The following is a 72,089-nucleotide window of genomic DNA, read 5'->3' on the forward strand; positions in this document are numbered from 1 at the left end:
TACAACACCTGCTCAATATATTTTTTCCCCTCATGTGCTTTGTTTCAAAAAATAGCAACTTATTCAAAATCAATAGCTCATACCACAGTTATAACACCTTGAAGGAAACTGGATATCCATTATGAGCTAAAAACGAAAAGCATAGTCCTGAAGGGGGTTTTATACAGTGGCACCAAGATTTTTAATGCCCTCCCACCGCACGTTAAAGAACTGGTTGGAAACATGCCAAAGTTTAAAGAAAATCTGAAGCAGTTACTTTTAGATGAATCTTGTTACAGTACCGGTATTGATGAATTTCTTAGCAAAAATGCATAGAATCTCTTGTTTGTGCTTAAACCTTACTGTGTGACCTCTACAATTGATTAATCATACTCTGTAAGTACAGTGTAACTTAATACAACACCCAAATTTATGTATGTCTGTATATGACGCCTGTATAACTTAAGAACAATACCCAAATTTATGTATGATTGTATATTCTTTCAGATGTCCTGTATCTTAACTGATAGGTAAGGGTATATGCCAAACTTCACAGTTTCTTTAATCTAATGATAAGATAAATGTATCTGTGCACAATACAATAATCTGTAAAAACCTTGACTCGTTCTGTATCCAGGGATATGTTCCCATATGGATCTATGGAACACGAACTAAATAAATATATAAATAAATCTGATTTTTTTAGGCAATGTAGCCTACAACTCTCCTCTTTCTTTTGCAAGAAATCCTAATTCCAGTGGTAATCCAAGGCTTGTTGGTGGATTTTTTAGTATGGGTTTTATATATTCTTTTTTGGGAGGTACTTTCAAATATTACTGAAAAGGTTGTATTTGGAATTGGCATTTTCTACATTATATACTGGACTCCACTCTACGTTTTGGAGACGTGATTTAAAGATCTCAATAGTTTCATCAGTAGATTTCCTAGTAATTTTTCAGTTGGGACCACTATTAATCTCACAAATACTTGAATTGTTAATGGTGAGTCTTCGTCCATCATGGTCAGAGAGACCATTCTGGACTTGCCTGACAGCTATATTACCAATCTTGGTTACCAGTATGTCGATAAATACATTATCAATTAATGATTTTGTTCGTGAAGTTATTCTGGTAGGAGTATAAAGCTACTACCGCTATATAAGAATTATTTAAAGCCAGCTGTATGGCACACGCTTCAAACTGTTGATCTATACAAAAGTTCAGCACATTAATTACACAGCATGTGATGCTGTTTCTGACATAGATCGCTACTCCACCTTTTTCTATAAATTTCCTACAGTAAGATGTTGCTAAGCAGTAATTATATATAGCAAGTTTTCCAATATTTGACATAACATGGTGCTCACTAATGCACAGAACATGGGCACAATCTATACCTTGTGGCTCCTGGATATTAATTAAGAGCTCATTAATCTTGTTGCTCAGGCTACATATGTTTTGAAGGTAAATACTCAGATTTTGATTTCCAGAACCACTTACACATTTATCCCTGAAAAAGAAATATCAGTTGACAGAGTGGGTTTGGTATTTTTCACTATCCATCTATTCAAGTAGGTCTGTTTCCATATACTTGGAGACTGGGAAGAATCAGCTTATTCCTTTGTCCTATGTCGTCTGTCTATACCCATTCCTGCAGTCTTCTTGTGTTGTGGAGCACTCATTCTTCGAATGTGTGTGTTTTGAGTATACGTTGTTCCTAGCACGACGATTTCACAAATAATGGGCGCTAAGTGACTTTTTCCGCGCCGATTGAGGTGAAGGCCGCGAGTGGTGTAAAGATCTCTACTAAAATTTTGCACATTAACCATTTGTACATTTGCGTAACGGTTGCAAATTTCTGCATATTGACTGTTTGTATATGCTACTGACCTGTTAACACTCGAGAATTGAGGCAAGTCATACCTGTGTGGAATATCGAGAACAATGACGTTTGAGTCATTTAGGTGGTTTAGAGCAGATTTTAAGGCATTAAGCCAGGTTCACACCGGCAACAAAAGTATCGCCACTGCTAATGGTGAACTGCAGTTGCTTTGTAGTTGCATGTGTGAACTCCTAGTTTTCGGTGGCGCCTTTTAAGAAGCTCAACTTTTGTCACCCCACAAAAAGTTGAACTTGGTTCTACTTTGTTGCGCTATTTTGCCTTCTCCACAATCGAATAACGTCATACGATTGCTACCTCGCGGCTGGTTTCAAACCTTTCTAGTGTGTATTCGTACGCAGAGAGTGCTTTTGTTTGTGCGTTTGTTATTAATATGTCGAAAAAGTGGTCAACAGCGACAATTATGAGATTCTTGGAGGTGTATTAAGAACGAGAATGCCTTTGGAACCACAAAAGCGAATCATTCAAAGACAGAAATTGGAGAGATGCTGCATTAATTTAAATAGTAAACAGTATGCTGGAATTGATGTAGCTACAACAAAATTAAAAATTCGAAGCATTCGAAATGCTTACATGAATGAACATAAGAAAGTACTGAAATCACTCAAGAGTGGTGCGTCTACAACCAGTATTTATAAACCCAGCCTTGCTTCGTTTGAAGCTGCAGACCGGTTCTTAAAACATGTAGTCGAGACAAGAGAGACGAGAAACACTTTGGTAAGTAATATTTTACATTTATTATGTTTCCAAAACATTTTATTTAGTAATATGTACAGCCGTTTAATCATCTGAGACAGTTGACGCCATTTTGCAAACTGCGCAACTACGAAGAATTTGTGGCGTCCTGTGTGAACGGTAGCTCACAGCGCCACTTCAGAATGACTGGACTTGTGGCGATATTTTCGTTGCGTGTGTGAACCCGGCTTTAACAGCATGCAAACCATCGTTGTGTGCGACGTCACTTGCACCACCACAGATTACAATGAAGTCTTCCTTCATTGTCTTTCGAGAGATGTTTACAGTTGAAAGCACTTGGTCAAGACGAGCGCCAGTTTAATAAAACCTGAAGCATTTACTTCACTTTTTATGCTTTTTATTTAGTGTGCCAGGCCTCTAAGATGACTATCACCCATTAAACATACATTTATTCTTCTTGCTGCATTTGTGGTGTTGGATAAATTAACTGTCGTCTTGAATGTTGAGTTTACCTTGCTTCCGCTTACGAGTGACGGTTTTGACTGGCGAGGTTCCACATTTTGCTTAATAACAGGTTTTTCTTTCAGATGGTGCACGATTTGATCTTTTCTAGGTAGGCCTTCCGTTTTTTGGAGCACGGCAGGAGAATTTATTACTAAATACGACGAAATGATTGCGCTATGGTTAGCGTTACCGGTACACCCAGAATGTGTTGGAATACTTGAAATGGCGACGGAACCTTCGGTCACTGTGTACACTTTATTTCTGTCGAACTCACTTACGCCCTGCTCGGCAGTTTTTAGTTTTGTATGATTATTAGCTAACACTTTGTTTTCTGCCAAGGATCTGCGCACAATTTCTTGCAACGAATTAATAGTTTCAACTAGTTTTTGCTTTGTCAGGATGGAATTCACAAGTTACACACTTACATTTCGATCTGGGTGATTTTTCAATGTGGGTTTTTGCGTGGCACTAGACTTACTTTGCGAAACACTTTCGTTGTACATCTTCTTGCTATTGACGCCGGATAACATTTGAAAATTCGAAATAACTGGAGGCACAAATCCACTAAACTTCTCAATCGCCGCCATCTTGAAATGACTGATTAAGTGATTACTAACATTTTGAAAATTCAAATGATCACTGCCATCTAGTTAGAACTGTTTCGTTAATAATGTACCATTTTCATTCACATCATGGTATTTTTTTAAACTGTATCGTTAATAATATAACATTTTCATTCACATCATTGTATTTTTATATATAAGTCTCTTGTGATTCGGGACTGAAACTCAATTTTCAAGAACTGATTCACATTGCAGTTGTACCTACTGCAGTTAACTACCTGCATCATTGATAATTTACCATTTTCATTCACATCATGGTATTTTTTATATATAAGTCCCAAGTGATTTGGAACTGAAACTCCATTTCCAAGAACTGATTTACATTGAAAGTTGTACCTAATGCATTTAACTACCTGCATTCAGTGGGTTGTCTGCAAAAAATTCTATACTAGCACACACACATGCACATGTGCTCCCCCCCTTCACACACACGTGAAGAGGGGGAGGGGAAGGAGGGAGAGAGAATGGGAGAGGAAAGAAAATTTAAACGACATTGGTTTTTGTTATAATTGTCTTAGTTCACCCTTATTCATCCCTGAAATTGTTAGAAGTAAAGTTAATTTATGCCCCCAGTACATCAACAATAATTCAAATGTGTGACCTGATAGATCGCATTATTAATAATATTGCATCTTATAATACCACATATCGACTATCATACAATGATGTTTACCCAGTTTTTAACTTAATAAATTAATGATGTTACTATTCTTTTAACGTAGTTGATTTAGTAGTCAAACTTTTCTCAGTAGAGATCAAAGAAAATCTACATCTTATGTAACTAAGTAAGAATAGGAATTTAAAGTTTATCTAGTACTGACTATTCAGTTGGGACCATTATCTTCAGCTAATTTAATTAGTGAGAGCATCTTTAGCATTATACACACACAGTAAATTGGCTAATTATAATATAAACACTGCAATGAAGCACCATTTGTTGCTCACAGTTGTGCTTTTTTTTGTTGACATGTTTGTAAACAGTTGTAAAGACTTAGGGTCTTCATGGATAAAGTGCTATTGTGTTTCAGACAAATGGATCCAAAGATCAGTGAAAAGAAAAAGTGGAAGCTCAAGTAAAGGGAAAGAGAATATGGTTCCATATGATGGGCAACCAAAAGGAAATGAATTCATAGGGTCCAATGAAGAGTTAGGACATCAGGTGAAATTATTTATCTTTGGCTGTTCAGAGTCAGAAATACATTTCTTTCCTTTTCAGTAATATCATATTTCCTACTTCAGGTTGAAAGTGAATCACTTGCTTTAACTGCACCTCATAAGCCATTTGTTCCCAAGGTTCCAAGTGGCGTTCTTGCACCACTGTCCAAAAAACAAAATGCACTTTCTCCTGAACGAAGTAAAATAATGCAAAGTCATGATCATAGCAATGCTGGTTCACTCAAAGACTTAGAAGACAACTTAGAAGATGAGGTAACTTAATTAAATTGTTCCAATTGTGGTTCTTCATTGTTTTTGATGGAACACTAACATCTTCTTATTTTCAGGGAGAAGAGAGTACTCTTTTATTGGCTGGAAATCACAAGCAATTTGTTCCAAAAATTCCATCAAATTTAATGTTAAACCATTCTAAGAAACAAAACACCAGCAATATTTCTTTTCATTATGTCGTAGAAGAAATTATTTCAGAAGAGTATATACAGAATTCAGGCAAACAATGAAGTCTTGCATTACTCATTTTTCGTTCAGAAGACAGTTGAAAATGTTGCCTACAGTATAAAGAGAGTGATTTACAAATGCGAATTTTTGTTATAAATAACAGATTCTTTGTTTAAATATTATTTCTACCATACAAATTAACAACTTACTCAAAGTATTTGAGTTGGACACAGTGACTCTTAATTGCTTGGTTTTAGTTTACTCTGATGTGCAGTCTTCATCAGAGTGACAAGATCGTAAGATTTAATTACGTGTGGTTGTGAGAGTAAGACCGAAAAATAAAAGGGCTATATTTGAACATATAATATGTCAGCCTCAGTTACAAATAGAAACCAAACTTTACCCAGGTTTCAGCCAAAATAATTTGGCCTTCTTCAGAAGCAAGTGACACTAAACTACTGCATGCCAAAGTTTGGCCATGCCAAGTATAGAACTGTGCTACAAATTTATACTTGACGTGGCCAAACTTTGGCATGCAGTAGTTTAGTGTCATTCGCTTCTGAAGAAGGCCAAATTATTTTGGCTGAAACCTGGGTAAAGTTTGGTTTCTATTTGCAACTGAGGCTGACATGTTACATATTCCATTATCACAGTTGCTGACAGGGCTGCACAATGTTAAAAATTCTTGAAATAGCGATAGTTTTTATTCATATTAATGATGGCTGGTGTAGAAACTTGTAGCCTAATAAATAAAAACAAGTACAAGAAAAAACATTCCATGTAGTCTGATGAAATGGAAGTCATATCTGAAAAGGGGGTTCTATTTCAAGATGTTGATACCTGTAACTAATTATTAACTGTATTTGTGTTTTTGAGATTATAATATGTACAGTGGCAACCAATAGTTGCTTCATTTTGCAAATGATGTGACAATAATTGCATTAACAAATTCACTATAGATAGAGTAACACATGTGAATGGCCTATACTACATATAATGGTAGATGTCCTATCTGTATATAGTTGCATATAACAACTATTTTCGCAGTTTGTCATGATATGGTACTTGTTTCTTCAGAGGTCTGCTTTAAGTTTTTTGCATTGTGTTGTGCCTCATTATGGGATGGTTGTTTTGCATCACCATTCAGGTTATATATTGGTACTGTATGTGTCAATACACATATTATATTATCAACATAGTTTTTTGGGGAGTAATTTTCAGAGAGCACAAGATGTCAACAATAGATTGTACATAGCTTGAACTCAACAACTTAGTTCCCCTTGAGCTCTTACCAAGTAATCCCACACCTTGCATGTTACCTACCCTAAACACTACCTAAATACATAACTTTTATTGGTGCTGTGTGAGATTACCTCATTTAACTTAGTAACATTACCACATTAAACGTGAAAGATGTGCCCTGAAAGATTTATTGGCACATTACCACTGAAATATTAGTCATTTTCAATGAAGAATGAATCTTCTGTGATGTTAACTATAATGGACTCATACAACTATAAATTGTTAATCTCATTTACCTTAACAGGCATAGTGCATTATGTTGAAAGATGTTAGAGTGTTGAAACCTCATAATTACTTTGGCTACAATGCTGATTCTGGCAGAGTATTATAATTTTTTGCTGACTTGAGGAAAGGTAACCTTCCTTCCTGTGTTCTCAGGCCATCTTCATAATTAGTTGCTAACTCATTGCAGCTTAAACTTGCAGGAATAGCACCTGTCTTATTACAATAGAATTTGTGAAGTTAATTCCAACTGCAGACAAATTAATCTTATGATGCTTTCAACAATCCTTTAGGAATAACCCTCTTTCAAAACTAATATATATACTACATTTGTCATAATTTTTTTTAGTTTGTTACATGAGTTTGTTTGGCTGTGAAAAGGGCAGTTTTTTAAAGCACTGAATGTCTACTGTACCAGAATATTATCAAAAGACATATTACAAAACTCAAAGAAATACTGGTCATATGTAAAGGCTGTCAGTAGCACCGAAGTTAATATCCAGACACTCAAAGATGAATCAAGAACTGAAATTGAACACAGCAATGCAAAAGCAGAAATCCTTAACTCCATTATCAAATTTTCCTCCATGAAGTAAATTCAGAACTACTGCAAAGATGAATGATATAGATATTAGTAGAAGTTGCTGAAATTTCTAAAACTGAAGAAATTTCCAGTATCCAATGGTATTCCTATCAGATTTTATATGGGATTTGTGGATGAGGTAGCCCGCCTTTTAACCAGAATGTGCTATAGGTCCCACAATTGAAAAACACTCTACCAAGTAATTGGAAGAATGTCCAAGTTACACACACAAAGAAAAGTAAGTGCTTCACAAAACTACACCATCCAATGTCTTTGACATCTGTCTATTATAAAATCCTAGAGCTCAAACACAATGTGGTATCTCAAATGAATGACATCATTGATGTCAACCAGTAAGGACCTGGTCATTCCAAATGCTACTCATGCTTTTCTCACATGATATCTTAGAAATCATTGATCAAAGCATTTCAGTTTCATTTCATTTATTATCATCCTTTGCATCATTTACATGATATAGGAATTGTCATAATACTGTCCAGAATATGCACAGCAGAATATTACAAATTTCTAGCAAATATATAAAATTAACATTATATAATATGTTGAAAATTAAAACATTGAATTAATGGGTTGTTTTTTTTCATACTCTTTTAACATATACCGTATGTGATGAATTTACTATATATATTTAGTATAATTTGGAAAACACATATTACACTTAATTTTGAGTTAAAAGAGTATGAACGAGACTTAGAACTGACAATGAGAACAACATGATATTGACAATACTACTATCAGTTAGTGATTTAAGGATTCAAAATATTCCTCTATGCTATAAAAACATTTATTTATCACATACTATTTTAACTCTGACTTAAATTTTCCTTCATCTTCTGTTCCCCTGATGCAGAGTGGCAGAACATTATAAAGCTTTATTCCACAGTTGTTCACATGTTTTTGAGTTTTTGTTTTTCTTGTTCTTTCTACATGCAGATTCTTACAGATAAATGTATTGTAGTCATGAAGATCCGAATTTACATGTAAACTACTCAAGTGTGTCCTTGTATGCAGTATGATTTTTAGTATGTACAAAGATGGTACTGTAAGTATGTTTAGCTGCATGAACAAGGACTTGTAGTGTGTTTGTGGAGAGCTGTGTGTAATAATTCTAATGGCCTTTTCATGTAATTTAAAAACCTCTCTCACACGACATTTAGTTGCGCCCCAGAATGTTGTTCCATAGGATATAATAGAATAAAAAAAAGCCTTATACACTAATCTTGTACACTCTGCACACTGCAAACTCTAGAAATTATTATCAGTGCAAAACATGCTGAATTGAGTTTTTTTTGGATGTGTATGTGACATGGTCTTTCCAGCTCAAGTGCTGATCAATGTACATGCCCAAAAATTTTGTAGACCAGACTTTCTCTATTTCATGGTCACTCAATGATAAATGGTGATCATCCTTCTCATTTACTTTACCATACTGTATGTAATTTGTTTTATTTAAATTGAGTGTTAACTTATTAGCGTAAAACCACTGTTGCACACTCTTCAGAACTTTTCAGCTGTAGTGAATAAGGATTTACTGTCATCACTTATAATTATGCTTATATCACCTGCAAATAACATAATTTTTGATGATCTGTCTGGCCTTTCAATGTCATTTATATAGATTAGGAATAATAGGGGGCCAGGAACACTACCCCGAGGGACACCTACTGCCACTTTCTTAGCATCAGACACCTACTGCATTTTTTGCTTATTCTGAGATGAGGTGAGTTCCACAACCTTAGTTCTATCTTGGCGATAGGATTTAAACCATTTCCTCCCAATTCCTCTGATACCTATTGTCTCCAGTTTGTCAAGGAGAATTTGATGGTCTACTGTATCAAAGGCCTTGGAAAGATCTAGATTGACTCCTATCACATATTTGGTATTTTCTAATAATTTCTTCTGTATAGGCCTGTATGGCTGTTTCTGAGCTGTGACCTGTACGAAAACCATGTTGATTACAATTTATAAGATTGAAGGTGTAAAGCTAGCTTATGAGTCTAATTTTCATCAGTTTTTCAAAAATTTTTGATGAAGATGGAAGGAGGGATATAAGTCTGTAGTTTTCTATCTTATGTGAAATAGATGCAGTATTCCTTGACTTCTGAAAAACGCCTGCCTCAGTATCACATCAGTTCTTACTGATGAAAGTATGATCACTTCTGGCACCAGTATCAAACAAAATTTGTGACTGGTTTTTATATTTCTTGCTGGGGAGTTAGTAGAATGTTATCTTGGGTGGAGAGTCAGTGATGAATGTAGAAATAACTTCAGACTTGGCTCAAGAAAGTGTGCTGGGATACTTGTTGTTCATGTTGTATATTTTAAGGGGAGGTTTACTATCTTAGGCCCGAAAAACACATGTTCTTCGAAAATTTTTTTCTCTGAATGAGTTATAGATATCAATGTCAAATTTGGTCAAAATGTTTATTGATATTTCCTGTACAAACTGGAAGTTTTTCGACCGGAAGAGCAAAGGCGGAAGTGCCGTCGGAACGAAATAAAATTGTGATGTAGACCTCCACGCGCGGTATGTCACGGATCAGTCGGCTCGTCTGAAATCAAAATTGAGTTGACGTTAGCGAAATACATAAGATTCTTTAAGAGTTGTACCTCGCTTAAGTTATTTAGACCATTGGAAACAGAATGGCGGCCATTTGAACAAAAATAGGGTTTTTATCATCGATTTTTCGACTTCGTCGGCCAAGTAAAAATATTTATAGTTGATGGATCGGAATAAAAGTGGTACAACTCCTAGACACTTTATTAACTTCGTCGGAAACAAAGAATCATGCCAATCAGTTCAGTAAATTTGAAGTTACCATACCGCGCGATAAAAAAAACGTCATTTCGAAAAAAACGCGTTTGAAGTTTTGACTACATATAAATGCAATAGTATGCAACTTACGTTCAATCTGCTATTCCGGGTCCATAAACTAGTCCTACCTCTTCCTCACAGAGAGTGTTCTGTTCGATCTGGACCATCCTGCGCTACTACAGAGCCACTCGAATGGCCGGTGACAAGCGGTTTTCCGGCCGCATGAATCCGGTGGTCGTCCGAATGCTTGACGAACTGCGTTGAATAGAGTCCCAGGGTGACGTCCATCGTTGTCATGGTCTTCGGAATTGCTGAATACCCTTCGTTGAAGCTGCTCACTGCCAGGAAAGTCGCAATCTCCACAGTCTTCGCACCAGAATGCAAATGCTTGCGGGCTAATTTCCAAACACACGTATTCAGACTTTCATTTGCATTTCGTTTGTTTCCTCCCAAGCACCGGTACAATAACTCCTCCTCCGAAAGGAAAAACTCGTGTGTGAAAAAGGCCGATTTCAGGCAGGTGCAGTTTTTTGTTCAACCGCGAATAACAAACATTTCCGTTCCGTATTCGGAAAACCCGTTTCAGGGGTGGATTCTAAACACTTTCATGAATCCAAAATTGCAATTTAAAAAAATCTATTTTTTTAAACCAAAAGATAGTAAATCTCCCCTTAACCTGACAGGCAATATTAACAGTAACCTCAGACTTTCCACAGAGAATGCATTTGTCTATAATAAAGTACTTTCTGAAACTAAAAGTTCACAAATATTCAGTAAGATATTGCTAATATTTCAAAGTGCTACTGAGATTAGCGATTTGCTTGAAATGTATGTAAATGTAAAATGGACTCTTCTCAAAACAAAAAAAGTAGTATCCTATGACTAGAATAACAATGAGTCACTACTGGAATCACTCAATCCATACAAATACTTAGGTGAAATAGTTTGCAGGAATATGAAATGGAGTGATTCCATAAGCTCAGTTGCAGGTAAAGAAGGTGACAGACATCATTTCATTGGTAGGATACTGTAAAAATGCAACCAGTCAGTCATTCTTGTTGTGGTCTTCAGTCCAGAGATTGGTTTGATGCAGCTCTCCAGGCTACTCTATCCTGTGCAAGCTTCTTCATCTCCAAGTAACTACTGCAACCTACATCTTTCTGAATCTGTTTAGTGTATTCATCTCTTGGTCTACCTCTACGATTTTTACCCTCCACGCTTCCCTGCAGTACTAAATTGGTGTTCCCTTGATGCCTCAGAAAATGCTCTACCAACCAATCCCATCTTTTAGTCAAGTTGTGCCACAAATTCTTCTTCTCCCAAATTTTCTTCAGTACCTCCTCATCAGTTACGTGATCTACCCATCTAATCTTCAGCATCTTTTGTAGCACCACATTTCGAAAGATTCTATTCTCTTCTTGTCTAAACTATTTATTGTCGTTGTTTCACTTCCATACATGGCTACACTCCATAAAAATACTTTCAGAAACGACTTCCTGAAATTAAATCTATACTCGGTGTTAACAAATTTTGCTTCTTCAGAAACACTTTCCTTGCAATTGCCAGTCTACATTTTATATCCTCTCTACTTTGACCATCATCAGTTATTTTGCTCCCCAAATAGCAAAACTCCTTTACTATTTTAAGTGTCTCATTTCCTAATCTAATTCCCTCAGCATCACCCGACTTAATTCGACTACATTCCATTATCCTCGTTTTGCCTTTGTTGATGTTCATCTTATACCCTCCTTTCATGACACTGTCCATTCCGTTCAACTGCTCTTCCAAGTGCTTTGCTGTCTCTGACAGAAATACAATGTCATCGCCAAACCTTAATGTTTTTATTTCTTCCCCATGGATATTAATTCCTAATCCAAATTTTTCTTTTGTTTCCTTTATTGCTTTCCGAATATACAGATTGAATAACATCTAGGATGGGCTATATCCCTGTCTCACTTTCTTTCCAACCACTGCTTCCCTTTCATTCCCTTCGACTTTTGTTTATATGCTCCTGGAAATTGAAATAAGAACACCGTGAATTCGTTGTCCCAGGAAGGGGAAACTTTATTGACACATTCCTGGGGTCAGATACATCACACGATCACACTGACAGAACCACAGGCACATAGACACAGGCAACAGAGCATGCACAACGTCGGCACTAGTACAGTGTATATCCATCTTTCACAGCAATGCAGGCTGCTATTCTCCCATGGAGACGATCGTAGAGATGCTGGATGTAGTCCTGTGGAACGGCTTGCCATGCCATTTCCACCTGGCGCCTCAGTTGGACCAGCGTTCGTGCTGGACGTGCAGACCGCGTGAGACGACGCTTCATCCAGTCCCAAACATGCTCAATGGGGGCCAGATCCGGAGATCTTGCTGGCCAGGGTAGTTGACTTACACCTTCTAGAGCACGTTGGGTGGCACGGGATACAGGCGGACGTGCGTTGTCCTGTTGGAACAGCAAGTTCCCTTGCCGGTCTAGGAATGGTAGAACGATGGGTTCGATGACGGTTTGGATGTACCGTGCACTATTCAGTGTCCCCTCGACGATCACCAGTGGTGTACGGCCAGTGTAGGAGATCGCTCCCCACACCATGATGCCGGGTGTTGGCCCTGTGTGCCTCGGTCGTATGCAGTCCTGATTGTGGCGCTCACCTGCACGGCGCCAAACACGCATACGACCATCATTGGCACCAAGGCAGAAGCGACTCTCATCGCTGAAGACGACACGTCTCCATTCGTCCCTCCATTCACGCCTGTCGCGACACCACTGGAGGTGGGCTGCACGATGTTGGGGCGTGAGCGGAAGACGGCCTAACGGTGTGTGGGACCGTAGCCCAGCTTCATGGAGACGGTTGCGAATGGTCCTCGCCGATACCCCAGGAGCAACAGTGTCCCTAATTTGCTGGGAAGTGGCGGTGCGGTCCCCTACGGCACTGCGTAGGATCCTAAGGTCTTGGCGTGCATCCGTGCGTCGCTGCGGTCCGGTCCCAGGTCGACGGGCACGTGCACCTTCCGCCGACCACTGGCGACAACATCGATGTACTGTGGAGACCTCACGTGTTGAGCAATTCGGCGGTACGTCCACCCGGCCTCCCGCATGCCCACTATATGCCCTCGCTCAAAGTCCGTCAACTGCACATACGGTTCACGTCCACGCTGTCGCGGCATGCTACCAGTGTTAAAGACTGCGATGGAGCTCCGTATGCCACGGCAAACTGGCTGACACTGACGGCGGCAGTGCACAAATGCTGCGCAGCTAGCGCCATTCGACGGCCAACACCGCGGTTCCTGGTGTGTCCGCTGTGCCGTGCGTGTGATCATTGCTTGTACAGCCCTCTCGCAGTGACCAGAGCAAGTATGGTGGGTCTGACACACCGGTGTCAATGTGTTCTTTTTTCCATTTCCAGGAGTGTATTTCGTGGCTTAGCCTTACTTTCTGAGTGTGCATACTTAGCATTATACCGCAATCTTAAGTACATTTGGTATAGATTAACTAATTAAATAAGTTCATTAGTGTGCTCTTCAAGCTTGCCATTAAAGGTTTTTCTTTTATTCATGTATTCTTCCACTTATCGCAGAAAGTTCGTTCTCGTTACATTCGGCTGTTTAGGCTTAATTTTTGATCGTGCGTGTTGAGCGTTATACCACAAATTTAAGTGCATTTGGTAATAGCTTACTTACATATTAGTTTCCAAAACATATTTAGTGTCCTTTTGCATCTTTATTTAATATATTATCGTTATCACTTAGAAAGTCTTGTAACTAATTTTCAAACTACCATGGATACTAAGTGTGTGAGCTGCAGTAGGAAAGTTAGTTCAGGGGTTTTGTGCAGCTGTTGTGACAGGTGGCTTCATTGGGGAAATTGTAGTGGCTTGGGAATTGGGGAAGCAAACGAGACTCTTCCATTCTTTTGCAGGGTTTGCTCAAGAGATAGGATTATAGCTGAACAGGAGGAGAAAATTAGAGCCCTTCAGGCTGATTTGGACAGAGCGAGGGAGGAGCTGAAGAGGTTAAGGGGGGAGGAGGGTAATCAGCGGTGGGAAGTGGTAGCTGGGAACCGGGGCCACAGAAAGAGGACAGTAGATTAGCCTTGCTACCACAGTAAAGTAAGGAAGAGGCTCCAGTAGAAGTAGATGTAGCTAAGATGCAACAGAATCTAACTAGGAAACCAACTGTTTCAAAAAAGTAGGAAGTAAGTGGAAAGTTCTGTTGCCAGGTAGCAGCCATGGAAGAGGTGTGGGCCAGATTTTGCAGGAAAAATTAGGTGACAGGTACCAGGTCACAAACTTTTTCAAGCCAAGCGCAAGTCTTAGCCAGGTGGTAGAGGATATAGGTTCCTTGTGCAAGGATTTCACAAAGCTGGATCATGTGATGACAGTGGGTGGAGTGGGAAACAGTATTGATAGGGATCAGGGCTACAGTATTGAGCGTGACCTGGTGAAAATAGCCTTGGCAACGACCCATACCAAGGCTGGGCTGGTGCCTGCTTTCGTGCGGCATGATCAGCCCCAATTGAACCGCTCTGTCAGGCGTAGGGCAGCCACTCTGTCAGAAATTGGATTGGTTCCTGTCGAGCCTATTGATAGGGGGGATTTCGCAAGGCATGGCCTACACCTCAATAGGAAAGGGAAGGGTAAACTGGCTGGGTTGTTAGCGAAATCCATAAGGGGAACACTAGTACTCATGGATGTACCTCTTTATTAGACTAATATCAGTGTCCAATGAGAAGTTGAGGCAGGCAGGTGCTAAAGAAGTCCAAAACTCACAAAATTCTCACAACAGGAAAGTAAATAATGATGTTATCATATTTAACCAAAATGTTGGTGGTTTAAAGAAAAAGTAGATTCTCACAAAAGTAAAGTAAAAAATAATGTTACCATTTTTCACCAAAATATTCCGGGATTGAAGAATAAAGTAGATGAGCTCCTGGTTTGTTTAGATGACAATGAATCTGATAATGTAATAGATATACTATGCTTGTCTGAGCATCACATTGTGTCTGATATGGAAAAGGTAAATATCAGTGGTTATAAACAAGCTGCACATATGAGTAGAGAGAATAAGGTGACAGGAGGAGTTGCCATATATGTCAAAAGTTATCACTGTGTAGAAAGCTTGGATACAAAAACTTTTTGTCTAGAGCAACATACAGAAGCATGTACCTGTCAACTTAAACTGAAGGAGGGCTCTTTTATAATTGTAACAGTACATAGGTCCCCTTCAGGGAACTTTCATTTATTCCTGGAAAACTTTGATGCCTTGATGTGCTATCTGTCAGATATGGGAAAGCAAATTATTATTTATGGGGACTTCAGTGTTGATTCACTGAAAGAGTGTAATAGGAAGAATGACCTGGAAGTCTTGCTCGGTTCTTTCAATTTGACATCTGTCATTAATTTTCCTACTCGGGTAGTAAAGGACAGCAGCACATTGATAGATAACACTTTTATAGACCAAGACAGGTTTAAAAACATAAATTCTTGTCCTGTTGAGAATGGGCTTTCTGATCATGATGCTCAGCTAGTTACAGTATATGACATAGCTCCATTCAGTAATTCAAAACTACCCTCCAAAGTTGTGCATTGAATTAATGACTCAACAATTAGAAATTTCAGAGAAAATCTTCAGCAGTTAGACTGGGATGAGGTGTACAAGGAACCCAACGCTAATTTAAAATATAACTTGTTTCATGATACACTTGTAAGAGAATCTGAAAACTGTTTCCCCAAGAAAATAGTTAAATCAAATTATAAGAAACCATGCAAAAAACCTTGGCTTACTAAAGGAATAAGAGTATCTTGCAACCACAAAAGGGAACTGTATCTAACAACAAGAAAGAGTAATGACCCAGAAACAGCCAAATATTATAAAAACTACTGTGCTACATTAAGAAAGGTTATTAAAAAGTCCAGAAGCATGTGCATCATGTCTGAGATTAATACCTCTGATAACAAAATCAAAACAATTTGGAATATTATTACAAGGGAGACAGGGCAACCAAGAGTACATGATGATGGCATCACAATCAAAGCGAACGGAAACTTGATAAATTGAAAAATTTTGAATAATCATTTTTTAAATGTTGTAGAGAAAATAGGATTTAAATGTTCATTAGAAGAAGCAAGGCAGTTAATGGAAGAGGCCTTACCCACACCATTTGATACAATTGAAATTCCACTCACCTCTCCTTCTGAAATTAGGAAGATAATAAACTCTCTCAAAAATAAAAGCTCACATGGAATTTATGGCATTTCCAGCAGGATAATAAAAGCTTGTTCCCAAGAAATAAGTGGGATTCTTAGCCACATATGTAGTAGCTCTCAGAAGCAGGGTATGTTTCCAGATAGACTGAAGTATGCCATTGTTAAACCACTGGATAAAAAAGGTGATACAACTGCCGCCAAATCTCTCTTCTGACTGCCTTATCCAAAATTTTTGAAAAAGTAAAGTATTGTAGAGTAGCTTCACATCTTTGTAAAAATAAAGTTTTAACAAAATGTAAGTTTGGTTTCCAAAAGGGTTTTTCAACGGAAAATGCTATATATACTTTCACTAATGAAATATTAAATGCTCGGAGTAACCGGAAGTCACCCGTTGGGATTTTTTGTGATCTATCAAAGGCTTTTGATTGTGTAAATCATGGAATACTTCTAGATACGCTCAAGTACTGTGGTATGAATGGGATAGTGCTCCAATGGTTTAAATCATACCTAACTGGAAGAGTGTTGAAAGTTGAAATAAGCAGTTCACATAATATGCAAAAAACTGGTGATTTCTCAAACTGTGGAACAATCAAGAATGGGGTGCTGCGAGGTTCGGTCTTGGGTCCTCTCCTGTTGTTAATATATATTAATGACTTGCCATTCCATATTCACGAAGATGCAGAGCTGGTACTTTTTGCCGATGATACAAGTATAGCTATCACACCCAACAGACAATAATTAACCGGTGAAATTGTAATCAATGTTTTTCAGAAAATCATTAAGTGGTTCTCTGCAAATGGGCTCTCATTAAACTTTGAAAAAACACAGTATATACAGTTCCACACAGTAAATGGAATGACACCATTGATAAATATAGACTTCGATCAGAAATCGGAAGCTAAGGTAGAATATTCAAAATTTCTAGGTGTATGCATTGATGAGAGGTTGAACTGAAAAAAACACACTGAGGATCTGCTGAAACGTTTGAGTTCAGGTACTTATGCTATTAGGGTCATTGCAAATTTTGGCAATATACATCTGAGTAAATTAGCTTACCATGCCTATTTTCAATCTCTGGTTTCCTATGGCATCATATTCTGGGGTAACTCATCATTGAGTAAAAGAGTGTTCATTGCACAAAAGCGTGTGATCAGAATAATGGCTGGAACTCATCCAAGATATCCTGCAGACACTTATTTAAAGAGTTAGAGATCTTCTCTGTAGCCTCACAATATATATATTCACTTATGAAATTTGTTATTAACAATCCGAACGAATTCAAAAGTAATAGCAGTGTACATGGCTACAACACTAGGAGAAAGGATGATCTTCACTACTCAAGGATAAATCTAACTGTGGCTCAGAAGGGGGTAAATTAAGCTGCCACAAAAGTCTTTGGTCACTTACCTAATGGCATCAAAAGTGACAGATAGCCAAATAGCATTTAAAAGGAAATTAAAAGAATTTCTTAATGGCAACTCCTTCTACTCATTATATGAATTTTTGGATATAATAAGTGGGTAATTTCCCCAAGCCCCACAAAAAAAATTGTCATGTAATATTTTGTGTAATGTAATCTCCTTTTATTAACCTGACACATTCCACATCATTACGAAGTGTTGTATTCATGATCTATGGATCTTATCTAATCTAATCTATAACTGCCATCTGGTTTCTGTACAAATTGTAAATAGCCGTTTGCTCCTTGTATTTGACCCCTGCCACCTTCAGAATTTGAAAGAGAGTATTCCAGTCAACATTGTCAAAAGCTTTCGCTTAGTCTACAAATGCTAGAAACATAGGTTTTCCTTTCCTTAATCTATCTTCTAAGATAATTCGTAGTGTCACTATTGCCTCACGTGTTCCATCATTTTGATGGAATCCAAACTGATCTTCCCTGATGTCAGATTCTATCAGTTTTCCATTCATCTGTAAAGAATTCAGTTTTTTTTTTGGAGCTGTTGCTTATTAAACTGGTAGTTCGGTAATTTTCACAACTGCCAACACCTGCTTTCTTTGGGATGTAATTATTATATTCTTCTTGAAGTCTGAGGGTATTTCAGCTGTATCATACATCTCGATCACCAGATGATAGAGTTTTGTCAGGGCTGGCTCTCCCAAGGCTATCAGTAGTTCTAATGGAATGTTGTCTACTCCCGGGGCCTTGTTTCAACTTACATCTTTCAGTGCTCTGTTAAATCCTTCAAGCAGTATCGTATCTCCCATTTCATCTTCATCTACATCCTCTTCCATTTCCATAATATTGCCCTCAACTACATCACCCTCTATATACTCCTTCCATATTTCTGCTTTCCCTTCTTTGCTTAGAACTGGCTGCCCATCTGAGTTCTTGATATTCAAACAAATGGTTCACTTTTCTCCAAAGGTCTCTTTTAACTTTATGGGAAGCTGCAGAACTAATCAAATTTATCTTTTCAGAGCCTTTGCTTGCTTTTTGCTGTAACATATTTGTGTAAACCATGGCTACCCCATCATCTCCACCCCCTGCCCCTGCGCCTCTGCCTCATTTGCAGGTGGCCAGTGTGATGGACATAACACAAGGTTTTCGAGATTCAGAACCAACAAACTGCTACCCTACAGATGACGGTATAACAACTTCTGGCTGCACAAGCTGCATTGGCAGCACGACGAACCAGCTAACCAGCCCAACAAATACCCCTGACCAGCATACCAATGTTCCAGGAATTTAACGACACAGAAGAGGAATGGCTTGAATACCTGCCTCAGTTTCAAGCTTATTGTCAAGTTCATGCGTTCAAAGTACTGTAAATTTACAATACTTCCTTTTGATTGTGGAGTTCCAACTGTTCAGGTTAAAACAAAAACTATTCCCAAATGTGTCTCCTGCTGAACTCAGCTATGACCAAGTGTTCGCTGCGTTAACTCAATACTGTGACCAACAAGTCTAAATAGCTGCAGCTAGATATCAGTTCTTTCACTTTCAGAAAAATCTAGACAGACTTACTGCCATTGGTACACAGAATTATTGGGCTTGACTAGGAAGTGTAAATTTAAATGTAGTTGTGGCTAGTTTTACAGTGATTTAATTACCCATAATGCAATAACATTCAATGTTCCAGGTAGTAGAATATGGGAACAGTTCTTAAAGTACTCTGATCCATCATTTCCCGAAGTATTGCTAGTCTTAGAGCAATATGATTCAGGTGCCACAGCGACCAATAAGTTTGACCAGGCCCCAGTTTGTCAGGTCGAGTTGCCCCTTGTACGCAACCACCCCAAGCAGCCACAACAATAATCGTGTTCACAGCTGTTGGACAGCCATTTAGACATGTAAACAGGTCTGTGAATTTAGTGAAGTCTTGCCCTAGATGTTTTGGTCACCGTAAAAGACAGGATTACACATCACATAAGGTAAGTGTTACACATGTGGAAAAAAAGTACATGTCCAAGCAATTTGTTTGCAATGGCACAAAAACGCCAACTTTGCCCACTCCCAGAAAAAACAGGCTCATGCACATGCAGTGAATGCAAAACCTGCAAAAGGTTCTAACTAAAGTAAGATTAAGGTTGTGCCACCTACTCACCCTAGTGCTGTGCAATGATGTTCTAACAAACTATTTGTCTCATTACGAATTGATGGTCATTGTATGAACTTTCAGCTAGACACAGGTGCCTCAGTAACTTTGCTTAATCATGCCACATATGAACAGTTAGGTTCACCAAGCCTTTCTAAATCTAGTAAGCACCTCACTGCATATGACAGATAGGAAATTCCAGTGCTTGGACACTGTAGTTTGCTTGCCACTTACAAATCTCACATTAGGACAGTGAATTTTACTGTGTTGAAGTCAAGAGACAGTGAGAACATATTTGGTTTAGATGCCTTTGATTTGTTTGGACTTAGCATTCAAGACAATGTACTTTCAGTGGCTGTTTTTACTCCAAAAAGACAGTGTAGCTAGCTTGCTTAAAGAATTTCCTGAACTATTTTCAGAAGAAATAGGAAAAGCTAATAACTTTGTAGCATATGTTACACTGAAAGACAATGCACAGCCTAAGTTTTTCTGGGCCCGCCCCGTTCCAATTGCTTTAAGAGACAAAGTAGCAAGTGAATTAAAATAATTGCAAGATAATGGTGTAATTTCTCCCATTCAAACTAGTCAATGGGCAAGTCTTCTCATTTTGTTGCTTAATCCTTCTGATCACATTCACATTTGTGTTGACTTCAAGTCTACAATCAATCCACAGACAGTAGTTGATACTTACCCATTACCTTGCCTTGAGGAACTCATGGGAAGGCTTGGTGCAGAGTGTTACTTTTCTATGATAGATTTGCGTGATGCCTACTTGCAAATTCCATTGGATGAAGAATCACAGAAAGTGTTTGTTGTAAATAAACGCTTAGGACTGTTCAAGTATTTGCATTTGCCCTTCGGCAGTTTTTCCACAGCCACCATCTTTCAACGTTACTTGGAACAGCTGACTACTAAAGTGCCATTTTGTTCAAATTACCCTGACATTACTGTCATCTCATGTCATTCAACACAGGAACACATTGCCAAACTGCATACTCTTTTTTGAGTGTAGTCAGAAGCAGTCAAGTGTCATCTGAAAAAATACTGAACTTCAATACTTGGGAGGTCATGTGATAATCAATCGCGATGTGCACCCCTCGAATCCCATTTGCTTGCAATCCATGACCTGCCTGTTCCTCACAATGTGTCAGAACTGCAGTCAGTACCAGGCAAGATGATATTCTACATTCAGTTGATACCGAATGCTGCACAGATTGCAGCTCCATTGCATCACTTGTGTTGCAGAAATAGAAATGTGCCTTTTTTATGGACTAAAGACTGTCAAGACACATTTCACAAAACTCAAAAATGCCTTGCTCAGTGACAGATGTTTAGTGCATTTTGACCCTGCCAAGCCACTACTTTTGCATGTCGACACCCCTTCCTACGGAATCAGCACTGTGCTTTCACACTGAATTGATGCACAAGACAGACCTATTTCTTTTGCCTCAAAGTTGTTAACTCAAACTCAGTGCAATTATTCACAAATTGAAAAAGAAGCACTCACTATTGTGTATCACGTAACCAAATTCCATTGCTGTTTGTTTGGTCGCAAGTTTTTTTAAGTTACAGATCACAAGCATTTGCAGTCCTTGTTTCATCCATCAAAGCTGATTCCTACAACCACAGCTCAAAAATTGCAACGTTGGGCTTTGTTGCTTTCACAGTATCAGTATGATATTGTGTACAGACCTACAGCAGACCATGGCAATGCATACATCCTATCTTGCCTCCCGATTGGCCCAGACTGGGATTTTGATGCATCCACCGCATCTTGTTGCCATATCGATTTGCAGGACTCTGAATTGCTGTAATCTGTTCCCTTGTACTACAGAAAAATTGCACAGGCTGTGAAAGCAGACTGAGATTTAAAGATTTTGTTGCATTACATTCACACAGCTTGGCCTTGTTCATTGAAGAGTATCCTGAACTCATTTGTGCACCGATATATTGGACATTAGCATAACCTTTCCATTCAACAGGGTGTTATTCTATCTCAGAATGACAACTAGGTGTGCTTATTCCCAAAGTGGTGCAAAAGGATGTGTTGCGATTGCTCCACCGAGGACATTGGGAAGTTGTTCGCACTAAACAGTTAGTGCGCTGGGACTGTACTTGGCAGGACATGGATGCCCACATTGAACAGATGACATCACAGTGTCACACATGCATGAAAAACCAGCCCACTCCACCACATACATTCTTAGCTTGGCCTAAGACTCAGTCACCATGGCAGTGAGTGCACATAGACTTTGCAGGATCATTTTGAAACACCCATAGTGGTAGAATCTTTCAGCAAATTTCCATTTGCTGTTCCTGTGACTTCTACCACATCACGTAGCACCATTCAAGCACTGTCCTCCATATTTTGCATAGAAGGTTTGCCAGAAGTACTTGTGTTGGACAATCGACAACAGTTCACTTCATGTTATTTTGAAAAGTTTTGTGAGCGAAATGGCATTCATCATCTAACAAGTGCTCTGTTTCACCTCCAGTCCAACAGAGATTCAGAATGCTTTGTATGCATCTTTAAACAGCAGATGGCCAAGCTTTGCACCACCCACACATGGGAACATGCGCTGCAACTCTTTCTCACCTACTATCACCCCTGACATGGACCATCACCGGCAGAACTTCTGCATGGCTGCAGCAATTGGATGCTGCTACACTTGCTACACCTACCGCAGCATACAGCACTGCAAATTGCCCACAAGTATTGCTTTGCGCCATGCAATCTTATTCTTTTCAGGGTTTATGGCAACCGTTGGCACTGGGAAAGATATGTGATCCAGGAACGCATTGGCTCTTATATGTACTTGATTGCAGATCCTGATGGTTTGCAGTGCCGCCACCAGAACCAAATTCATGCATGTCATTTGCCCCATGATTTTTCTGCTTTCCTTCCTCCAGATTCACAGCCTTATGGTACCGCACGGCCTTTGCAGCTGCCTGCTGGTACCACCAGGACACCCCAGGAGGAACAGATGGACAATGCGCCCTTGCCCCCACTGTCCCCACTTGCTGACCCAGTGGACCTGGACCCACCATTGCTGTCACCATCATCACCCTAGGACACTCCCTCAGGCCCGGACATGTTTTCTGGCAGTAGTTTTCTGGAGGATGTTCCTGTTGCCTTGCAAGCCAGATGGCGGGGTATGGTCAGGAGTAGGTTATCCTCCATGGTCATGGATCCTGGCTTGTCTCTACATCCAGCGTCCTGCCTCCCTTCCCATTGTCATTCTCATCTTCCCTACATGACAGTGGTGTGGTGTTTTGAGGAGGGATGAATGTACTGGTGTAAGCTGTTGCTTCCGCTAGCACACCGGTTGGCAAACCTGTAGCAAGAAGATCGATAGTATGAAACCTGTAGCGAGAAGATCGATAGTACGCACGGGATCAAGCACGCCTATCATGAGGGAGGCCGGAGACAAACCAACAAGCAGCCTGCCATAGTGCCTTCTCAACAGTATGTATTTAGGCTGCTGCCACTGACAAGAGGGCCTCAGTCACTGACATTCTAACTCATACTCTGGTTTGGCATCTCTCATTCATTTGCAGTGTGGGCTCTATTCACATCTCAGGCTACAATAGTACATAGCATCAGATTATAGCAAGATTACCGACATTGTCTGCAAGAGGACTATTGTGGATGAGCTTGTACCACAACATATGGACTCCATTAAAATTAAGTAGCAGCTATCTGTTCATGTAAATAAAGAACCGTGTTAATCCCTGGCCACCTGTGTCAACACCCTGTCACTTGCTTCCTACGGTACAAGACTCTACACTACAGTCTTTCACACAGCCCTTGTGCACATCCTACTGCAGACTTTGTATGGCCTGCCAGTGCAGTAACGTTGTTGACAGCAGTGCAAAATGTCCCAGTACGCTACTGCGGAAATGACTGACATGGTGCTTGCATACAGCACAGCAAAACAGATTGTAATGGGAGAGCAGCATGAAGATTGTGTGAGGAACGTTTTCCTAACAGATGTCCCCCGCATCATTTAATCTTCTCGTCCATCGAGAAATGCCTCACAAAAGCCAGAAAGCTACATGTAGATATTTTCTGCCTGAGGTGTGTTCATTGTACAATGACATAGTAGCGCTTTGCGCTTGGTACTTGTGAATGCTATCCCCAATCTACTGTTTGTACTCTGATAGGTGCTGAAAACTGATGCAGGTCATCCACGCTCGACTTGAACGCTGCAGCTGGATGAGGACATGCTGACAATGTTCTAAGGGGATCCAGCCACCAGCACTTGGCAGGTAGCACAGGCACTGCACATGGTTGAAAGTTCCATGTGACATGTTGTCCAAGAGCACGTGACATGTTGTCCAAGAGCACTGGCTCCAACCATACCATGTGCAGAAAGTACAGACATTACAGGAGAAGGATACCCCTTGTGGGTACATTTTGTGCAGTGGTATTTACAACAATGTGTATTTCAGACAGAATTCCTGAGCTTGGTGCTATCCACATATCAATGCATGCTTACTAGAAATAGAGTATTAAACTTGCACAACATACATGTTCAGGCAAATGAAATCCACATGTGCAGGTGATTCAAATTCATTGACACAGGGTTGGTATTAACATCTGGTCTGAGATAATTGGTGACCATATAATAACAGACTAACAGGACCCATCTACCTCACATTTATTATAGATGTTTTGCCTACCTTATTGGATGTAGTGCTACTAAATGTTCAGATGGACATAATACCTACTGACACTAAAACACTAAATGTAGGCTAAATTAGAATGTCAGCGGTGTTGCAGAATTCTGGTGGGAGTCATTTACAAGGTATTGTATTTTGAAAAGTTCCCACGCTGACACTTGTACAATACCTGTGATAGCACATTAACCATCACAGGTTCTGTTCAGAATGACTTGCCTTCCAGTCTGATATGGAATGACTGCTGCACACATGCTAGCATTGCAGCAGAGATGTCCAAACAGGCTGCTGTAATATGTCACTGCATATCATCAGATGTAGTTGGTATGTCCTTCTAAACAGCAGCTTTCCCCACAGGAAAAAGTGTAGAGGCATCAAATCTGGGGAATGGACCAGCAATGGTACATGTCCTCTTAATCCACTCCAACAATTCGGAAACAATTTGTGAAGACATGCTGTAGTACTTCATGCACTTTGGGTTGGACAGCCATTTGTGTTGGTACGACAGGTTCCTCCTAGTCTGCAGAGGAACATTATTTAGCATCTGTAGAAGACTGTCTGTTAGGATGCTGTGATACTTATGCATCTTCAGCGTTCTGTCTATGAAAAATGGGCCTGTGAGCTGATGGTTCACTATCCCACACCAAATGTTTACACTTCATTGATGCTGACATTCCACCTGATGAAGCCAATGGGAATTATCAGCAGGCCAATAGTGAATGTTTTGGTGGTTTACCTGTCCCTGATTGATAAATGTGGCTTCAACACTGAACAAGATTTATGATACATCTGAAGTACCCTGTTTTAATGCCTTTGTACAGAAGACAATTCCCATAATCATTTCTATTAAGCTGTTAATGAAGAGAGATGTGATAGGAATGGGTGTGCAGGAGCTAACATGTGGATCAACTGCAGCAGCAACAAGAGCATTAATCTCACCCTCTTCTGTCATAACTTGTTTTCTTCTGTTACATTGTCTAGGTGTTACCCTACCAGTTTCATGTAACTGATTAAAGAAGTTGATAAATCATTTCCAAGATGGTTGACATCTATTAGGATATCTTGCTGCATACTCCATTCAAGAACAAACAGCATTATTCCTACACTCTCCATACACCATGAGCGTGCCAGCTTTTTCTACATTGGTAAATCCCATTGTCCACCCATGACCTACTGCTTCGACTGTCACACACTAACTGACTAGCAATTTGCAGTGCACTCAAGGAACACACAATCACACTATAAGCAATCATAACAATATCACATTTAGCAACTACATAGGTTTAATGGCACAAACAAGTGGAAACTTTTAAAAATACAGTCTCCTGTAAATGATGTGCACTAAAATTCTGCAACAAACACCACTGACATTCTAATTTACCCTACAGTTACTCTGTTGATGTCAATAGGCTTTGTTCTATTTAAAAAGTATGTGTTTGCATAAAAAACACACTTTCTAAGTATTATCACAATCTGTTGATTGGCTAACAGTATGAGCCTGTGATTACCAATCCTGCACATCAATGGACTTTCCAGTATTTGAGGTGCAAGTTTTAGGTGATTAACATGGAAAGTTTTCTGGATGACAAATTCAAATTGGGGCAGCACGTAACGTCACATAAGGATATTTTGCATGGAATTAGTTCTGTTGGTAGTGAATCACTGACAAGAGTGCTAACTTATGCAGTATAATTTACTTCCTGTTGTCCTACAGAATATTCATGCAGAAAATGCAGTTACAAATCATAAAATATTCTTCAGTGAGAATGAATAATTAGAACATTATGGTATGTGAAAGAGATATCTAAACACTTTTCAAGAAGTGTCCTTAATACTATAATTATGATTACTTTTGACTGCATGTACACCTTAATTATGCTTGGTTTTGGCTAAAAAAAATGTTTCAAGTGAACTTTGATTTGTGTCACCCAAACTGCCAACACAATGATAGTTTCTACATTTTCCTTTGTGTAAGACCGCATGTACAAGATTGTGAGTGGATGTAAAGATCTAGATTTGCATATTTTACTGTTCACATCATTTCTTTGCAATGTTTCATTGATTGTGTTGATACTTGTTTGTATTGTGATATATTGTGAAATTTTGAATATTTGTAAGTGCTGTGATAAACTGGCACTGTTATCATTAATTGTAGGCTTTCTGGGATGTAACTCTGTGGAGTTGCCCAGGACAGTATCACTACCATGAGGTAGCAGGTCTCTGGACCTGCAGTTAGTTCACTCTGATCAATGTTCACGAGAGCATGCTTTGTACCTAGTAGGACAATAAAATATATTTGGATGGAATTGTATGACCCCTTATTTGTTGTTATACATTACTACTATCCTGAGAACTGTACTTCCTTACCCTCCCACACATCACCATTTCTCTGTCTTTGCAAAAGTTTTGAAAGCTTTGAAAAGCATAAGATATAAAAAAGAAAAACTTTTTACTTATCTTCATTTTCTCTTCTCGCTGGGTGCAGTTTTTGCATATAGGGGTACATTCATGAGGCTAAAATTTTGATATTGTGGGTTCCAGTTGATCTGAATAATTGATGAAATACTTTCTGTTGCTATGACTTTCTTTTATTTTATCCCATTCTTCTATATCACAGTGACTTCACAATCTCCATTTTCGTACAATGAACAATCACATTGTTATTGCCAAATTAAAAAAAAAAACACATGCATTTCTATCAGAGGCATGCTCACTTCTGCCTAACTGCCTACATTCTGCAGTACTCACAATATTCCAATGAGTTTACAAAGCGAAAGAGTTTACAAACTTTCTTGACAAAAGAAGAATCTTCACCATGTTATATCATTATTTTATAAACGAGTCTAGTAATAAATTTAATAATTAGTGTTAAATTGTGCAATTAATAATATGAATTTTAAGTATGCCAGATATTTCATGGTTTCAAATATTTCTGAAAGAAGAGTAATTTTAGCTGCATGTATCTGTTACAGATTAATTTCTTTTTATACATTTTAGCCTGAAATATAATACATCATATTCAAAATCATATAAAATTCATTTAGTTAAACAGATAATATAATGTTCACCTATACAAGAATCAAAACTATACATGGTGTTGGCTATTTCTATTTCTTTTTTTTAAAAAAAAGGTAATGTTAGAGGAGGGTGTCCTATTAAAGTGGTGACCCCTAAATTTCAGCCACACCTTGAGTAAAATGTAAAACCTCCCATGCCAGCCCATTGTCCTCCACCCCAACCATTTTCTGCTCCAAACGACATCATTCTCATGTCTTTGTCAACACCTGTGAATTCCACAAACATTCCTTGCCTCAGTTTGGTAAAGTTTCACCAAAACCTGGGTGAAGTATCTGATTCATCAGTGTGTAGTGAACCGACGACAATGCTTTCTTTATTTTCACATCTGCCTTGCCAGACTCTCGCCACTTCACACCAAACCAGCCAATGACGTTTTTCAGATTCTCAGTGTGACCTCACCAGTGACTGCACTGTAATGGCGCTAGGTAACTATTTGCCTAGCAATTCTGCTATGAGAATGAATGCAATTCCAGGCGAAAAATGGCTTTCTGCCACCCCATTCATCAGTACACATAATGCTTCAAGCTCGCAAGCAGGAAATAATGACACTTAATCCCATGGGCGCTCCTTTAGTGCCAGTGGATCTACGTGCATTAACATTCCCAGTGTTAATGTTCACCCACCAGAGTACCATGATAGTTGGTCAACAATGCCCCCAGCTAATCATCATCAAACTGTTTCCTACTATTTACCACCTACCAGACAAAATAACATCAGTTTGAATGATCTTCCTGGACATAAAAGTAAACTACCTGATATGGATTGTGTCATCATGCATCATTTGCCTACATCATACCGACACCACATCAACTGAGTGATGTCATATCTCCACCACCCACCCCATGTTCGCTTGCAGCCACCACTGCTATGCATGACGCACACACACTGCAACTCCACCATGTGTGTGTAATGCCTAGATTCAGCACAACTGTCTTACCAGATTCATTACCTCATGAGCATACCATGTTCTCACAGCATCCGGCAGCTCCTGTGGACCAGCACTAAGCACCACATACTGCCAATCATGTCCAACTTCATGCTTGGCTTCCTCCTAACACACTGCAGATACCTACATCTCATCATGATGCACTCCATCCTGAAGCTTCCACGTCTGCTATGCCTACCATGCCGCATTTCTCTTCGCTGCTTAACAACACACTGCTCCCCGATGCTGCTGTGCCTGCCGCACCTACAGGCCACATACCTCTTAGCTGCATTATGATGCGCCACTCTGCAATGCCTCTGCTTCTGTTGTGTCTACCGTGCTGGGCAACAACCACCTCATAATGGTGCCAGTGTCACATAACCATGGCCCTTACCCTCCACATGTCCTCAGCTGAAACTCCCTCTGTTGAATGGGGACTCGCCTATGCTGTGGTTTACACTTAGTGAGTGCATAATGCAGTTTTCAGATGTCTCTGTGGATGATGACAAATTTGCGGTACTTCTCAACCACCTTGGTGATAATGCCAATCTCATTAATTATTTTCTGCTTGATATGCACACACAAACAAACAAGTATGAGATTGACAAGGCCCATCTCACACACTAGAGCAACAACTTCATCCAGTGATAAGTGAAACCTCACTCGGTCATAGTACGCATTTCACACTGTGGCATAGGCTTCACCTGCAAATTGATATGAACCTACTACCAAATCATGTCTGTGGATTTTGTGGTTATTAAAACTGCCAGAGAGCATTCAAAAAGTGATGCTCATCAATCAGGATGCTCCACTAGATTTCAAACTATGCCTGGCTGACAGAATGCTAGCACCACTCATTGATTAATTCTCATCGTGACCAAGACCAAGCTACAGCTGACAACACGTGAACCCAACCAAGCCTAGTCAACACCCCGGCCACTATTTTGTACCTCCTACCACACAGATGCTGGCCATCCAACATCTACTGGGACTTGCTGAACCTTGCCGAGTAGGAACCTGCTAGTGCTCCAAGCAGTCTCCTGAGAGACGAACATAAACAAACACTACATTGCAGACTACCACTGGTGCACCTCCTCCAGGTCACTGACACATGCCTGCCAGTCAAAACAATGCAAATCGACAGAGCACTACGGCTGTCCACATGCACCGCCTGTGCTGGCTCCACACTCAGTTCAGCACCGAAGCATTATGTTCCAGATAGCCTTGCTCATTTCCAAACTTATCTCACGGCCTGATACCAGTGCACCAGATCGCTCATCCTCTTCAAGTTATTGCAAACCACCACTTCATGACAGCATCCACAGGTCTTATCTATGACCAGAGGGCCCTTGCCTCTTCGTTTATGATGCACTACTGAATTCTTACCTTCTGGTTAACACTGGAGCTGATGTCAGCACAATTACACTGTCTTTCACTCCTACTACACTACTACACTTTCACCTTCGCCCATGCAATTGCATGCAGCTAATGACTCCATGATACCAATGATTGGCATTGCCTCCATCACTCTCGATCTCGGCAAACATGCACCTATGCTCTGGATATACTTGGTGGCTGAAACAGTGGAAACCATCTTAGGAGCTGACTTAATCAGGCACTACTGTTTACCACCAGATATGAACGCACTCTGCTCCTACACACAATGGCCAATGGCCAATCAGTGGCAAGATCAGTGACTCCCTTTCTGCCAATGATATGCCACCATCTCCTACTTCGAAGTCAGGGACGCCTCTAAATCTTATCTTGAAATGTCAAACTCTTATGAAGGAGCTCCATACAATATCTGTTGCACACTCTGAACTCCGGCATTCCACCTTGGATATGCAAGCTACCAACAACATTCTCCACTCGTACATCACTGAGACGTCTAGCGAGCTCACTGTTCTGCTACACCTATACCCCCTGCCCGATGACAAAGACATTATGTCGGTCTGAAAACAGGTCAGTCAAGTGCCATTACCTAATTGTGCTCACCTGACCACACCTAGTGTTATTGGTAGTGCCTCCGTGACCAGGTTGTCTATTGACAATGGTGTTACAATGACACTTCTTGCTATGCCCTCAGCCCCCACTTCATGCCAGCCCATCCGGCTGAAGACTATTTGTATCGTACATGGCGGGACAGTTCATCACATCAACATTATCCCCAGCTGATCAGTCTGCGTCACCCGTACTGCCTACCGCCTCACAAACTCAAACTGGCAAAAGCACCCATCAACAAACTCTTATGTGCTGGTATTGTTCAGCCATCCAACAGTGCCTGGGCTTCTCTTATCAAGCTCTCAAAAAGGACAATACTTGGCAACTGTGTGGTGATTATTGGTACCTCAACACCCAGACTATAATTACAGATACCCTATACTGAACTTACAAGACTTTGCACACAAACTTCCTGGTACCACTATACTCAGTGTTCTGACTGTAAAAGGGCATATTTACGGATACCTATGGCTGGCAAGGATATGGATGACATGATAGTTTTCTCGTAGTCTCCATATGATCATGGGATTCATTTACACATCATGTTGGACAAGTTAGCGGCACATGGCTTTGTAATTAATAATGGTAAATGCCAACTGGCAGTCGTGTGTCGCCTTTGTTGGACATTTGGTTGATGCCACACCGGAGAAAAGGGAACAAATCTGCCTCCTCCCTCCCCTCCCAGACAATTGAGCTACGACGTTCCTCCAGCATCATCTCCCATATGCTGCCAAAATACTCTTGCCTCTGACTGAACAACTGCACAGCAAGAACACCACCATCAAACGATGCCTGACATGGACACCTGAAATACAAATGGCCTTCTACAGGATTAAACCCAATCTTACACATGCTGTCATCTTTGTCCTTTCATCACCCAGATGCACACTTCATGGGCACCGCAGAAGCCAATGAGCACATGATTGGTACAGTACTGCAGCAAGAGATCACTCTCATAACACAGCCATTGCTGTTTTTTCTCTTGAAAGTTGACCAATACTCAGAAGAAGTGGTTGATTTTCAATAGAGAGCTCTTGGCCATCTATTAGGCAGTCCGCTATTTCTAGGATGACATTGAAGGACACCCTCTAAATGACCACAAGCCTCTTGCAGAGGTGATTAAAAACCCCTCTGTTAACAACATGCCAAGGCACTTTTACCATCTCGACCTGGTCTCACAATTTACTAACAACATCAGATACATCTGAGGTGTGAGAAATATAGATGCGAACTACTTGTCTCACTTGCTGGCTACATCTGCTCAGCTGGACTTTTATTGACTCTCTGGCACACAGGCCATAGATCCCAACCTACAACAACTACCCACTGAACAAGTCACTGGGCTACAACTACAAAAGTGCACATTGTCGGGAACTAACAAATCTGTTTGGTGTGATGTATCGCATGAGAAGATACAACCTGCCAGCCCACAATCCTGTCATGAAACTCTGTTCGACTTGCTGCATATCTGCACATGTCCCCCACTCAAATTAGTCACAGAATGCTTCATCTGGCCCAATAATGCTTCATTTGGTCCAACATCAAGCTAGATGGCACTGTATGCACCAGGGACTGTGGCCTTGTCAACAGACAAAGGTAGGTCACTACACTCAGTCGCCCTTTGGGAAATTCCCTTTCCTAAAGGGGTGTTATCATACTGATTTATTTGGGCCACTTCCCGAGTTGCAGGATTCAATGTACATTGTATCCATGAATGGCCATCCATGAATGACATGCTGAGTTGAGGCCACCCTGTTAGTGGACATTTCAGCAAACACAGTTGCCAGGCCTTTGTTTGTAACTGGATTGTCAGGTTTGGCTGTGCTGCATCACTGATTGATGGCACACCAAGGCTGACAATTTGAGTCTACCCTGTTCAATGTAGGTGTCATGCTTTCCATACAACTGCTTACCACCCCCCCACCCCCACCCCAACCCCCCCCCATCCTCCCCCAGTTGAACAGCCTAGTGGAATGATGGCACCCCAAGCTCAAGGCAGTGTTAATCTGCCCCTCACAGTCAAGAACCAGTGCCATGCCCTGGGTGCATCTCAGAATAAGGTCTGCTCATAAAGAAGATTTGAATGTGTTGCTTGCTGAGGTCCTATATGGTGAGCCACTCTACCTCCCTGCAGAATTTGTCACTCAAGGTGTAGCTACATTGGACCAAGATCTGCTGGAACTAGGCAGCAAGTGCGTGAGCATATATGCAACATCCATGTGCCGCCACCTGCCCATCACATAAAACCTACAATATATGTTCAGAAGAACTTAAACACCAGTTCCCATGTTGTGCTGCACACAGATGCCATCAATCTGGCTTTGCACCCTTCTCGTGCCTACAGTCCCCATACCTTGTAGTCAAGAGGAACACCAACATGTTTGACATTATCAGGAGAGGCCACCTGCAGCCAACAGACACTCACTTCAAAGCACAGCTAAATATGAGTGACTTTTTCCTGGAAGATATCCTGTCACCTTACATGACTCAGTGTTAGTCATCCCCACCAGTTTCGCAAACAGGCCACTTCCCTGCCCTCCCTCATTGATACAGCGGTTTTGACATCTTACTTCACAGCAGCCCTCATTGTCACTACCCTTGTATACGCCACTCCTGCCACAAACAATGGGGATGACATCACTTCTACTGCTGCCACACCAGCTTCTAATCATCACACTGGGTATGCTGCCCCCTGCTGTGTTGCTGATGATGACAACCTGCCTCCTACTGCCTCACTGGTCGCTGATCATTATACTGCCTACACCACTCCACCATCCCCCTCTCCATAGCCTCCAGTGGTTCCTACCACTTTGAGATTTGGCCAAGCACTGCCCCCACTGGCACTCCTTGCCAATTACAACATTCAGCGATTAATGCTTCATCTCTATCACACCAAATATCCTGCTGGTGCACACTGCTCTCTCCCACATGTTCTGCACTAGAGGGTAGGGGGGACGGGAGGTAGTCTGTGAGGATGTAACTCCATGGAGTTGCATGGAACAATAGTGCTGCCCTGAGGTAGCACATCTAACCTCTCTGGATCTGCAATTTGTTTGTTCTGCTCAATGCTTGTAACAGCACGCTTTGTACCTTGTAGGACAATAAAACATATATGTATGGAATTGTATGACCCGTTAGTTGTTATTAAATGTAACTACTATCTCAAGTACCACTCTTCCCACAGCTTAAACCTAACTGGGCTATTTTAAAATTTTTGAGAACAGTAGGCCTATCCTTATTCAAAACAATCATTTCCCCTAATGTAATTGTACAATTACATGAGGAATAGCTTATTTTGAGAATTTTTTGATGCTTAAAAAACTATATTTTTGTAAGTTGCTGGTATGAGTGTTTTGGATACATAATTTATTTCATAACAAAAAACATTTGTGATTCACAGTTCTGCCAAAGAATACTTCACCCCTGAACTTCATTGTATATCAAAGCAATTAAATGTGTGCTTTTGAGAATTTTCAATAGCTGCCATTGACATTTCCATAATCTATGAACAATTTGTAGCAAATCGGCTTTTGTGATTTAGTTACAGCAGCAGGTTTTCTAATTAACTTCTTATATTGCATCTAGTTTTCCTTAAAGAGGTGTAGCCCTATATATTATCTGCATTTATCATAAATTAACTCTGTTTGTGAGTTTGCTAACAATTATAATTAATGTCAAAGTGTTTCAGGAAACTTGTAGTTTGTACCACAGCTTTTTGTGTTGCCTCAGTGGAAATCTTATTTTGTGTATTTGAATCTTATTTTGTGTATTTGCTTCAATTACTATAGGGAATTAGCAACTTTTTAGTGAAACAAATTGAAAGATAATCAGTTGGGCTTAATTTAAAGTTATTTGGTCACTGCCTTGTAGTACACTGCACCAGCCAAAATGCAGCCCCACTGTGGATGTTTTTCTCGAACATGGGGTGAGTTGGTTGATGTTCATAAGCAGCTGGAAATTGCCCTGACTACTGTCAAACAATTGGTAGATGCTGCAAATTGGTGTGTTAAAAGAGCTCCTGACAGTCATGTACCTGTGATATCTGGACCAGAGGTACCCCAAGTATTATCCTCTGCAGAAAGTGTGGGGTCTGTCATTACTCGCCCACATGACTGTGACTGGCATGTCCGTGGTAGACCTAAGCATCCTGTACAGTGTGGACAGGGACCAGAGAGGACTCAGGGTGTTGTACCAATCCCCCTAATGAAGAAGTTTGAGGTGCTGTCTTAAACTGAAACTGAGCCAGTGGGACTCACTTCACCTGTTTTAGGGAAATCTGTTTTGCCTGGTGTTAGGAGGAGGCAAATGTAAAAGTGTAGGAATCCATTGATCATCAGCAGTTCAAAAGTACAGTGAATGATGGTACGCCTTAGGGAAATGGCAGCAGGGACAGGAAAGGACACCCAGTGCATCCAGTGTGTGTGCCTGGGGACCTCATTCAACATGTTGGAGACGCTAGTCCAGCAGCCTTTGAGGGAATGTGGTAAACCAACTGCAGATTGTGGCACATTTTGGAACAAATGATGCCTGTCATGAGGGCTCCGAGGACATTCTTCCATCATTGCAGTGACTGGTAAAGAAGGTTGAGAAGACCAGCCTTGTGCATGGAGTTTCGACAGAGCTCACAATTTGAAACATTGTCCCCAGAACAGATCGTGGCCCTTTGGTTCTGAGTCAAGTGGAAGGACTGAACCAGTGACTTTGAAAGTTCTATGACAAGCTAGGCTGTAACTTCCTGGACTAGCGCCATAGGGTTGAGAACTGTGAGATCCCCCTAAATGGGTCAGGTGTGCACTACACATCAGAGACTGCCACTCAGGTAGATGATTGTGTTTTTGGTGCACACAAAGGTTTCTCAGGTTAGGCAATTCTTCATCCAGTCCAGATAACAATAACTGTATCAAACCCAGAAGTATCAGTGTAATATTGAAACAAATGCCTCCCACAGGTGAGAATATTAAAATCCTAATGCAAAACTTCTGAAACATTTGCAACAAAACACCAGAGTTTAAAGTGTTCATGAAAAACACTGAAGCTCACATAATATTACATAATATTAGGTACAGAAAGCTGGTTGAAACCTTAAGTGGATAGCACTGCAATTTTGGGGGAAAATTTAAGTGTATATCCAAAGGATAGGCAAATGGGAAATGGAGGTGGTGTATTTGTTGAAGTAGACAAGAAACTCAAATCTACTGAGGTAGAAATTGAAGCTACACATGAGACCGATTCGGCAAGACTTAATAAAATGGTGGCATAAAATTATACTTAGATCCCTCCATGAGCCACCAGACTCATCTGCTGATGTAACCAAAAACTTAAGAGAAAACCTCATTTCACTTGCATGTAAATCCCCCCAGTTGTACTGTAATCATCAATGGATACTTTAATCATCAAACAATTAATTGGGAAAATTACAGTTTTGTTAGTGGTAGGTGTGATAAGACTTCCTGTGAAATTTTACTAAATGTCTTCTCTGAAAACTATCTAGAACAGATAATTAGGAAGCCAACTCTTGATAGAAATGTATACCTCCTTGAGGAAGTCAACATCAAAAGTGGTATTAGTGACCATGACATGGTTGTGGCAATAACAATTACCAAAGTACGAAGGACAACTAAATTAGAAATTCTGGTAATATGTAATGGCTATTAGTGGCACCAAAGTCAATGTCCAGTCCATGCTGAATGAAATAGGAACTGGAAAGGAGTGTAGCAAAGCAAAAGTTGAAATGCTTAACTCCATTTTCAAATGTTTATTTCCAAAGGAAAACTGAGGAGAATTACCCCAATTTAATCCTCATGCCATTGAAAAGATGAATGGAATAATTCCTAGTGTGAGTGATGTTGAGAAACAGATGAAATCATTAAAATCGAACAAAGCTCCAGGGCCTGATGGAATCCCTGTCAGATTCTAAACTGAATTTGTGTCTAAGTTAGCCCTTATTCTAAACATAATCTTTCATAGATCCCTCGTACGAAAGACTGTGCCCAGTTCTTGGGAAAAGGCCCAGGTCACACCCATCTACATGAAGGGTAGTGGAAGTGATCCACAAAACCGCTGTCTAATATCCTTGACATCAATTTGTTGTAGAATCTTAGAACATATTCTGACCCAATTCACACTTTTCTCACATGACATACTGAAAGCTTTGGGTAAAGGCAGTCAGGTAGAAGCTGTATTTCATGATTTCTGAAAATCATTTGACTCAATACCATATCTATGCTTATCAGCAAAAGTGTGATGATATGGTTTATCAAGTGAAATTTGTGACTGGACTGAGGACTTTTTGGTAGGGAGGACACAGGCATGTTATCTTGGATGGACAGTTATTCTCAGATATAGGAGTAACTTCAGTGTGCCCCAGAGAAATGTGTTGGGGCCCTTGCTGTTCATGTTGTAATTAATGACCTTGCAGACAATATTAATAGTAAAATCAGGCTTTTTGCAGATGATGCAGTTATCTATAATGAAGCACCATCTGAAAGAAGCTGCATAAATATTCAGCCATATCTTGATAAGCTTTTGAAGTGGTTCAGAGGTTGTCAACTTGCTTTAAATGTTCAGAAATGTAAAACTTTTTTCTTCACAAAACAAAAAATGTAGTGTCCCATAATATCAATAAGTCACTTTTGGACATGACTAACTCATACAAATATCTGGGTGTAACACTTTATAGGGATATGAAATGGAATGATCACATATATTCAGTCATGGGTAAAGCAGATGATAGACTGGTTTACTGGTAAAATACTGGAGAAGTTGTGTTGTAAAAAAAGGGGGGGGGGGAAATATTATTATTAGTAAATATTATTGAATATCCATCTGAAAACACATTTTTGTAGGATATAATACAATTGTGTTATTAGAAATGTTCTGTGCTTATTTGAATTTTTCTTGGCTATCGAACTTCGCTCACATTTCAATTGTAGTTGCAGGCAGTGGACTCGAAGAACACTGACACTTGTCATAATCAAGAAAATCAAAACAACTTGATGCCGTACACAATTGTCCAGCTCTAAGGAATAAAAAACAACTAAAAGCCTTTTTAGGACTCGCTTCATTTTTTCGTAAGTTCATATCACAACAACTCATGAACAGTGACGCATTGCTCATTGGTCATGGGGTGATAAATGTCAGGAGGACTTTAATAACATTAAGCAGGCGTTGGTAAATGCAAACATTCTTAACCACCCTGATATGTCCAGGATTTTTGCCTATGTACAGATGCCTCATCTCAAGGGCTGGGTGCATGCTTGTTCCAGATGTGAGAGGAAGAAGGTAAGGAAGTACATGAGGTCATCAGTTCCCCCCCCCCCCCCCACCCCCCCACCCCCCCGCACTCCCATGAGCCACAGACCTTGCCGAGGTGGGATGGTTTGCATCCCTCAATGATACAGATAGCCATACAATAGGTGCGAACATAATGGAGGGTTATTTGTTGCAAAGAGGCCAGACAAACATGTGGTTTCTAATGAGGGGCAGCAGCCTTTCCAATAACTGCAGGAACAAGGGTCTTGATGATTGACTGATCTGGCCTTGTAACGTCAGCCAACAAGGCCTTGCTGTGCTGGTACTGCAAATGGCTGAAAGCAAGGGTAAAGTTATAGCCGTTACTTTTCTTGGAGGCATCCAACTCCAGTGTTTAGTTAAATGATGATGGCATTCACTTGGGTAACATATTCCAGAGGTAAAATAGTCCCTGTTAGGATCTCTGTGTGGGGGATGTGATATCCGCTATTTTTGACTTCATTAAAACAGCAAATACGAGTATTTAATACTTTCAGCCAGAAGGCAAATACTTGTTTGTAAATAATGATTAATGTATAATGAGGCGTCGCATAGCGACGGTGGAATTTTCTAGTGATGTAATTTGTCGTCTTTGGGCGGCAATAAAAACAGAAAAATACGGATAGATATACGATCCTTCACTATTTTGTTCGCTGGAGAACAAATGAAGCCTGGAGCGCTAAAAAGACTTTTACTGTTTTTCTCAAGTAAGACGGACGCAGATTTGTGGCAGTCTGATCTAATTTTTTATTAAATGTATAAAAACGTGTTCCGTCTAAGTTTTGAGTGAAGTGTAGGAAGAAGAACTGTTGTAACTTACCGTGACGAAGCACGAGCGACTCAAGAGGACAATGGCTATATAAAAGAGCGCTAAATGGACATGATACGGACATAAAAATCTACCGTCATTGTTGTATTAAGCTTAAGGTACGATATATGTTTTAGTTATAATAAATATTTGTTCTGGGAATACTGAATCATTTAGCAGTGCTCATTCCTATTATCTCCTCAGTATTATTTTCATTTTAATTATGCATTTTGCTAATATTACAGACACCAAGATCAGCAGTCCAATGTGCGTGTTACCTTGATAAAAAGAAAACTGTTTTATCGTCTTCTTGCATCAGCTTTAATATTGAATTTCTCTTTTGTGTGATGTTACAGTTGTTTTTGCGCCCTTAAGAACTTTCTGGTCCCTTAGGAAATTTTTTTGTCATAACAATAACTTCACAACCGGGTGTGATCGTATCTACGATCATGAAGTAATTAGAAAGACGATAACGCAACTTCTTAATCAATAGCACGCTAGTTGTGACTGCCTCAAGCCACGCGAAACCGCAAGTAAAAACTATTCACATCTCATAATGCAATATTTTATGACAATGGTCAATCCATGATTCTTACGCCAATTGTGATTGATAAAACAGTTAGTTAAATCTCAATCTCCAACTTTCCATTGAATAGCAACATCACTTTTATTTTGTAACATCACACTTGGCGCCCGAACAGGGACTTGACCAAAAATTAGTTCAAATTCTTGGAAAATTTTCTATGTGCTTGTGTTAATAAATGTTCTGTCGTTTCATGTACACATCGTCTCTCTGTGAGAATAACGGTCAATAATGCAGTTTAATTACCGAGAGAAAAGAAAAGAAAAGAGACGTGAATTTGCTGAGACAACATAGCGGTATTCAAGCCATCAAAAAGTAAGTCAGAATTTTGCATACGCAGTGTAGTGCTTCAGTAGCAACGTTGCTTTTCCAAGTCGATCCACATCCTTTCTATCTCCTTCCCGCTATAGAAAATCTGCTTTATTTTATCTTTCAAAGTAAAATTCTTCGTAGTCTGATTATAGAAATTATTTTTCTCCATTGTTAGTATAGCTGTATTACATTTTCAACATGGTGGATAGTGTGTGCAATTTGCAGTGAAGAGCATCTTCATTCATTTGTCTGAAACGTTTAGGTTCCATCTTGTCTTCTCGCAAGATAGAATTTCATTTGTTGCTCACGCGAGAGCGGTGCTCTTAGCGGACTCACCACGTCACTGACAAACGACGAAAGCCTTGCGTAGCACGTGGTTAACTGACGAAAATGGCAGATAGTAAACAGAGACAGGTGACAACAGGAGACGGGAGTGAAGACGTTAATAGTATTCCATACCCTTTACGATCGCGAACGGTAGGTTCCCGTGTGGAAACTGAACTAACCATGTCTGTAACAGGGGAAAGTGACCCTAAAGTCCAAATTCTTCCCGCTGCAGCTACAAATGACCTCGGTGCGTTAATGGAAATGCTGAAACAACAGTTTGACGCAGTAAATGAGACTATAAAAACACAAAATGAGACTGTTAACGCCCGATTAGATGCTGTAAGCGAATCAGTAAAAACACAAAATGAGACTATAAAAACACAAAATGAGACTGTTAACGCCCGATTAGATGCTGTAAGCGAATCATTAAAAACACAGCTAGGCACAATCAAAACAGATCTGCATAAAGAAATTACGGCTGAATTAAATACCCATTTGGTTGAGGTGCAAACTAAGATCAGTGATCAAATTCAGAAAATGCAGAAACAGGTGAAAAGTGAAATAGCTGAAGTATCTGGAACATTAAACACAAAAATTCAGGCAGCTACCAAAGAAATAAACTCAGTTAGAAATGCAGTATCTGACATTGAAGGTGTAGTGGAGGATCTGTCGAGGCAGATAGACTCAATCAATATTGAAGAACAGGTTAAGAGCACCGTGAAAGCACACGCGGAGGCATTGTCGGAACACTACAGTGAATGGATAAAGGGTAAAGATATTTTTATCGAAAAGAAGGTCAGGGAGGAGCTTAGGGAGACTGTCAAGGATGTAACTTATGAAATCTTAGCTGCTCCTGGTAAGTCTGGAGACACAGTGGTTTCTGAATTGGGACAGATTCGGAGGACACTTACACGGGATCTTCCCGAGTGGAAGCAGCAAGTAGTGGACGAAGTCAGAATGCTGAGAAACTGGGTAGAAAATCCGCACACACATACGCAAACTATAGGGAACAACTCTTTAGACGGTGACGAATGTCAGTCAACTCCTTATCGTTCACCGGCTGATTACATGCAAAACAACAGTCCTGTTGAGTCCCGAGTAGGGAAACTAAATGATCCGCCCACAATTGTGAGTTTAATGCAAGAGGAAAGTGTGATTAAGCATCGCACTTTTCCTGTTTTTCATCCGCAGAAGCGAGAAATACACCCCATCGTGTTCCTAAAGAATTTTTCCGGCATATTTCCCAGGAGCTGGACAGACAGACAGCGTATTCAGTTCGTCACTGGCTTTATTTCTGGTGATGCAGCATTATGGGGAACGGAAATGGTAGACACGTGTAGGAATTATGAAGAGTTTGAGAAAATGTTCTTGGCAAAATTTTGGAGTAATGGGGTCCAGCAAAGATTAAGGAAGGAGGTGTATGGTGCGGAAATTTTCAATGAGAAGCATGGAAGTCTCCGGCGATACTTTGAGAAGTATCTAGCAAAAATTAAATTCTGGGATTCTCCGATTTCTTCCAAGGACGTAATTATGATTCTCAAAAGCAAACTCCCTGTGTCTATTAGAGAGAAATTAGTAAATGTGTCCGAAGAAGACACGGATGTATTCCTTTCTGTGCTGGATTCCTTAGATTTAATTAGCGAGGATGTGCGCTCCAAGGTTGGCAGCGGCAAATTCTTCCCTGGCAGCCAGCAGAATGCATCGCACGCGGACAACAATGCGCCCAAGGAGAGAGCGAGCTACTGCGACCGCTGTTACCAACCTGCCAGCGGTTATCAAAACGCAAACGGCAATAACTTTAAACGGAAGCAGAAAACCAATTACAGTAATCAGCAGAGATACCACCCAATTTACAACCACCAGGTACAACATCAGTACGGAAACCCACCCTTTAATTCTGCGCCTGAGCAGTATGGAAATTCTCCACAAACTAGTGGTAATTTTTCGAATGGGCCAGTGTACAATCAAAGTTATAGGTCGAAATATAGCAAGTGGCATGGGCAAGGCGGAGGCCACCCAGCACATCAGAACAACTTTTCACAGAATAGAGGACCGCAGAATAATTTTCAAACGGTACCAAATGCGAACTTTCCTTCACAAGGAAATGATTCTGCCGGCAACCAAAAGATCGGGCGACAGCAGACGTCTCAAGTATTTTATTCACAAGTGAATGCACCCAGTGGATTTTACCCCTCTACACCGGCATTTGTACCACATAACCAGCACCAATATGAAACGGAACAAACACTTAAGGCCATGAATGACAAACAGGTTAAACATCCTGCGGAAAATTAGAGGCAGCGCCTTTCAGCCTCCTAGAGGTCGCTGCCGGTTCCAGTGGGGGTACTAATGAATACTCTGATTCTGAGTATGTTAATGCGATACGGTACGACCATGAGACCGACTTATGAGATGACCTTGCACATGACAAAGAAGCTCAAGACATTAACAACATTTATGATGAACAGGTCCAGGCTTCGATTAAGATTTCTATTGCCAACATTCCTTTCACAGCCGTTGTTGATACAGGAGCAAACATCGTCATGTCACCATGTCTCTTCAGACAGGTGTCTTCTGTTTCAAAAGTTTTATCATTGCCGATTCAGGGCTGCTCCATATCGGGAGCGATTGGTCCATTGAAACAGAGAGTTAGTTTACAGACACAGCCTCAACTGCAGATAGCATCTGTTTTGGTTTCTTACCTCTTGCGTACTGGAAATTTCCTTGTGAGAACTGTTAATGATAAGTATTGTGTTGAACAGCGCACTGACTACATGGTAACGGCTATTACATGTAAACTTTAAGTATTAAATGCTATGTATGAAAAAATTGTTTATAGTGATGGACATGAACCGATATTTCTTCAACAAGCTGAAGCAGGAAACTGGGGTTGCACCAAGAATTTCAATTTAATTTTAAGTTAGTATTAAAAAAAAAAGTGCTTGCGAGGCGATTGCCCGGAGCTATATAAATATGTAAAGGTGAGAAATGGAGAAGGATGCGTAAATAAGCACTTCTCTCAAGGTACAAGAAGATAGATTTATTTTTAGTAATGTAAGTACTTGAAGTTCTGTTGTAAAAGCCCAAATTACCTGCTTAAAAAAAAAAGGTACATGGTCAAACAGTCCAGACAGTGGACAGGAGTAGAAGAAATAGCTTAAAGTTCAGTTAAAGCGTGCTGTTAAATGGAAAAACAAGTGGTAACCCACATGTGTTCACGCAAGGAGACAATAAGCTGTAGTAAACTAAGTTAGGTGAAATACAGTACAAATGGAGGCAAACCATGAAGCATCAATAATGTAGCGTAAGTACTCCACGAGGCCACTAATTGCTATGAAAGTAAACTATTTCCCTGTGATCTGAGCCCAATGTAAAGAGTATATGAGGAATGTTAGCTGACGAATTGATTTCAGTAGAATCAAGTTACTAAATAACCACACAGCAAGCCCCCTGTATCATAAATAAGTCCAAGTAAAGATCTTCAGAAGATTTGTAGTGTAATCTAGCGACCATTCAATACCCTAATTGAAGGCTAATCTAAAGAACAAGCAATGCAGTGATATTTAAACTTAATACTGACTATAACCAGAGTAAGACGTAGAAGTAGCAAAGCATGCTGTAATGAAAGAGGTTGAAATTTATATATGTGCCTATGTTTATTACGATAATTTTATTTACGTGCAGATTTTATTGCAAAAATGTCTCCTAAGACACTCCTCTTATGAAATCCATTTTCCTTCTGCCCGTTCCTTTTGATCCTGGTTCATTAACCCAGACCAAGGGTCGACTTGTAAAAGGCACGTGTGCTTCGAGGCAAAGCAGTGCTTATGAGAAATGAGACACGTAGCGTGATGAACTTCGCTAGCTTTGGTAATGTTTGTTATGGACCGGTTGCGTAAACCCAGTGAACTGTCGGTAATTCCATTCATGCAAAAAAAAGTAGATCCGCGTTACCCTATTTTTTTTTAACAGAGAACGATTGCTGAGTACATGAAGCGAAGAGGGAGAACTATTGTTATCCAGTCTGCCCTCAAATATAAAAAAAATTTGGCAAGCACAAAGGAAAGCACAAAAAGAAAAAAAAAGATTCAGCGTTAAATGTGTACTCGTTAAGTAGTAGATATGCTGCGTGGCAGTAGAAAATGATCTTGGGTGCACTAAAGAATAAATGCAACGAGTGTTGCGAAACCTGTAGTTTTCATAATGAGGAGATGAGCACTTAAAAGAAAGTTTGAAAGCATATTTTTAGGTTCACTAGTGAAAGCAAATCTTGAGATATAAAGAGTCCATTCATAAAGCAGTTGTTCACTGGACTTAACAAAAGGAGTGACCATTAATTGTAAATATTAGCTCGTAAGTGATATTTTGTAAATAGTAGAATATAAGTCTTTCTATACCAGTGGAGGAAACGTGCAAAATTGATTGTTTTGTAAATGAACTCCATCGGCGAAGGAACTAAGCACGAATGCTGTGTGAAGATGCACACTAAAGTGCGACGTGCATAATAAAAATAACTGTTCACTGTATACTAGTGGTAGTGTTGTACTGCAAGTGTAAAAAGAAGTCAAGGCTACGACAACAGGTGCAACGCAAAGTTCAGTGTTGTTCTAAGTGCAGCGACAGCTAAAACATTCGTCGTCACTTACCTGTGAGCCTCATGGGAGGCAGTTGACAGAGAAGTATGGAGGCAACTTCAGTGTCCGGCTCCTCCGATGGGAAACGCGCGCGAGGTGTTTGTATCGATGCACTCGTGTGATACGAAGTTCAAAAAAAAAAAAAAGGAGCACTCGACGACCACCAGCTCTGTTACAGCCTTAGCGCGAACGGATACTAAGTATTGGAGCTCACGCAACACTGTGCAGCCGCTGTGAGTGGCTGACGTGTGGGTGACGAAACAATCCAAACTTTAAACTGCTAACCGCCATGACTTCAATCGTACATACTGGAGGAAAGACATTTGTACACTTGTGTGACTACATTTTCATACGTAAATTAAGCAATTTTCTTGAGTTGAAGTTAAGATGAGTGAGAAGTAGATTGATAGATTACTCAGGCCTTAAAGCCATTAATACCGGCACTCCTGAACACTGCTAAAATGAATTATAATCCTGTCTCTTGATGGACAAAGAAAATGAATGTGCACTATAGGAAGACCCTAAACTCCAGACCAGTCCCGATCCTTAACAAATGTATCCAGTAGCTTGTAAGTCATACTAATAATTTTCCACTTCTTCTGTTTCATATTGTAAATAAAAACCCGGGAAGCCGCATGAATTCCTGGCACCACAGCGGAAAGGACAGATGTACTGCATGATGAACGCCGTAGACAGCTAACACAGAAAGTGAAAGCATCACGAAGTGTAGTGCTACGTTATTAAACTGTAATTGAACCACAATGAGCAAACAGATGCTCGAACATTGTCCACTCTAGTTTAGTGAAAATAAGCACTCACTGTACTCATGTATTAGTTGTTAAGCTCAAGAGAAAGTAATTTCTGAATTCTATCCCCTGAAGAGCGAAATGAACGTTCACTTATTGTTATAAGCAAATATGGACCAAACTTAAAAATGCACATAAATGTTAGTCTTGGTATTATGGAATGAAGTGACTAATGACCAAAGAATGAAAAACTTTATTTTGAAAAATGATAAATATCTGATATATGTTTATAAATGTAATTTCAATTTAAGTACATAGTACGCCAGTAACATTATGTAAATGTCACACCAAAAATCACGAATATCTCATGAGGACATGAGGATCGAGGTAATCCTTCGGCATTCCCTCTCTCCTCATGGGAGGCAATGTGATATTCGCTATTTTTGACTTCATTAAAACAGCAAATACGAGTAGTTAATACTTTCAGCCAGAAGGCAAATACTTGTTTGTAAATAATGATTAATGTATAATGAGGCGTCGCATAGCGACGGTGGAATTTTCTAGTGATGTAATTTGTCGTCTTTGGGCGGCAATAAAAACAGAAAAATACGGATAGATATACGATCCTTCACTATTTTGTTCGCTGGAGAACAAATGGAGCCTGGAGCGCTAAAAAGACTTTTACTGTTTTTCTCAAGTAAGACGGACGCAGATTTGTGGCAGTCTGATCTAATTTTTTATTAAATGTATAAAAACGTGTTCCGTCTAAGTTTTGAGTGAAGTGTAGGAAGAAGAACTGTTGTAACTTACCGTGACGAAGCACGAGCGACTCAAGAGGACAATGGCTATATAAAAGAGCGCTAAATGGACATGATACGGACATAAAAATCTACCGTCATTGTTGTATTAAGCTTAAGGTACGATATATGTTTTAGTTATAATAAATATTTGTTCTGGGAATACTGAATCATTTAGCAGTGCTCATTCCTATTATCTCCTCAGTATTATTTTCATTTTAATTATGCATTTTGCTAATATTACAGACACCAAGATCAGCAGTCCAATGTGCGTGTTACCTTGATAAAAAGAAAACTGTTTTATCGTCTTCTTGCATCAGCTTTAATATTGAATTTCTCTTTTGTGTGATGTTACAGTTGTTTTTGCGCCCTTAAGAACTTTCTGGTCCCTTAGGAAATTTTTTTGTCATAACAATAACTTCACAACCGGGTGTGATCGTATCTACGATCATGAAGTAATTAGAAAGACGATAACGCAACTTCTTAATCAATAGCACGCTAGTTGTGACTGCCTCAAGCCACGCGAAACCGCAAGTAAAAACTATTCACATCTCATAATGCAATATTTTATGACAATGGTCAATCCATGATTCTTACGCCAATTGTGATTGATAAAACAGTTAGTTAAATCTCAATCTCCAACTTTCCATTGAATAGCAACATCACTTTTATTTTGTAACATCACAGGGACTACTCAAAATGATAATGTCATCATGAAGAACAAACCTTGCATTCTACAGATCAGAGCGTGAAATGTTAGATCCCTTAAATGGGTACATAGAATAGAAAATTTAAAATGGGAAATGGATTGGCTCAAGCTGGGCACAGTGGGAATTAGTAAACTTCAGCGGCATGATTAACATGCCTTTTGGTCACACGAGTACAGAATTATAAACACCAAATTAAACAGTAGGAGTAGTTCTAACAATGAATAAAAAAAATAGAATTGCAAGTAACAATACGAGAGAAGGAAAGTTGCTACTCACCATACAGTGGAGATGCTGAGTCGCGATAGGCACAACAAAAAGACTCACACAATCATAGCTTTCGGCCATTAAGGCCTTTGTCAGCAGTAGCCACACATACACACACACAGACACACACACACACACACACACACACACTGATGCAAGCGCAACTTGCACACAATTCTACAGTATCAGAGAGCTCAAACTACAGTGTAGCTATGATTGTGTGGGTCTTTTTATTGTACCTATCGTGACTCAGCATCTCCACTGTATGGTGAGTAGCAACTTCCCTTCTCTTGTATTGTTACAATCCATCCTGGATTTTCCATTGTTATAAATGCAGGTAAGTTACTAAAATGGCATTGTGGATGCATTATTACAGGTAAGAGAGACATGAAGCCAACACCCACCACAGTAATAGAAGTTTTTATGCCAAAAGCTTTGCAGATGATGAATAGGTAGAAAAAAATATAAAGTGAGATAAAAGTAACTACTGAGACATTTAAGGGAGATGAAAATTTAATTGTGTTGGGGGAACTGGAATTAACAATAAGAAAATGAAGAAAAGCAAAAATAGTATGAGAGTGTAGATTGGGGAAAAGGAATGAAAGAGGAAGTCATCTGGTAGAATTTAATCATCGCTGACACCTCATTTCAAATCATGAAAAATTACTGTATACACGAAAGGGACCTGAAGGCGCTGAAAGGTTTCAGACTGATTTTATAATGGGTGGAGAGATATTTCAAAACCAACTTTTAAACCGGCAATATTTGCAGGGGCATATGTGGACTCAGCCATATTGCTTACAAACTGTAGCTTAAAATTGAAGAATTAGCAGAAAGGTACAAATTAAGGAGATGGGTTCTCGACAAATTGAAAGACTGTAAGGTTGTTGAGAGCTGCAATGGGACCCATTAGACAATGGTTGACTGAAACAAGGGATAGGAATAGAATAGATAGTGAATAAGTAGGTTTGGGAGATGAAAAGGTGAAGGCAGCAGAGGTTCAAATGGGTAAAAAAACAACATATAACAAAAATCCTTGGAGAAATCCCAGGAGATACTGAATTTAATTGCTGAAAGGAGAAAACATAAAAATACGGCAAATGAAGCAAGCAAAAGGGAATACAGACATCTAGAAAAAGAGACTGACAGAAAATGCAAAATGGCTAGGCATGAGTGGCAAGAGGACAAATGCAAGTCTATAGAAGCATGTACGATTAAGAGAAAGATAGATATCACCTACAGGAAAATTAAAGAGATCTTCAGAGAAAAGAGAAGCAGCTGTATGAATATTGTTACAAGTTCTGCACCACTTGTTAGCAGCATACACAGTGGCTGTGCCAAAGACTGAGATGGTGTGGAGTTTTACAATTATTTATTTAACTTTCTTTACAATTTCTCCCTCATCGTCATTGCCCAGGCCTGCGGATCCCTCCGACTGGCTGCTGCTGTGAAATTCTCCAACAATGCGCACAACACGTGCCGCTGATCGCACTCGGGAGCCTCAGGCCACCGGTGCTCCACTGAAGCCATGATGCCCTGTGGTTGAGATGAACTCATCGCCACTCGTCGTCCCACTACGGCATTCCCACAGAGCTGCGTCACCGTGAGGTCAGCTGCCAACAAAATGGTTCAAATGGCCCTGAGCACTATGGGACTTAACGTCTGAGGTCATCGGTCCCCTAGAACTTAGAACTACTTAAACCTAACTAACCTAAGGACATCACACACATCCATGCCCCAGGCAGGATTTGAACCTGGGACCGTAGCAGTCGCGCGGTTCCAGGCTGAAGCGCCTAGAACCGCTCGGCCACTCCGGCCGGCTCAGCTGCCAATGCCTGCTGCACCGGCGGCTGGGAAGCCATCAGTCGTGATGTCCGTGAGGTCATGGACGAACCAACTGCTGTGGGGCCAGGTTGCCATGAAGTCCGGGCATCAGTCCCCAGCGGCACCTGTGACTAAGACCGCGCTGTGGCCGGTCCTTCTGGAAGTTCTCGCTGTAGTTAGTCAGCCATGGTGCCGACCGAACTTGGGCCGACCTCCAGAGCTGAAGTTGACATCTGGCGGCAAACAGATGACTCCTGCGAGCTGGAACAGACTTCCGGAATCGTCACTTACGAAGATTGAACATTCAGACACAGACCACGTCCGTCCTCAGATCCGAACTGCTTCCTAGTGGCTTCTGTCTGTTGCTGCCTGTGCTCCACTGTTTATATCCGGCAGGATACCCTTGGTGGTAGCCTTTTGTTATTACTCCTGCAGTATATTGCAGCGTAACTTAGTGTGCTGGCCTCACTTCCCCTTACTCAGCACTTTCCAGGCTTTGCTCGGTGCTCGGTCTGTGCGTGTCCTTGCGTCAGGCTGTTGGTAGGCTGTTGCTGTCAGCCAGGCTATCTGTGCATGCTTACTTCGCAACGCCTCGGTCGCCAGCATGCCTCTGTTTTGCCATTCTCCACTGCATGAAGCAATGCTTACTACATGTGGCCGCAACACTGCCTCCTCCTAAAAATTAATTCGTCCCCGAATTTACCCTACATGTTAACTCTAGTTCTATCCTATATTCTACTTCTTCCCTATATACATCCAGGTTGCCCTGACTCATGCCCTACTGGTAATCCATTCTACAGGAATCTCATGGAACGGTCTTGCATTAACATGCTGAATCCTTTGTTTTAATGAGACATATACCACACCAATAAATACAGTCAACATGGTAATAGTACTGGTTGAAATACCAATGGTCACTATGGTATGTTTCCGCCTGGTATCGTACTCCTCCACATGCCTTAATAATTGCTGCGTTGAAATTTGACCTTTCTCTGGATCTATTAGTTTATCTATCGTTTGCAATAGTGTAGCATCCGAGGTGTTGTTAATATATGTCAAATTTTCTCCTGCAGTGATGCTGAATCATGCATCTGGCCAGTACAACTTCAGATGAGTATCTGTAACCTTGGTGACTCCAATGACTGTTGCTGGTAAGCTGAAATGATCCCCTACTATTTCACAATTTGTCCCATTGATTATCAAACCACTGTCCCATAATTCCATCTCCATGGTTGCTGTCCAGTTCCCATTGTCATAACACTTGGGTGATATCTTCTCTGTAGCGAATACTGAATACAACCAATGGCTCCCAACTTGCTGAAAATGTGACGTAGGCTTCACTATTATTCACCGACACTCCGATGCTTCTGCTTCTGCCCTAAATAACTGGATCTCACATGACCTCTTGCCCGTGAAAACAACCCGTGATGGACAAATGGAAACTGACTCCGTCAGACATCTACTCAACTCTAAACTTGACATAGTAGCATAAGTATCCCCCTCGTTAGAAATTAATAAAACCTACTGTGTCCTGAACTGTACGCCCTTCCCCATTCGCTCCCATCTGACTGGATAAGGATGCACTGTGTAACAGTGATACTGTCTCCCCACACTAGTTACTGGAAATCTAATCTCTATATACATCTCAACTAGATCCATTGTTACCTTAATCCTAGACATATGATAAAAAAGTGACATACTCACTTCAATTATCGGCACTACGTGCTCTACCCCCTCTGGAAACTCTCCCTCTGCCTGCTTCAGACTCTGTCTGAATTCTTCTGGTGACATCAACGTCACACTCACCTGCCCGTGCAATGCATGATGTACTGCCTCTTGCAATTCATCCATCCTCACCGCCGGCCGCAGTGGCCTAGCGGCTCTAGGTGCTTCAGTCTGGAACTGCGCGACTGCTATGGTCGCAGGTTCGAATCCTGCCTCAGGCATGGATGTGTGTGATGTCCTTAGGTTGGTTTAAGTAGTTCTGAATTCTAGGGGACTGATGACCTCAGATGTTAAGTCCCATAGTGCTCAGAGCCATTTGAACCATTTTGAACCATCCTCACTCATGTATCACCAATGCTGTTAACCAGTTCCAGCAGCAATTTAGCCATTTCCAGCTTCCTTTCCACTATATTCAATCACGTTTGTACGTGTTCCAGATCTGTATTCAATAATTTCTGTGTTTGTTCTATATATGCTCGTAACCCTGTAGCCATCCCACGCACCACGCGTGTCACATTCAACAACTCTGTACCTAATCCCCGTATCTTTGTTGTGTGTATATCTACTAATTTCCCTATGCTTTCCTCCCTGTTGCGAATAACTGTTAATGAATTGTTCAGATCCTCAATATTGTCTCTATCTGCTGTACCAAAAATTGTTTTCAGCAACTTCGCACCTGCATTCAACCAACCCCTCTTTACTCTCTTTCTCCTCCATGGAATCATGCTCACAACTTGGTGCAGTTGTTCCCTTATTTCCTGGCACATCTCATTCCTTACCTGCGGGATGTTGAGTGCCAGCCGAAGCGTCCACTCATGACTCGTGAGGACCACATCCGGTTGTTTCCCGAACAACACCCCACTTCACAACGGCATATCCTGTACCTGGCCAGCTTGTGTCAGCTGCCAGAGGGTTATGCCCCATACTATCTACTTGTACCCCATCCCACGTCACCTACAGAATGGAGAGAGAAGGAAAAAACTGCCATCACTACCCCTTAATACCAATAAAATAACCCTAGTCTGTGCACAAAAATAATACACACATGATAATTACTGCTAACTACATATCCCTCGAACACAACTTATACTTAATACCTGGTTTACTGTCTGCTTCTGGCGCTTCTTTTCGCTTTCCGCCAGAAGGAGAAGTACATATACATGGATCTACTACCCCCTGGAATGGCTTAACTCTACTAACATGAACTACCATTGTCTTGGTAGGCAATTGTAATTTCACGTTGACAGGTGATGTCATTTCCACTACCTGGTACAGCCCCTGGAACTTGTTTGTGAACTTCCTGGTTCTCCCTTTTGGAACACACGGATTAGCTAGTAGCACCCATTGGCTTACTCTGTATTGTGGCAACTTCCTCGTTGTACCTCCCATCCATTTTTGTCATTCCAACGCTTTCGTGTTAGCTCCTCTAACTCTCTGCCATACTTTTTTTCGCAAATTGCCTTACATCCTCGCCCTCTGCTCCCATCCTTGGACGAAGCTTGTCAAAAGGTGATGGCATCTTCCGCCCATACACCAGTTCATACGGCGACAATCCTGTTGACATATGTACCTTACTATTATATGCACTGGTTACGAATTGCAAGTACACATCCCAGTTGGTGTGTTGACTATTTACATAGTGACTCAACATCTTAGTGATCATGCGATGCACTCTCTCCGTTCGTCCGTTTGCTTGCGGATGGAATGGACTAGTCCGTAGTTTCTTTACCTTCAGTAACTTACACAGTTGCTTCATCAGATCAGATGTGAAATTAGTACCTTGATCTGAGATTAAAGACTGAGGTATCCCAAACCTGAGTAACCAATTATTAACTAAAGCTTGTGCCACCATACTTGCTTTCTGATCTGGTAATGCGACCATGACTAAATACCTAGAAAAGTGGTCAATCACTGTTAACACATACTTATTCCCTGCTGCACTCCTATTAAATGGGCCTAATACATCAATTCAAATTTGTTGGAAAGGTTTGTCTGCCTCTGGTAATCTTTGAAGCTGAATCTTTTGATGGCTCAAGCCCGCACATTGTGTGCATGGCACACAATTCCTGACATACCCATCCACGTCTTGACGTCATGTCCTCTGCCAAAACTTCTCCACTATCCACCTAGCTGTAGCTCTTCTCCCACAATGTCCTGAAAGAAAATGGTCATGTGCCTGTTGCAAAACTTCAGATCTTAACGCTGCTGGTACAACGACGCGCAGACCACATTTCGTCGACCTGCAAAGTAACCCGTCCTGTACTAGGAACTGCAGTTGCTTTCTGAACAATTGGCAATCACTATCCATGGCTCGTGCCCTTTTTCACTCATCTTCAGTCACCCCTGTTACTTGTAATACTGCCACTTTCCTGCTCAATGCGTTAGCATTGGCATGTTTCACACCTGGCTTGTGTATTACCTCATAATCGAACTCACTGAGTTTCAGCGCCCATCTCACTAGCCTACTTGCTGCGTCTTTCAGACCTAATAACCATTTCAGATCTGAATGATACATCACAACCTTAAACCTTCTGCCGTACAGATAACATCGAAAGTACGAAATCCTGTATATTACCACTAACAATTCCTTCTCCGTCGTGGAGTAATTTTGTTCTGCCTTGTTAAGTTGATGAGATTCGAATGCAATCGGAAGTTCTTTGCCATCAATTTCTTACCCAAGTGCAACCCCAAGAGCGTGATTAGATGCATCACATTGTAGTATAAACTCCTTCGAAAAGTCTGGAAACTTCAAAACTGGATCTGATTTCAGTATCCGTTTCAACTCCTGAAATGCTTTCTCACACTCTGACGTCCACTGGAAGGTAACACCTTTTCTTAGCAACTTAGTAAGTGGCCTCACTATTTCTGCAAACCCCTGTATGAATTTTTGATAATAGCTCGCAAGACCAATATATGATTGCAGCTGTTTAACAATTTGCGGAACCGGAAAATCTCAAACTGCAGAAGTGAGACAAGGATCTGTCTGTACCCCATCCTGACTGATAACATGCCCAAGATAATTTACTTGTGCTTGCGCAAAATGGCATTTGTCCAAACTTAATGTTAGCCATGCTGCCTCTAATCTTTTAAACACCTCCTCAAACTGTTCCACATGCTGCTCTATATCTCTTCAAAAACTATAATGTCATCCAGATACACCATGCATTTTTTCGGTTTCAACCCACAAAGGACTCCATCCAACAACCTCTGAAATGTTGCTAGAGCATTTTTTTAGTCCAAACGGCATTCTTTTATACTCGAAATGACCACAATGCATCATAAATGCTGTTTTTGGCCTGTCCTCCGGACATACTTCAATCTGGCGATAGCTGCTTCGCAAATCCATAGAGGACAAAAATTTACACTGCCCTAGGTTGTCTAATGTTTCTGTGATATTCGGAATCAGATATACATCCACCACTGTACGTTCATTTAAATGTCTGTAATCGCAACAAAAGCAAATTTTTTTCTACCCGTCTGGTGCCTTCTTTGGAACTAGGACCACGCTACTACACCAAGGACTATTACTGTGCTGGATTATCCCACCTTCCAGTTGTTGCTCTATTAATTGCTCTACTACTGGTTGTAATTGTTTCGGTAGTCTGTATCACCAGAGCGTGATTCCCTGTTGGAATACGATGCTGTGTTATCGGTGTAGCAGGTAACGTATCCTGTGCTTCAAACAATGCTTTATTCTTTGGTAATAATTTCCATACCCGAACGATCATTTACCCCCAAATGATTTACCTTGTCATGAAGTGCAGACACGCTGATGGTTTGCTTTACATCATAGTCTGGCCTTGAACTATCGATGTCCTCTTCATCCATTAACTCTACTGTGGCTATTACTAATCCCTTCGGCAGATCGACATCATCCCTCCCGAAGTTATCTAAACTCACCGGAACCATAAACTGCCCATTTATATCCGTTACCCATGTTACACTCCTATGAATAAAGCAATGCTTTTCATCTAAAACCTCATTACTTGGTAGTGGCTCTACCAAGAATAATCCCTGCTGTAGCACATTGGCATCCACCGGTACCCAGATCAACTTCCCTGTACCTGTTTGTACTTTGTCACACGAAATCACCTTTAATGCACTTGTACGCAGTTCAGTTGGTATCACCTTAGCTATTGGTGCACCTTGCAAATCTGAAACATTTGCAACGGCGGTACCCATTGAGAACAAGTTCTCATCGAGTTACAGCGTATGTTGCGAAAGGTCAATTTTGGTGTGATGTTTAATCAGAAAGTCCAACCCAAGTATCGCTGAAAATCCCTGTCTCACAGTTGACAACACCTCCATTTGCTCCCGGAACCACATGTTCCCTATCTTAAGCTTGAGCTGTGCTGTCCCTAGTGCATCTAATTTTTTATCACCTACTGCGTGCAATCTGTATCTCGGAGCTTCCAATCCTTTCTTGCCCACGAGGTCCACACTGACAACTGATACACACACTCCAGTATCCACCAAAACTCTTCCCCACTTATCTTTTATCCAAACCATCAAACTTCAATCCACCTCTTCGTGCACTCTCTGAGTACATCTTTTTGCTGGGAATGCCTCCCGATGGCAGGAACACTCCCTTTTTAGTTTAATAGTTTTTTACCTGCTGTATCATTAATCCATTTCTTGGCTTTACACTGCCATGCCTTATGCCCTATTTTCTGACAATTGAAACACTGCAGTTCTTGACATTGTCCCTTAAAGTGACCTTGCTTCCCACAATGGTAACACTCTTTGGAAGACGAAAAAATTTTCTTGTCATTGCGACTTCTAGTGGCGCTATCCACTTACTGCAAATGTGTAGCTATGCACAATGCTGCTGCTAAGTTACTTGGATTTTCCATCCGTATTTGGCATGAAAAATCTGGCGAAACCCCTCGCAAAAATGTGTCTAAAGCTCTATTCTCTGCTTCTTTCAATAGAACTTCATTTGCACTCGCATCTTGCGTGAACTCATACATGTGCACATTCGTTCTTCTAACTCTGTCTGAAAATTTTTCTACCATTTCACCCGTTTTTTGCATCATCCTCCCCAATTTTTCTCTAAAAAATCTGGCACTGTTTTGTTTCCTAAACCTTTGCAATAATCCCTCAGCCAACTCTGTGAACGTAGTAGCATCCTTTAACCCTTTGTGTTATGCCACATAAGTCTTTGCGTCACCTACTTACCGTAACCTCACCATTTGCAAACACATTTCATCCAACCAGCCACACAGTCCAGTCATACTACGTATGTCACCAATGAAAACATTCACATCCTCTGATGTTTTACCCACGAAGGAAGGTATCAAATTAGCCACTGAACAATCTGCCACACTGGAAAAGACAGTACCCTTGCATTCTACACTATTGCCTCCTGAGCCTGATTGAGTATTTTGCAACAATTGTTGCTCCATCCTCTGCATGTGCTGCTTTTGCAACTTATTTTTGTCAATCAGTTTCTTAACGTGCTCTGTCAATGCGACTACGGCATCACTTGTCCCGGTTGCACATGTCTCTGGCATTTTCCATGTGGTATAATTCACCTCACAAAAATAATATTGTATTACCCAGAAGCAAATTAATTCCTAGCACGTATAATGGCAAGCCATCTAGACTTACCACATTGCCACGTTACATGACCATAGAAGCCACACACATCACAAGTGCTTGGTACAAATTTATTGCAAGGAGCGACGTGACCTGTTAATCCACACACTACACATTTAGATGGTACTAAGTTAACGTGACTATCATTCCCACGAAACTGCGATAAGTCTACATGGCTGCTAGCCTTTCAAATGACACTCTCACATCCCTTAACGTTACCCTCAACATGTCTAGCTACACAGAAAACACAGAGAGAAGGCAGTTGCTCGACTCACCCTATTCCGTGTTTCTTGGTTGCTGTGCACAGTGCTAGTCAAAGTCGTGGTGTGGGTGCACCTGACACCACTTGTTATGACTTCTGCACCACTTGTTAGCAGCAGACACAGTAGCTGCACCAAAGATTGAGACGGCGTGGAGTTTTACAATTATTTATTAAACTTTCTTTACAATTTCTCCCTCGTCGTCGCTGCCCAGCCCTGCGGATTCCCCCACCGGGCTGCTGTTGTGTAGATTCTCCAACAATGCATGCAACGCATGCCGCTGATTGCACTTCGCAGCCTCAGGCCACCAGTGCCCCGCTGAAGCTACGATGCCATGTGGTTGAGAAGAACTCGTCGCCCCAGTACGGCCGTGAGGTCAGCTGCCGACACCTGCTGCACCGGCGGCTGGGAAGGCGTCAGTTGCGATGTCCGTGAGGTCCCATCATGCGTAGTGGGGCTGGGTTACCATAAAGTCCGGCCGTCAGTCCCCGGTGGCGCCTGTGACCAAGACCGAACTGCGGCCGGTCCTGCTGGAAGTTCTCGCTGCAGTTAGTCAGCCATGGGCCGACTGAACTTGGGCCGACCTCCAGAGCTGAAGCTGACATCTGGTGGCGAACGGATGACTCCTGTGAGCTGGTACAGACTTCTGGAATTGTCACCTATGAAGATTGAACATTCGGAAATTGACTAGGTCCGTCCTCAGATCTGAACTGCTTCCTAATGGCTTCTGTCTGTTGCTGCCTGCACTCCTACTATTTATATCCGGCATGAGGACGTTTTTTACCCTCGGTGGTAGCATTTTGTTATTACCTCCCACAGTATATTGCAGCGTAACTTAGCGTGCTGGCCTCACTTCCCCTTACTCAGCACTCTCCAGGCTTCGCTCGGCACTCGGTCTGTGTGCGTCCTTGTGTCAGTCTGTTGGTAGACTGCTGCTGTCAGCAAAGCTATCTGTGCGTGCTTACTTCGCAACACCTGTCACCAGCTTGCCTCTGTTTGCCATTCTCCAGTGCATGAAGCAATGCTTACTACATGTGGCCATAACAATATCAAGAGCTCAGATGGAAACTAGTTCTAAGCACAGAAGGGAAAGGTAAAAGCAGTGTATGAATGGCCTATACAAGCATGATGAACCTGAAGGCAATATTATAGAAAGGGAAGAGGAAGTAAATGAAGATGACATAAATGTGATACTGCGAGAAGAATTTGATAGACCACTGAAGTACTTCAGTTGAAACAAGGCCCCTGGAGTAGAGAAAATTCCCTCAGAAGTATTAATATCCTAGGGAGAGCCAGTCATGACAAAACTGTTCCTCTTGTGTACAAGATGTATGAGATAGCAGAAATACCCTCAGATTTCAAGAAAAATGTAATAATTTTATCCCAAAGAACACAGATGCTGAAAGATGTGAATATTACCAAACTACCAGTTTAATAAGTCATGGTTGCAAAATGCTGACACAAGCTGCTTGCAGAAGAATGGAAAAAAAAAGATGACCTCAGGGAAAATAAGTTTGGGTTCCAGAGAAACGTAGGAGTATGGGAAGCAATAGTGATCCTATGACTTATCTTAGGAGACAGGCTAAGTAAATTCAAACCCATAGCATTTGTGGGCTTAGAGAAGGCTTTTGACAATGTTGGCTTGAATACATCTTGGAATTCTGAAGCTAGCAGGGGTAAAATACATGGAGCCAAAGGAAAATTAAAGAGATATTCAGAGAAAAGAGAAGCTATACTACTTGTATAGAAACCAGACAGAAGTTACAATGTAGCCTATCCCTGATGTGATTTAATCTCTACACTACAAACAGCAAAGGAAACCGAAGAAAAGACTGGAAAAGGAATAAAGTTCAGGGAGAAGAAATAAACACGTTGAGGTTTGCCAGTGACATTGTAACTGGATCAGACAGCAAAAGACTTGAAAGAGCTTTGAAGAGAATGGACAGTGTCTTGAAAGGAGGATATTAGATGAACATCAACAAAAAAAATACAAGGGTAATGGAAAGAAGTAAAACTAAATCAGGTATTGCTGATGGAATTAGATTAGGAAGTAACAGATGAGTTTTGCTATTTGGACAGGGAAAACAACTGATGATGGTCAAGGCAGAGAGGAAATAAAATGTAATCTGGCAGTGGAAAGGAAAGCATTTCTGAAGAGGAGAAATTTGTTAGTTTAAGTATTAGGAAGACTATTCTGAACATATTTGTCTGGAGTGTAGCCTTGTACAGAAATGAAATTTGGATGATAAGGAGTTTAGACAAAAAGAGAACAGATGATTTTGAAATGTGATGTTGTAGAAGAATGCTGAAAATTAGATAGGTAGATCATGTAACTAATAGGAAGTACTGAACAGAATTTGACAGAGAAGAAATTTGTGGCATAATTTGGCCAAAAGAGGTGACCGATTGACTGGATACATTCTGAGACCTCAAGGGGTCATCAGTTTAATATTGTAAACAAGTGTGGGAAGTAAAAGTTGTAGAGGGAGGCCAACAGATGGGTACATTAAGCAAATTCAGAAGGCTGTAGGTTGTAGTCATTTTTTGTAGATGAAGAGGCTTGCACAGGAAAAAGTAATGTGGAGAGCTGCATCAAACAAGTTTTTGGACTGAAGATAACAACAACAACAACAACAACAACAATGTTTCCCCATGCTTTCACCCGTTTCTGGTAATAGTACAGGAAGGCCATGTTGACTAATGCTACAAGGTCAGATCATTCAGTCATTCAGACTGTTCCCCTGCAGCTACTGAAAATGCCATCGTTAGAGTCTTTTGCTGTAGCAGGTCTGAATAAAATCTTCTCCGTTTTCAAACCACGTCAGTTCAAATAAAATACTCAAGCTTTTAATGGCTATCTCCATCACCATAATCATCAGGAGTAAGCTTTAGTCCTGATAATGATGGCAGGGGTACCCATTGAAGCTCAAGTATCTTATTCAGATTGACGTGGCTTCAAAAACCAGAAGAGTTTACACTGAAAATGCTGCTCTTACTCTTAAGGAACCATACACTTGTCTGGCTCACCACTGTTGTTGCTCCATTGGTATAGCTATGTGTATCATTCAGGCATGCAAGTCACCCCACCTTCTAAGGTCCATGGCTCATGAGAGTATCTGTGTACTGCATCAACATTATTCATGACCACTTGCATTCCTTCATACGTGATGTCTTCCATGCCAGTGATGGCATCTTCCAGCAGGGTAACTATCCCTCTCACAAGGCCTGTATCATGCTACAGTGGTTTGAGGAGCATGATAATGAACTCACTTTCATGTCTTGGTTATGATATTCTGCTGACCTCAACCATGTAGGACCAGTCTGGGATATTATTGGCTGTCAGCTCTGTACCTACAAACTGCCGGATTTTAATTTACAGGAACTGTGTGACATGTTGTTAGACCTCTGGTGCCATACATCTCTGGAAACATATCAAGGACTTGTTCTATCCAGGAAACACAGAATCACTACTGTATTGTGTTCCAAAGGTGAACCAACACACTGTTCAGCATGTACTCATAATGTTTTGGCTCATCAGTGTGTGGGGGGCTGACAAAAAAAAGTTAAGCTCTCAGGAGGGGTGGAGGAAATTAAATAAAACTTAATAGGTTGAAAGGGTGTATGGTGTTATATCAGTGACTAGAATATCGAGTCAAATTTACAAAGAACTTGGAAGTGTTAGCCCACATATTGGTGTGACACTGAAACCCCTCTCTAGCCTGGATGCATGCACTGTTTTGGTTGCAATAGTGTCATAAAGCCATTGTATACTCTCTTGAAGCAAAGTGGGTCACAACTGTATTAACTGCTCCTTGATGTCCCACATACTGGCACTGGGAAGGATTTGATGTCAGAAGTGATCCCACACATTCTCTATCAGGGAGAGATCTGGGGATCTTGCTGGCCATGGGAGTACCTCAGCACCATGCAGACATTTCATAGAATCATGTGCCCTGTGTGGAAGAGAACCATCCTGCAGAAAAATGGCACAATGATTCTGCTGCATGAGAGGTAACATACAAGGACGCAGGATGTCTGTGACATATTGTTTGTGCCATCAGAGATCCCTCCAGCACTACCACCCATGACATGTATTCATAGCCAATAGCTCCCCACAGCATGATGCCAGGAGTAACACTGCTGTGCCTTTCCAAAACATTGGAAGAGTGGGACCTCTCCCCGGGTCGCCACCTTAGTTGTCAATGGTATCAAGAGTAGTGGAGAGGAGTGATTCATCAGTGAACACAGTGCAATGCCATTCATCAGCAGTCCTTGGCTCCCAGTCACTCAAAATTAAACCATTTGTGTTGTGGTGTTAACAACAACCTTCACATGGTGCAGTAATTCCCAGTCTGGCTGCTGCTGGTCTCTGACCAATGATGTGAGGTGACACAAAATGTTACTTGTTCTTGGATGGTAGGAAGATGTGAAGCGGTTGAGACAAAATTGGCATATAATACGGCTATCCCAGTTCATGGTAGTCAGACATGGTCGACCAGAACCAACTTTGATGACAAGTATGCCTGCCTGCCTGCCTGCCCTCATGTTCCCACATGCAGCCCGACAACAAGCAACAGTCACATTGGAATGGACCACGAATCGGGATATCACATAATTAGATCAGAACATCATATATACCGGTGTATAATACATAAATGATATTAATGTAAGTAATCTGAGGTGTTCCCAGCATAATGTTGCTTCTGTGGTTCTTGGGTGTACCAATGGATCCGAGCGCCAAACGTTCATGATATTTCAGTGGACAACCATTCTACCATCATTAGATAGTGCTGATGGAATGAAATGTCTACTGTGGGCTTGCAGTATTTATAGTTGCCAGTACAGAGTTCAGGTCTCGCCGGCCCTGTCCTGTGCTCAGTGGTGGGGGTGTGTGCGGATTGGAGAGGAGAGTATGAGTTGCCTTCCACCCACCATCCCCATCATATTTTGCATACATGTGACACATTTTGCTTTTTTGGCTCACTGCTGATTAAATTATTAGTCACATATACTTCAATTGGTTTTTCGAAAATGCAGTCCCAAAATTTATTGGTGGTAGTGAGGACTTACGTTCGCTGGTAACTCGTTTTATGTCCAATTTCAGTGGAGTTTTCTGCTATTGCAGACTTGTTGGGCTGCAGTAAGTTGGTGTGGATCTCATGTCCTATACCATGTGCAGATTGTTTGTCCAGTATAAGTTTTCACATTCACATGGAAGTTGGTAAACCCCTCCCCCTTTTTTGAGACCCAAGTCATCTTTCACATCCCTTATAAAGTTCATGTTTGGGCTGATAGTCATCAAATGCTTTATATGGTATTTTCACAATAGTCTGACAATTTTTGATGATGCATAGCCAACAGACAGTAAGAAAACAGTCTTCTTATCTTCTTTTTATGTTTTTTCATGTTCTGTGGTGCTCTTGGGGCTCTTGCATCACAGAGCCATCTGAGTCTGTCATTTTCTGTATCCATTCTTGTGGAAGAAGGATTCTAGGTGCCACAAACCTGCTGTCAGACTTTGTTCAGCTGAGGCAGATTATGTCCTGTATACTAGAGTGTTGAGATGGTCCTTTTCTGTGAGCAATGATGGCAGCTGGAGGCATGCTGATATGAATCCATATGCATTGGCTTATGATATACACTGTGGGCAAGTGAGCTGTCAGCCCTATACTGAAACAGGATGTTGAGGAAAGGAAGCTGGTCATCTTTTTCTATTTCCGTCATAACTTGATGTTTTTGTGGGCTTTCAATGATCAGATCCAGGATTACACCCAAGAACCATGGAAGCACAATATTAATGTATTTTATCAAAGTCACCACACAGATATGATAGTGTAAGAAAATGCCAGTAGTTAGGCATTTTGGGATGAACTTTGTCTGTATTTTGGGGAGTACTGTTACTATAAATTGGAAACTTCTTGTCACTTTTGTCTTGACTTTTGTAGTTTCTCACTGTGGGTAACACATTGTTTAACACTGATTCATTCAGTCATTCATCGAATAAGCATATTTGTGTTCCACAGATGAGGAAGAAATACCACAAATAACACCTGAGGACTTAATTTTATTCCTTTTCTTTGTACTTACATTTCACTTGTCATTTTTAATAGGGGTTTATTATTCAATCACTTCATTATTATTATCAAGTTACTCATTTTTCTTCTTTGCATCAAAACCACTGGCCTACGCTGCAGTCTTTTTCATAGTATTTTTTAAAGTGGTCCATTCCTGCTCAACATCTGTTAACTAGAATATTGCTAAGTCAATCCAAAAGTGTATTTTGCAAGAAAGAGTGAACAGTTTCATTCCACGCACTGTTGATATCGAATTTTCTCTTGGAAGGATTTGAGAACCAGGATCACGGTTTACAATGGATGAGGATCCTCACATGGCTAACCAGTAGTTTGTGATCAGTCCAGAAATCATTGACATTTCCAGCTGTTTTTGGGATCAGGATGTCTTTCTTGTCATGTTGCAGAGTGATGATTTAGTCAATGAGATGCTAGTATTTGCAACATGAGTGCATTCATGTAGTCTTATAACTATGCAAGCGGAATCGCAAGTTAGTGATAAAAAGCTCATGCTCAGCCTCATAAGTGCAAAGTGAGAGTTATCTATATCTTGCTCAAGATCCATCCTCCACAGAAATGAAAACATATTTACAAGGGTTCAAGCAGAAGAGTCACATTGAAATAAGAACAATCAAGAACAATTGGTGGCAACAAAACACCAAGGAAATCCATAGACTGTCAAATGCCAGGGACATGCTGAGTTTTTATGCTGGAATAAAAGAAATATATGGGCCTGTGTGTTCCTCATCAGGAACATTGAAAGCCACCAACAATATGACCATCCTCAAAAATGGTTCAAATGGCTCTGAGCACTATGGGACTTAACATCTATGGTCATCAGTCCCCTAGAACTTAGAACTACTTAAAGCTAACTAACCTAAGGACATCACACAACACCCAGCCATCACGAGGCAGAGAAAATCCCTGACCCCACCGGGAATCGAACCCGGGAACCTGGGCGTGGGAAGCGAGAACGCTACCGCACGACCACGAGATGCGGGCTGACCATCCTCACTGGCAGTCAGAACATTTTTAATCAATGAAAACATTCCAGCTGACTCTAAACCACAGTTGTCTCGCTGCCAACAACTTTCTCAAATATCTCCCACAACATCCTACACTATCTTGGATGGCAGTCCCACTGACATTTAATAACTTCACCAAGGCCCTAGATTGTATGAAACTGTGAAAGGCACCCAGACCTGACAATATGATCCTGGAGATCATCCAGCCTGCCTCTAAAAACCAGACTCTTCTCCATATTTCTTCTAATGTGAGAAACCCTTAAGGTAACAGCTGATATGAGGAACTCCACAATTGTCACAATTTTTTAAAAAGGCAACTCAAGAGTATGTGATAATTACCATGGCATATCCTTACTCTCCATGGCTGGTGAAATGTTTGCTATAATTCTGTTGAATTGCCTCCAGACTCTTATCAAGACTGTACTTCCTGAACCTCATTGTAGATTTCGCCCTTCCAGGGGAACTATTGATTTGAGTTTCTGAGAAAGATAATTGCAGCAGAAGTGCAGGGAACTACATAAGCTTTTACTGCTTCTGTTCCATGACCCAGAAAAGTCCTCTGATACAATGTCCAGAGATGCTATGCAGACGATCTTAAAATGTTTTGGCTGCCCCTAACACTTTGCTTGACTGATTTGAGCTATCGATGGTCACACATCTGGGCAGATGCTGTACAAAAATGGAACAGCTGAAAAATTCTCCTGCTAGAATCAATGCAGAGAACAGTGACGAATTTTCATCTGAAGGGCTTGGTGAATTCATTTGTTTGAGAAGGGGGGCTGCTATTGTTTGCCTACTTTCAGCCAGTTGGTGATGCACTGCACTGATAGAATCAATGTGCATGCCCTGCAGTCTTCCCCAAACGATTTTACAGAAAGTATTCAGTAAATAAATCATTTTTGTGCTGCTTATGGTTTTACATATCAACTTCATGATGAACTGCCCCTCATTTCATTACTGTTCATAGCCATTGTGATATTTACATTTACATAAGACACTGTGCAAATTCGAATAAGTTTGTAATGAAAAACAGAGTTTTTTTACAATTTTGTGTTTGGTGCGTATTGCATTATATGTTGTTGCATATGAAATTTATCTAACATATTGAATTTTTATTAGGACTTTAGTGGAGGTCTCTATCTGTCACCAATCTCAAGAAAACTGATTTTATGTACCACAATCACTTGTGATCGTGCATGCCACCAGTACAGCCACAATGAAATATCCATAACCTTCCTCATATCCCATAGGCTAAACAGTTTGAGATATCAGTATGAGATATTGGCAGTTAATTGCAAAACAGTTTGAGATATCGCTACGAGATTTTGGAAAATAATTGCATGCAAAGAGGAGTGCATTTTGCTCTGTGGTTAATACATGAAACTTCATTATCTACCTTGTAACTCAATGAGCCACAGACTACTTCAATGAAACAATGTAATTTCTAAAGGCCATCAGTAGCTGTTGAAATGAGAATTGCTTTGGGTTTTGGAACGATATATGTCAACACATTACATGTTTATTTTCGTACTAAGGATGTAATTTTTCACAAGCTTTTGACCTTACTTGTACTCAGTTCCTCACGTAATTAACCACTATTTCAGGATTCTGTCACAGTTACATATTCACAACATATTAATGAGGTGACATCGTGTAAACTGTGCTGTGTTTTGGCAAAAGAAGCGAATTTTAACATAGCAGCAAGAGAAATGTAGTAGGTTTTACTCAAAATTCGCCACTTCTGACACTTCTCTGAAAATTAAAAGTGGGTAACAAGTCAGATGAAAATAAATCTCAAATTATGTTGCATTTTCATTGGAATACTCTTTAGATACTAACCAAAGAGAGGTGAAAGTAAATCTTTCTGGACTGTCACCATGCAAGTGTGGATGTGGAAGGGCTCCACTTAATATTTACAAAAAATATGAGTGTTGCCTTCAGTTTAGAACAGCTAGTTCCCCTCCAGCATGTGTTAGTTTTCCCTCATAGTGCATTGTCGGCTCACTTTTAAGCCCCATCACTATCTCTCTTCCGATGTTTGCCCAGCTTATTGCACATCTACTGGCCTTATTATTCTGCATGCATCTACTAATGGGCTCAAACAAGGCTGTATTCTCATGTCAATGTTGTTTGCTCTGTACCTAGCAGCCATGCTTTATGAGATATAATCTGTAAGCAACACAGGAGTAAAACTTCAATGCAGATTAGATTAAAGGCTATTTAATCAGTCCACATTGCTTTAAAAATGGGTCGCAACTCTCACTCAGATAACTGAACTGCAGTATGCAGATGACATTGCACCTTCCACTCACACACCTGCAGAGCAGCAATTGTCTGTAAATTGTTTCAGAACTGTGTATAAACAGTTTGACCTGACTATCAACATCCGAAAAACTAAGGTACTCGCACAACTAGATCACTGAACTGGTTTTCTAGATTTCAATACCTCTATGTTGAGCACACCACTAGAACAACTAGATCACTTTCTCTATCTGGGAAATATATTATCAACTAATTGCACTTTGGAAAAGGATGCAGAGAACAGGATTCATGCCATACATATTGCTTTTGGACATCTCGTTCAGTGGGTCTTCCTGAATACAGATCTTACATTACGCATCAAACCGATAGTGAATTGAGCAGCTGTTGTTTCTACCCTGCTCTATGGGTGTGAAACTTCAGTGCTGTATTGCAGTGATCTTAAAAGAAACTAGAATGCTTTAACCAGCAAAAGTTAGGTACCTTTTGAATGTCAAATGGGATGACTTGGTATCAAACATTACTGTTCTTAAGAGCGTAAAGATGCACAGTATAGAAGCCACTGTTATTGGCCATCAACCCAGATGGATTTGGCATGTACATAGAAAGAGAAACAACAGACTTATTTGACAAATTTTGCATAGTGAAATGAGTGCTCCTCTGAAGTGCTGTAAGGACCAATTCAAGAATAATTTGTAGTCTAAACATTGACCTGAATAATTGTTGCTGTCTTAAATTTTGTGCAGGAAGGTCACAGGCAGCAAAAAGAAATATGTCAGAGATGCAAACTTCGCCAGGCCCAGCCACGGCACCACTCCCCATTATGTATTTGTTTTTTTATTTATTTATTTCATTTCCATTAATCTGTATTGTGATAAATCATATGGAGCAGAACGAGTCAAGATTACATAACACAGATATAATACATGTATACAAAACGACCAAAATGCACCATAAAATGATGAGTAAGTTTGACGATTAAAATTAGATCAAAGGTATAGCTCGAGTAACATAAAAAATTACTTAACAAGAAAATAAAATACATTGTCTAACTTAAACAATTAAAGATGAGTTATAGCAAAGCACATTAAAACAAAATTTTAAGAATATAAATACCAATGCCAATACAATTTACAAAGAAACAATCATTGCTTTATCTGCAGGTACTCATCAAGAGGGTAAAGGACTTTTATTAGGTATTCTCTTAATCTACGTTTAAAATTAGGTAAGACATTAAGGTGAACTTTAATATCTGAAGGAAGAAAGCTGAAAATTTTTGTGGCACAATAATGAACACCTTTTAACACAAGACTTAAATTTTCAGATCGCTATGTAAATCATTTTTGACCTATTATCATGATCATGGCATTCACTGTCAATTTTGAAAAGAGACTGGTTATTAGCAACAAAAATCATCAAAGAAAATATGTGTTGAGAGGTGACAATATTTGTAACTTACAGAACAGATTTCTACAAGTATATCTTGGATGAACACCGCTCATGATTCTCACAGCTCTCTTCTGTGTAGTAAATATTTTTTTGGCTTATGGTTGGTTACCCCAAAATATTATGCCATATGACATGATAGAATGGAAATAACCAAAGTAGACAGCTTTGATAGCATCCAAGTCACCAGTGGGGGTGATTACATACAGAGTATACGTTGCCACATTGAGCCTTCTATGAAGGCCTAGGATATGCACAGACCAGCTCATCTTGCCATCAATTAGAATGTCCAAGAACGTAGATGATTCACAGCATAGTATATTTAGTTTATCACAGTATAAGTGGCATACTTCATTTTCTTGCTGAGATGTATGAAATTGCATAAACTGATTTTTTTTTTTCGATACTTAGAGTTAGTCCATTGCACTTAAACCAGTGTAGGATATCAACAAGAGCAGCATTATATTTATTTTCTAGATCATTGTCAGTTTGACTTCCAAGGAGAACAGTGGTATCTTTAGCAGACACTTGGTGTCTGTACAAAATGGGAGATCATTGATGAAATAAGAAAAAGCAAAGGTCCCAAAATGAGCCCTTGAGGCACTCCACACTTTAATGTGCCTCTTACATATGAGACGGGACTATCATCAGCACCATTAATTATCACCTTCTGTTTTCTTTTTTGTAGATATGATTCAATCCACCACCAATGCTAGCTCTCAAGCCATAAGACTTAGCCTTCTGTAAGAGGATATTGTGGTCTACACGGTCAAAGACCTCTGACAAATCTCAGAAGATCCCAATAGGCGACATTTTATTACTTACTGATTTTAAAATTTCATTTGTGAGAGAAAAACTAGCCTGCTCAGTTGATTTACATTTTTGGAAACCAAACTGGATTCTATTGAGTATGTTGTGGTTGTTCAGATGTTCTACAATTCTTTTATGCATTAGTTTTTACAACTCTTTTGAGAAACTACCTAGTAGTGATATTGAATGGTAGTTACATAGTTTTGTTTTGTTATCCTTCTTGAAAAGTGGTTTCACAATGGCAAGCTTTAATATCCCTGGAACAGCACCTTGCTGCATAGACCCATTTAAAATGTGACTCAGGACCTGACATGTGTGGTCAATACAATACTTTAGGATTTTAGGTGAAATGTTGTCAAAACCAGTCGAATTTTTATTTTTTAAGGCCTTTGTGGTATTTTTAACTTTAGTAATAGTGACATAGGCAACACAAATTTTGTCATATGTGTTGGGAATTTTACAAATCTATGGCCCCCATGTTTCATGCTAGGATTGGCCTCCTACGCCATCAAAGACATCTCCATTCCTGAAATGCGATGCAATAATGCAAATGTACTGACACGAGTATCAGCTGACGACGACGATTATTTAATAAGTAGTCGCGCATTTCGTAACAAACAAAATCATTATGTCTCCAAGCATAACAGAAATCTTTCAACACTGTTGATCGAAAGTCCATTCTTCTTATCCGTGTACTACATTCCAAGCGAGCAAAGAAAATACTCTCTACATTACTGTAGTGGGCTGGTACGACTAAAATATACTCGCACATGCAATATAAATCTTTATATAGCTCGTGAAATTCCGTTTGTAATTTTTAAAATGCAAAAGCCTATTTTTTGGAAGCTGTTTTGGTTATTCCAATGTGGAAACTATGATTCACTGTTTAGAATGCGGTGACTGGACTGAATAAAAATGTGTAATATAATTTTTTTCAATTATTCCCCCGATTTTTCTACATCTTTCCAATCCGGTATTTTTTTCCAAAGTTACCCATGAAATCACGATGTAATTTATTAACCGTACCAAATGGCTCTGAGCACTATGGGACTCAACTGCTGAGGTCATTAGTCCCCTAGAACTTAGAACTAGTTAAACCTAACTAACCTAAGGACATCACAAACATCCATGCCCGAGGCAGGATTCGAACCTGCGACCATAGCGGTCTTGCGGTTCCAGACTGCAGCGCCGTTAACCGCACGGCCACTTTGGCCGGCTATTAACCGTACCGTCCACAGTTTCACACGGTGAGCCTTTGTTTTATAAAATTTTATTACTTCTTCTTGAAAAGTATCAATTTATTTTTTGAAAATGACTTCATTTTCTTGGCATTTACTTACAATTAATTTAACTTAAAAGGGCAAAAACTGGATTTTTAACTTCTCCATTGCTGTGTTCACAATCGATGTAAAAACATTTAGAACCTCTGTAACTGACGTTTCCCTTCCTTTAATTTTTAATATTTGGAAATCAAAACTGCATTGACTACGAAGAAAACAAAGATCGTCTTCGCTGAAAGGACGGGAGAAAAATCAGAATTTTTGGTACTTTTTCTTTCGGCAAAAAAGATATTCAAGCATCTGTAGCGCCACCAGTTTTTCGCCACGAAATAGAAGCACTGCCACAGTTCTTGGAAATCGATTGTGTAAGACAACGAGAGCAGAGCTGACCAAAATACCGTACCGTCAGATGCAGCAATATTCCCAGCCTGTTTCCACTCGAGGTCCGGAGGCCAGCGCCTGCAATATCGCCCACACAGCAGAAAGACAGGCAGATCACGGCAATGGCGAGCCAAATGCTACACCTTCTGGCCACCACCATGTTCTGCGGTATGTGATTGGAAGGGTGCCTCGGCACAACAAGTAGGCATCGATCCTGTATAAACATCCACTATTTTTAGCCATAGGTATCACAGTCTGCCGGCCAGGGTGGCCGAGCGGTTCTAGGCGCTGCAGTGTGGAGCCGAGCGCCCGCTACGGTAGCAGGTTCGAATCCTGCCTCGGCCATGGATGTGTGTGATGTCCTATGTTAGCTAGGTTTAATTAGTTCTAAGTTCTAGGGGACTGATGACCTCAGAAGTTAAGTCCCATAGTGCTCAGAGCCATTTGAACAATTTATCACAGTCTGAAAAAGAGGAGATAGAGAAAGTATATGTGGATATCAAGAGGGTAATACAGTACATAAAGGGAGATGAAAATATAATCGTTGTGGAGACTGGAATGCAGTTGTAGGGGATGGAGTAGAAGAAAAGGTTGCAGGAGAATATGGGTTTGGGACAAGGAATCAGAGAGGAGAAAGACTAATTGAGTTCTGTAATAAATTTTAGCTGGTAATAGCGAATACTCTATTCAAGAATCACAAGAGGAGGAGATATAGCTGGAGAAGGCCGGTTGGTACAGGGGAAGTACTAAGAAATGACGAGATCTGCTTGAAGTTCTCTCAGGCTATAGACACGGCAATAAGGAATAGCTCAGTAGGCAGTGCAGTTGAAGGGGAATGGACATCTCTAAAAAGGGCAATCACAGAAGATGGAAAGAAAAACATAAATACACTCCTGGAAATGGAAAAAAGAACACATTGACACCGGTGTGTCAGACCCACCATACTTGCTCCGGACACTGCGAGAGGGCTGTACAAGCAATGATCACACGCACGGCACAGCGGACACACCAGGAACCGCGGTGTTGGCCGTCGAATGGCGCTAGCTGCGCAGCATTTGTGCACCGCCGCCGTCAGTGTCAGCCAGTTTGCCGTGGCATACGGAGCTCCATCGCAGTCTTTAACACTGGTAGCATGCCGCGACAGCGTGGACGTGAACCGCATGTGCAGTTGACGGACTTTGAGCGACGGCGTATAGTGGGCATGCGGGAGGCCGGGTGGACGTACCGCCGAATTGCTCAACACGTGGGGCGTGAGGTCTCCACAGTACATCGATGTTGTCGCCAGTGGTCGGCGGAAGGTGCACGTGCCCGTCGACCTGGGACAGGACCGCAGCGACGCACGGATGCACGCCAAGACCGTAGGATCCTACGCAGTGCCGTAGGGGACCGCACCGCCACTTCCCAGCAAATTAGGGACACTGTTGCTCCTGGGGTATCGGCGAGGACCATTCGCAACCGTCTCCATGAAGCTGGGCTACGGTCCCGCACACCGTTAGGCCGTCTTCCGCTCACGCCCCAACATCGTGCAGCCCGCCTCCAGTGGTGTTGCGACAGGCGTGAATGGAGGGACGAATGGAGACGTGTCGTCTTCAGCGATGAGAGTCGCTTCTGCCTTGGTGCCAATGATGGTCGTATGCGTGTTTGGCGCCGTGCAGGTGAGCGCCACAATCAGGACTGCATACGACCGAGGCACACAGGGCCAACACCCGGCATCATGGTGTGGGGAGCGATCTCCTACACTGGCCGTACACCACTGGTGATCGTCGAGGGGACACTTAATAGTGCACGGTACATCCAAACCGTCATCGAACCCACCGTTCTACCATTCCTAGACCGGCAAGGGAACTTGCTGTTCCAACAGGACAATGCACGTCCCGTGCCACCCAACGTGCTCTAGAAGGTGTAAGTCAACTACCCTGGCCAGCAAGATCTCCGGATCTGTCCCCCATTGAGCATGTTTGGGACTGGATGAAGCGTCGTCTCACGCGGTCTGCACGTCCAGCACGAACGCTGGTCCAACTGAGGTGCCAGGTGGAAATGGCATGGCAAGCCGTTCCACAGGACTACATCCAGCATCTCTACTATCGTCTCCATGGGAGAATAGCAGCCTGCATTGCTGCGAAAGGTGGATATACACTGTACTAGTGCCGACATTGTGCATGCTCTGTTGCCTGTGCATATGTGCCTGTGGTTCTGTCAGTGTGATCATGTGATGTATCTGACCC

The sequence above is a fragment of the Schistocerca serialis genome, chromosome 5 (genome assembly GCF_023864345.2).
Source record: "Schistocerca serialis cubense isolate TAMUIC-IGC-003099 chromosome 5, iqSchSeri2.2, whole genome shotgun sequence".
NCBI classification, from domain to species: domain Eukaryota; kingdom Metazoa; phylum Arthropoda; class Insecta; order Orthoptera; family Acrididae; genus Schistocerca; species Schistocerca serialis.